General features: G+C 43.8%; 1 non-coding gene and 1 pseudogene across 1 annotated transcript; one reads left to right on the top strand and one right to left on the bottom strand.

The window, feature by feature from the left end:
* Window positions 1-18,049: 18,049 nt before the first annotated feature.
* LOC139240659 (zinc finger protein 345-like) lies at window positions 18,050-33,459 on the bottom strand (annotated as a pseudogene).
* A 33,880-nt stretch (window positions 33,460-67,339) lies between these two features.
* Window positions 67,340-67,421, top strand: trnas-gcu (transfer RNA serine (anticodon GCU)). Its single transcript has one exon. It is a non-coding gene; the product is annotated as a tRNA-Ser (tRNA).
* Window positions 67,422-72,089: the final 4,668 nt, after the last annotated feature.

The raw sequence follows: 72,089 nt of genomic DNA, 5'->3' as shown, positions 1-72,089 counted from the left end.
AAAGATCACCTTTGTTGCCCACATCTTCCATCGTGGCTTGTCTTCCACTATGGGATTACTGTGATTGGCTATTGACTGACGGCACCCTCTGATTTCCAGTGGAATTCATCCAGTCTCACAGCCTTCGTTCAATCAAAAATATATAGATTATGAAACAATTATTTATTCATTCAAATCAAATCAATTCAATTTTTTGCAATAAAATTGCAAAATTATTTATATTCTTAATATGATAAATATATAGATCTTTTAAATTATCTTTTTTTAAGGGTTATTTTTACTTCCCTCCCTGCTTCCTGCCTTCTGTCACCTGTGGCTTCAACAACCGTCCCAGCCCCGACTGGTCCTGAGCCCCACGCTCACCCCACCCAGCACAATTGCCTTCAAGAATGACAGAAATCCCACTTTATTCTTTTAAAAGCGATCTGTGTCAGTCAAGGGTGATTCTACATTTTTTTAATATGGATGTGCTTGCTGTTCAGGATCATTCGGTGTCTGCTTAAACGGGATGCTTGTCAGTTCCGGTTCATAATTTGCCACTTTATGACGTATTTTCTCATAATCTGGATCATTCTGTATAGTTTTGAAACGAGTGTGATTTCAGCTGCGATGACCGAATTGTTAAACTGTTGTGTTTCAAGCTACATTGAAGTTGCCTGTGCCCATGCGCATCCATATCGCAGCGCATCTATTCATTACTCGAAATATACTCATGTTTTCCGACATCCAATCGTTGAAATAACCCTTATCCCAAATTTGCTCTCAATATAAAAAACAACAAATTTTGAGCCAATGGCAGCGGCCGCGTGGCAGAATGGACAAGGCGTCTGACTTCGATAATAACACCGATGTTATCAGAAGATTACAGGTTCGAGTCCTACCGCAGTCAACTAATTCGCAGCGTGAAACTTTATATTCTTTGTTTTGATTCTGCCTCGAAATCAACCATCTCGGACAGTCACTCACCTGAAGCAAAGGAAGGTTGTTTGCTTTAAGAAGCTAATGCACATTTTCATCACTGTCGATCTGGTTGCACTGGCAGAACAGGCGGTGAAGTAGACTTCCTTGCACATTATTTCTGTTTAGATGCAAAAAGTAGGGAATGGATGTCTGATGTTGCTGTAAATAGGAGACGAGGTGTCCGAAAGGTTCAGGTGATGGATTGCTGATCCAGTGTGCTCCCACCCTCGTCGTTATTGTGTTAAAAATTTGATCCCTCTGTTTTTATTTCAATCACATTTAACCTCATTGCAAAATTCACTTGTTACTGACAAGGATGCAGCTCTTTTGTAATGTAATGTCTCAAATTAATAATATATTCATCAACGGGAAAACATAAGCAGGACGATGGAAGAGGGACTCATTCGATCGGTCTCTGAGAGTCAGCACAGGCACGATGGGCTGAATAGTAAACTACCGTCAGAATCTGAGAGTTACGCTGCTCATTTTCGGCGGCTCTTTGGTTTAAGTGTATGATTCTCGCTTTGGGATTTTCACAATTGAAATGCAAAAGAAGCCGGGTTCAAATCCCGGACGAGCCCTGTTAACTTTTAGTCAAAGAACCGCTTCTGAGCAGGTCGACATGTGAGAAAACGTACATATTTGAAATTAAAATTTGTGATTTCGTTCCGTTGTTCCCGCAGCGTCCTAATCCTGGAGTTTCCAAGGAGCAAAGTGAAACTCACCGAACTGAGTAAAGTTAAAGTATCTCAGATGGACAATGCTCTTTCTCTGATTGGACAACCTAAACCCGTGTTTGGTTCCGGCCAATACTTGATCAGTATATCTTCATTTCTCCATGTATGAGCTCACCTCCATTGGGTTAAGCATACATTCGGCGTCCATCCCCAGTTCAACGTGAAACATACTATGCCCTGAATATGAGGGCGTCCTGTTTCTCTCTTGCCGAAAGGATGTGAGAAGCTGGCTTTTGAATTTGTCCCTTGGCTGCCGAATTCAAACCGTAGAGGAAATCAATCCGGGGTGGCCAAGCTGCCTGGTCTGATTAAAAGGCGTTCACACCCTATATGTCAGGCATGTTATAGTCTTCTGGCCTCAACATTAGCGTATCGGATCATAAGCACCGCTCCCATTGTCTGCTAATGGTTCTGCTGTTCAAACTAACACCTCCTCTTGTCCATCCTTTGTTACTTTATTGCCCGTTAACCACCCAATTTGCCTTTTCGCATTGTGCCATTCATTATTCAATCACTCCTACGCTCCACTATATCACAGACATTCCCTTTTGTCCTTTCTCGCTGCCTATTTTTTTCCAGGCACTATTTTTGTTGAAAAAATCTGTAAACTTTACATTTTTCCTAAAATATCGGAATGATCATCTGACTGAACCTGAACCCTGGATCTTCGTCCACAGAATCTGCACGAATTAGTGAGTTTTACAGAATTCTCTGTTTTTGTTCGTTCTGTTTCCGTATCCCTTTTATGGTGATGTGCTGATCGCCGGGGTCATTCTCTTTCTCTCAAACATGGAATGCTATTAGTCTTGGATCATTCTGTGTCTGTTTGAAAGTGATTGTAGTGACTCTCCCGGATTTCAATTTCAAATTTCAAAAACAGCCTTTGGAGAGTGCAGGAATTTTACTTTGTTTGTGTGTTTGTTTAAGCGAGAGAGTGTGTGCAATTGTGCTGCGCGATCTTACTGTGCATTTCATGTCATGTGAGAAAAAAGGCATCACATGTAACTTGATACCATACTGTTTTGATTGAACACGCATTCCAGAAGAAACTGCTGTGGGATTTTGCTATTCCACATCTGAAAGAAGGCAAATGACATAAGTTAGAAACATCGCGATATTAGCGAGAGCTTACTTGTGGGCTGTGTGACATGATGACCTCCTTCCGCCTTATTTTCAAATACAAATCAAATCAAGACAAGACACGACATGACTCACTGATTGACTTTGTTTATATATATATATAATTATAAACATTCCCTATTTTTTAACTTTCACAATAATGTGCTTTTTCTGTTCTGCCTGCACTGGGCTCTATTACATTTGACCTCTTTCACAACACACGCAGCTGCTGTCAGATCCAGCAGAAAGGCACTCGCGACTTTAAAAGATCGCCTTTGTTGCCCACATTTTCCATCGTGGCTTGTCTTCCACTATGGGTTTACTGTGCTTGGGTATTTCTGACTGCACCACCTGATTTCCAGTGGAATTCATCCAGTCACACAGCCTTCGTTCAATCAAAAATATATAGATTATAAAACAATTATTTATTTATTTAAATCAAATCAAATTCACTTTTTTGCAATAAAATTTTGAAATTATTTATTTTCTTATTATGATAAATATATATATCTATTAAATTGTCTTTTTGTCTGGGTTGGTTTTACTTCCCTCCCTGCTTCCTGCCTGTCTATCATCTGTGGCATTAAAACCGTCCCAGCCCCGCGTGGTTCTGAGCCCCACTCTCACTCAGGCTCAGCACAATTGCCTTCAAGAATGACAGAATTCCCATTTAATTCTTTTAAAAGTGAACTGCTGTCAGTCAAGGGTCATCCCTTTGTAATAGGGATTTGCTTGCTGTTCAGGATCATTCGATGTCTGCTTAAACTGGATGGTTGTCAGTTCTGGTTCAAAATTTGCCCCTTTATGACGTATTTTCTCATAGTCCGGATCATTCTGTATAGTTTTAAAAGGAGTGAGCTTTCAGCTGCGATGACCTAATTGTTAAACTGCTGTCTTTCAAGGTACATTGACGTTGCCTCTGTCCGTGCACATCCATATCGCAGCGCATCTATTCATTACACAAAATATGCCCATGTTTTCCTACATCCACTCCTTGATATAACCCTTGTCCCAAATTTGCTCTCAATTTAAAAAACAACAATGTTGTGCCGGTGGCAGCGGCCACGTGGCCTAATGGATAAGGCGTCTGACATCGGTTGTAACCAAGATGTTATCAGAAGATTGCAGGTTTGAGTTCTACCGCGGTCAACTAACTCGCAGCGTGAAATTTTATATTCTTTGTCTTGATTCTGCCTCAAAACCAACCATCTCGTACAGTCACTCACCTGAAGTAAAGGAAGGCTGGTTGCTTTAAGAAGATTATGGCTCATTTCCATCACTTTAGATCTGGTTGCACGGGCAGAATAGGCGGTGAAATACACTTCCTTGCACATTATTTCTGTTTGGATGCAAAAATTAGGGGATGGATGTCTGACGTTGCTGTAAATAGGAGACGAGGTGGCCGAGAGGTTCAGGCAATGGACTGCTGATCCAGTATTCTCCCACCCTCGTCGTTATTGTGTTAAACATTTGAGCCCTCTGTTGTTTTTGTCAATCACATTTAACCTCATTGCCAAATTCAGCTTTTACAGAAAAGAATGCAGCTCTTTGTTCTGTAATGTCTCAAATTAATAACATATTCATCAAAGGGAAAACTTTAGCAGGACTATGGAGAAGGGGACTCATTAGATCGGTTTCTGAGAGTCAGCACAGGCACTTGGAACACAACAGCTTAACAATTCGGTAATCACAACTGAAATCGCGCTCCCTTTAAAAATACACAGGATGATCCGGAAGTATAAAGAAACCCGTTTCGAAGGGACAGATTTTGAACCGGAACTGACATCCTTCTCTTTTAAACAGACACAGCATTCCAGGTGTGGAAGCAGTAACATGACATTTGGAAAAGCATAAATTGGTCAGGCAGAGACAGCACGGATTTATGAAGGGGAAATTATGTTTGACAAATGTGCTGGAATTCTTTGAGAATGTAAAGAACAAGGTGGGAAAGGAAGGAACCAGTGGCTGTGATATATTTGCACTTCCATAAGTTGCCACATAAAAGGTTACTGCACAAGTAAAAAGCTCACGGGGTTGTGGGTATTATATTAGCATGGCTAGAGGATTGGCTAACTAACAGAGAACAGATAGTCGGGATACATGGTTAATTCGCTGGTTGACAACCAGTAACCTGTGTGGTGCCGCAGAGATGAGTGCTCGGACCCCAACTATTTCCTATCTATATTAACGACGGGGAAGAATGGCCTGAGTGTAACGTAGCCAAGTTTGCTGACGATATAAAGATGGGAGGAAAAGCAATTTGCGAGGAGGACACAAAAAATCTGCAAAAGGACAAAGGCAGGCTAAGTGAGTGGGCAAAAATTTAGCAGATAGAGTATCATGTTTGAAAGTGTGAGATCATACACTTTTGCAGAAAATTTAAAGAGCAAGTTATTGTTTAAATGGGGAATGATTGCAAAGTGCTGCAGTACAGCGGGAACTGAGAGTACTTGCATGAAACACAAAAGGATAGTATGCAGGTACAGCAACTGATCAGGAAGGCCAATGGAATATTGGCATTTATTGCAAAGGGGATGGAGTATAAAAGCAGGAAGTCTTGCTCCAGCTATACAAGTTATTGGTGAGGCCACACCAGGAATATTGCGTGCAGTTTTGGTTTCCATATTAATGAAAGGATATACTTGCTTTGGAGGCAGTTCAGAGAAACTTCACTGGGTTGATTCCGGGGATGAGGGGGTTGACGTATGAGGAAAGGTTCAGCTGGCTGGGCCTCTACTTTTTGGAATTCAGAAAAATGAGAGGTGATCTTATTGAAAAGTATAAGATTATGAGGGGGCTTGACAAAGTGAATGCATAGAGGATCTTTACACTGATGGGAGAGACGAGAACTAGAAAGCATGATCGTAGAATAAGGGGCCGCCCATTTAAAACAGAGATGAGCACTGTTCGGATATAAATCCAGCCTCTCCCTTTAAAATGAAGGGAACACAAAATTATGAGAAATTGCCGAAACCCAGAATTGAACCATGGACTTTGAAATCTAACGCTCTCCAAAAGAGCTATTCCACTCGACAGCAACCGTACGAAAACTTTCTCACACATTTCTGAAAGAAAACCTAACCCCTGGATGAATTGCACTGCCCACTCAATCCTCACTTCGGGGCAATTTGTCCCAAACAAATCTCAGAGCTCAGGTTGTGTTCATCTAAAGTAAAATGATAATGAAAATCTCTATGCTCAGGTTAAGTTATCATTGCCTATGGCGCAGGCACTCTCAGATTACAATCTTGTACACGATGCTAAGTTCAAAATGATGCATATGTCCACACTGGCAAGGAATTGCCTGACAGCCGTGCTGTAATGAGCGAGGTTGGTTAAGGTGATCCAGCACCAGAACGTACATAGAAGACTAATGAAATTGTGATTGTTCTCACACTGCAGTTAAATGTTGGCAAAACTTACAGTGTGAATCAGCAATGTTGAGAGAGGTCGATTTGTTTACTGTTGAACTTAAAACAATAGTGGGGGAAGTATTTTATATAGCTGCAACGAATGATGCGCTGCTGATGTTAGGGGCAGCAGCAGTGTGGTGAGCTGCACGTTGTTCAGGAGCGGTCACAGTGCGGCTCGGCATCTACTGAAATCTATTTCATTCTGTCCTTTTCACTGGATTTTTCACTCTTGGAGCCGGTAAACATTTGATTTGGTTTGCCCGTCTCGGGGACAGAGCTGTTCTGTCTGTCTATTCCTGCTTATGACTATTTACGGGACCAGGCCGCTGCTTCACCTTTTATCAGCATCCCAGCAACACAAATAAACAGAAGGTTTGCCTCTCCGCCCCAGCGGCAAACAAGAAATGGATGTTATTCCAAATAATTCCCAACCCTTGGGATTCTGTGTGGATTTGTTTCTTTTGAAAGATTGGATTTTAAATGTTAGGAAGAACTGAAAAAATTATGAGAAATATTTGAACGCGTAAGGGGATATCGGCGTTATTAGTACCAACTGAGCTAACCAGTCACAAAGTGTGTTGAAGGTCGGTGCCAGCCCAACCTGAGGGGGTTGTGTTTCCGGCTCACACTGGGTGACCGACTTACTGCAAAAAACATTGAACACATGATATCGCTTAAACATTGTTCACTGTTCATATATAAAACTGGGCAGGGTGTAAATAAGAAGTAACAGAAAAACAGCGCATGAATCCAACAATTCATTGTAGAAATTATTATCATGCAAGCGCTGAGCAGCCCATCTCTCAAGCACTGTCCAGATATAAAACTATCTTCTCCCATAAAATTAAGGGAACAAAAAATAACCAACAATTGCCGAAACCCGGGACGTTGAAATCTACAGTCTAACGTTCTCCCAACTGAGCTTTTTCGGCCCGACAGCAAATGAAGAAAAATTTTCTCACAGCTTTTTGAAGGACAAGCTAACCCCGGGAGGAATTGCCCCGCCCACTCAGTCCTCATTTCGGGGCAATGGTTCCAAACACTTTTCGGAGTTCAGATTGTGCGAATGTAATATATAATGATAATGAAAATCTTAATGCTCAGAATACGTTATCAGTGCCCATAGGCTAGGCATAATCTGATTCCAATCTTGCACACGTTGCTAAGTTTAAAATGTTGAATTTTCCATACTGGAAGTGCATTGACTGAAGCCGTGCTGTGATAAGCAAGGTTGATATGGTGCAAAAAGGTACATTGAAGACTAATGATGGACATGACTGTCAACATTTACAGTGTCAATCAGCAATTCTAGTTTCAGTTGTTGAGAGAGGTCTAGTCATTGACTCCTGACTTTAAAACAGCAGGCAGAAAGTGAATGTTGTATAACTGCAACAAATAATGCGCTGCTGATGGTTGGAGCAGCAGCAGTGTGTTGAGCTGTAAATCTGTTCAGGAGTACCACTGTAAAGAGCCAAAAATACACTGTTCTCTGACCGGAAATCAAACGCAGGCTGCAGCGGTGAAAGCACCAAATCCTTATCACCAGTCCACCTGGGAAGCTGCTGCAAATATATTTGCCAGCAAACAGTCTGCTATGCATGTACGCCTACAATGTTATGATGTAATGTTATGATGTACTGTAACACTGAATGTACCTTCACCCTGTACACACCTTACCTGTACACCAGAGGCTGCTGCTGGAGACCTAAGAGTCACCTGCACACTGCAGGAAACACTGTATAAAGGGGAGATCACCTCTTGGTGTCATCACTCTAGGTGCTGCAATAAAGAACTACAGTCTTCACATTAAGTATCATACCCCTGCATCGTGGAGTCATTAACAGAATACCTACCTACACAATAACTGGCGAAGAGGTCATGAACTTCACGCACATCATTTCGAATATCATCAACTTTCAACTATTCACCGATGGGGAAGATATGGACACCTTCATGGAAAGGTTAGAACACTTCTTCATAGCCAACGACCTGGATGGGGACACACCGGCTACACTGCCGCACAAGTGCAGGGCCGTCCTGCTTAGTAGTTGTGGGCCCACTATCCATGGCCTTGTCAGGGACTTGCTAGCCCCAGCGAAGACAACAACTAAGAGCTATGGGGAACTTGTCACCTTAATACAGCAGTAACTAAAACCCAAAAACAGCATCCTCACAGCCAGGCACCGGTTCTACACTCACTGGCGACCTTAAGGCCAAGAAATTGTAAGTATGCTGCAGATTTAAGAAGATCACCATGTGATTTTGGCGACCACCTTAACGAAGCACGAAGGGACATATTTGTTATCGGAATCGGCCACAAGGGCCTCCTCCACACACTGCTTTCTGCGGACATCGCAGTCACCAAGTAGAATGCAATTAAATTGAGCCGGGCCTACGAGATTTCAGTCGGCGACTCCAAGCGAATAATGACCCACACCCAGAACTCTAAACTAACGAATGCAGTGAACTGAATGGCTACTTCTAAAGGCAGAAATGCTGCCCTGAGTCCCACAACCCTGAGTCCACCACATGGGGCAAATCGCCAGCCCCATGCTGGCGCTGTGGAGGAATCCACAGGTCCCAGCAGTGCCGCTACAAAGACTATAGATGCAAAGCTGCAATGCGAAAGGGCACCTTCAGAGAATGTACAGAAAAATCTTTACTCAGCACGTCGCTGAAGAATTGTCTGATCACCTGGGCTCCGACATAGATGAAGACGATGATGCTCAACCCCTAATGTAACGTTGAATTGTGATGCCGGAGTAACTGATGAGAAAATGTAATGAATGCTTCTGTAAGTGATGTTGAGAACAAGTTTGTAACGCTTAATGATGATGACAGAAATTTAAAAATGACAAATACAATCATGTATGGAGAGACCAAGATACAAGAAATTGATGTAAATGCTCTAAGTGACAATATAAAGAGAGAAAGCAGTGTAGATTGGACTAGGTATGACAGGAGCCAATCTGTCATGTATACAAGAAATATACTGTTAAAGGACACTGGGTTCAACAGGGACAATGTTTATGCCAGAGGAATCCACCAGTGGGAGACCCCCAGGTCCAGCGGGCTACCTGACCATGTTGCCTGGACTTTTGGGACGAATGTGATGCCCCAGGAAGGGCTTATACACATACAGTGTGTACAGACCCACTGCAGGGACAGGGACAGCGATCATTGGGCAGCACAGCCACCAATACTGGCAACGTGCCCCAGATCGGCCATACACCCCCGGTCACCAGGGCCAACACCAGGAACGAGAGGCCAGTACCCTCCAGCATTCCTGCCGGACCCTGGAATGAGCAGACTTTCATCACAAACGGAGGGCAAGAAGCCCACACAGCCATGTGGCCATGCCCACCACCATCATCATCCATCATCATTGGCAGTCCCTCTTATCCAGGATGACTTGCTTCCACGTCAAAAAGTTCACAGGTGTTTCAATGAAGCACCTAAAATTCCAGGTCCGAACTAAACCTTGAAATTTGGACGTTGCCTGTACGTGGAATTTTTTTTAACGTGTGGTGGCCGTTGCTAGGTCTTGACAGAGCTCGCTCTTGGTCCAGTGGCAAGGATTAACCAAGACGACTGGAGACCAGTTCTGCTGCACAAATCGAAGTGTGGGCTGATCGTTGCTGCCCCTCGGCCTGCGCATCTTCTGAGCCCCGAACTCGCGCCACTCCTGGGTCCCGATCATACCCCTCTGCAATCTCTCGCCAATCCTTCGCCGCGACATCGCCGCTCCTGCAGTAACTGCCCAAGCTCCAATCACCGACCTGGACATTGGTGACGTCACTCTGCACTGCCGTTTCTCTCCTGCTCCAGAACGTGCTGCTCCCAGGAGTGGTATTCCGCCACACTGCTCCTTCCGCTCCTCGGCCTGTTCCGCTGGTGCTCACAGGACTGGTGCCGCTCAGCCTACTAGGCCAGGCCGCCACACTGCTCCTTCCGCTCCCCGGCCTGCTCCGAAGGTACTCGCAGGCTGCGGGCCACTCAGCCTGCATTAATGCATTACAGTCCGCACAACATGCACCCTCGCTGCTTATCCCTGCCCACCATTACACACTTACCCACTCGACAGATTATGTATCCTACCCACTGCTGCACTGGCACCCCCACTGAGGGATCCCACAAATGTGACACCCAAATTGGCTGTGCGTGAGGGGGAAAATATATGAGACCAGCTTCGATCACAGGGATCACATCTGGCACCAACACAGCCCTCAACAAACGCTCCCACTGCCCACGACTGATCACATCACCACCTTCACCATGCACAGACCTTACCCGTAAACCAGAGGGTGCTGCTGCTGGAGGCCTAAGGGTCACCTGCACACTGCAGGTAAACCAGTATAAAAGTGTGCTCACCTCTTAGTGTCCTCTCCCTAGGAGCTGCAACAAAGGACTACAATCTTCATAGTTTAAGTACCAGACCACTGCCTCGTGGAGTCATTAAACGGGTGCCTACATACAATACAGACCAACGCAGTCTTTCCTCGTTGCTCCTTCGAAATTCATATCACATTCGTGCAACGTAAAACTGTTTGTAGCAAATGGTATTTTTGTTGAGACATAGATGACCTGGAAGAGGGGACAGAGTGTAGTGTAACAAAATTTGCAGATGAAACAAAGATTATTGGGAAAGCAGGTTGTGCAGAGGACACAGAGAGGCTGCAAAGATATTTAGATAGGTTAAACGAATGGGCTAAGTTTGGCAGATGGAATACAATGTCGGAAAATGTGAGGTCATCCACCTTGGAAAAAAAAACAGTAAAAGGTAATATTATTTGAATGGGGAGAAATTACAACATGCTGCGGTGCAGAGGGACCTGGGCGTCCTTGTGCATGAAACCCAAAAAGTTAGTTTGCAGGTGCAGCACGTAATCAGGAAGGCGAATGGAATGTTGGCCTTCATTGCGAGAGGGATGGAGTACAAAAGCAGGGAGGTACTGCTGCAACTGTACATAGTATTGGTGAGGCCGCACCTGGAGTACTGCATGCAGTTTTGATCACCTTACTTAAGGAAGGATATACTAGCTTTGGAGTGGGTACAGAGACGATTCACTCGGCTGATTCCGGAGATGAGAGGGTTACCTTATGATGATAGATTGAGAAGACTGGGTATTTACTCGTTGGAGTTCAGAAGGATGAGGGGTGATCTTATAGAAACATTTAAAATAATGAAAGGTATAGATAAGATCGAGGCAGAGAGGTTGTTTCCACTGGTCGGGGAGACTAGAACGAGGGGGCACAGCCTAGGGGGAGCCAATTTAAAACCGAGTTGAGAAGGAATTTCTTATCCCAGAAGGTTGTGAATCTCTGCCCAAGGAACAGTTGAGGGTAGCTCATTGAATGTCTTCAAATCACAGATAGATAGATTTTTAACCCATAAGGGAATTATAGGTTACGGGGAGCGGGCGGGTAAGTGGAGCTGAGTCCACGGCCAGATGAGCCATGATCTTGTTGAATGGCGGAGCAGGCTCGAGGAGCTCGATGGCTTACTCCTGTTCCGAATTCTTATGTTCTTATATTCTGATGAAAGACATGTCCGCACAACCACAATATTAAGTGCGGGTAGGCATCCACTTAAATCTATTTCGCCCTGTCCTTTTCTCTGGTTTGTTCACTATCGGTGCCGTGTGAACATTTCATTTGAAGTATTTGTCCTGAACTGAAGCCATTTGCCCATCTCTGAGCGTTCTGTCTAACCGTTCCTGCTTTTGACCATTAACGGCAACAGGCCGCCAGTTCATCGTTTGTCAGCGGACCAAGAAATAGAAATAAACAGAAAGATGTGCCTCATCGCCTCAGCGGCAAGGAAGCAATGGAAGTTATTCCAAATAATTCGCAACCCTTGGGATTCTGTATGAATTTGTTTCATTATAAATATTGGATGAAATTTACTCTCTGATGCCAGTCTTGCACACCTTGCTAAGTTCAAAATGTGTATTTGTCCATACTGGCAATGAATTGTCTGATCGCCGTGCTGTGATCAGCTAGGTCTGTTAGGGTGATGCCGCGCCAGAACGTACATGGAAGCCTAATGATAATTGTGATTGTTCTCACACTGCAGTTAAATTTTGGCAAAACTTACAGTGTCAATCAGTAATTCTAGTTCCATATGTTGATTTAATGTTCTGCTGAAGTGTTCATAAAGATGCAAAGCTCACCAGGCTACATCTCACAGTGTTGAAGACACAATGAAATATGCTGTTGTGTTTATTCAAATTTCAGAGTATAAAATTTACCTAAATTTCCCGTTCTTTTGATGGCAGTGATAGGTTGTGAAAGGGAGATGGGCCGAAGTCACACTGAGCCGCACTGAATTCGAGCGAACGTGAAATTACAACAGGTTCAGTCCTTAGCCGTGAGATGCTGAAGAGAGATAAGAGTCGTGAAACAAGGAGAGAGTTAACGATACTGATGTTGAATCTCTTTGAGATCAAACACGCCATGAAGTTTCTGCTGGGGAATTCAGATCTGGGAAATCGCCTGTGAAACTTAAACATAGACATAGTGAGCCAATGTGCAATACAGGACGGGCCAGGCCAAATGGATATCTTAATGTTCAGGATAAGCCCATGGCCCAGGCATTCACTGATTACAGTGTTGCACAAGTTACTAAGATTACAATGTTGAAAGTTTCCACACTGGCAATGCTTTGATTAATAGCCGTGCTGTGATAAGCGAGAGTGATGTGGTGCAATAATGTACATGGAAGACTAAAGATGGACATGATTAGAAAGATTTACAGCATCGATCAGCAATTCTAGTTCCATTTGTTGAGAGACATCTAGTTATTTACTGCTGACTTTGAAATAGCAAGCACAGAAGTATTTTGTATCGTTGCAACGAATGATGCGATGCTGAAGGTTGGGGCAGCAGCACTATGGTGAGCTGTAAATTTGTTCAGGAGCAGCCATTTACCTTGCAGTTCAAACAGCGCAAAATACACTGTTCCCTGACCGGGAAGCAAACCCTGAGCACGAACAGTGAAAGTGCAAATCCTAGCCACTAGACCACCAGGGAAGCTGCTGCAAGTGACTTTGCCAGCAAGCAGACCAACGCAGTCTTTCCTCCTTGCTCCTTCGAAATTCACATCAGATTCGTGCCAGGTAAAACCGTTGGTAGGAATGGGATTTTTGCTGAGAACACGAAAGGCATGTCAGCACAACCACAGCATTAAGTGCGGGTAGGCATCCACTGAAATCTATTTCATTCTGCCTTTTTCTCTGGGTTGTTCACTCTCGGTGCCGGGTGAACATTTCATTTGGCGTGTTTGTCCTGAACTGAAGCCTTTTGCTCATCTCGGGAGATAGGACCGTTCTGTCTGTCCATTCCTGCTTATGACCATTTACGGGAACAGGCCGCCAGTTTATTTTTATCAGCTGACCAAGAAACACAAATAAATTGAAAGATGTGCCTCTCCACCCCGGCGGCAAAGAAGCAATAGCTGTTATTCCAAATAATCCCAACCCTTGGGATACAGTATAGATTTGATTCATTATAAAGATTGGATTTTAAATGTCATAAAAAAACGAAAAAAGTATCAATTGCATTCCAATGGCCCGTACAGGAACTGAAACTACGACCTCCACGTTATGAACATCATGCGCTCAGCAACTAAGCTAACTGACTACAAAGTACAGCAAACGTTCGTGCTTCCGGCTCGACACTGGGTGACAAGGTTACAACACAACCATTGAACACATCACATCGCTTAAACATTTTTCACGATTCATATGCAAAACTGGGCAGAGTGTACATTGAAAGTAACAGAAAAAGAGCACTGCATCTAACAAAATTCATTTTGAAAATTGTCATGGAACCGCTGAACAGCCCATCCCACAAGCACTGTCCGCATCCAAAACCAGCCTCTCCCCTTCAACAAAATAATCAAAAATTGCGAAAACCCAGAATTGAACCAGATACTGTTTGAGTTTTAAAGCGAACGCTCTCCAAACTGAGCTATATCAGTCCACCAGGAAGAAAACCATAACTTTCTCACACCTTTTTAAAAGAAAACCTAACCCCAGAAGGAATTATCTCGCCCACGCAGTCCTCACTTCGGGGCAATGGGTCCCAAACAGATCTCGGAGATCAGATTGTGTCAATGTAATGTAATGTATAATGAAAATGAAAATCTTAACGCTCAGATTAAGTTATCACTGCCCACGGCCCAGGCACTTTCTGATTCCAGTCTTGCCCAAGTTGCATAGTTCAAAATGTGCATATTTGCACACTGGCAATGAATTGCCTGATATATGTGCTGTGATGAGCTAGGTTTGTTAGCGTGATGCAGCGCCAGAACGTACATGGAAGCATAATGATAATTGTGATTGTTCTCACACTGTAGTTAAATGTTGGCAAAATTGTAGTGTCAATTAGCAATTCTAGTTCCATCTGTTGAATTAATCTTCTGCTGAAATGTTCATAAAGATACAAAGCTTGCAAACCAGGCTAGTGTTGTGAAGTGTTCAGAAAGATACAAAGCTTGTACACCAGGCTAGATCTCACTGTGCTGAAGACACAGTGAATTACATCAAAAACTGCATGAATTCAGAGCTGGCAAATGGCCTGCGAATCCTCAATATCTGAAGTTTTGCCTCGATAACGCCATATGTTGTAGCCAATAATTCCGCACATCTCTGTGGTGCAATCGGGTGGCATGCTAGTTTATTAACGAACTGTTAACTGACAGGGTGATGATTCGAGACCACCGAGGATTGTGCTTTCACTTCCTGGTCTTCAATATCTGTGGGTTTGTCTGCAAGAAAATGGGGGGAAACTGTGCCAGCTGGTCTTCAAGTCGGAAAGTGTGAGATCCTCCATTTGGATCAGCGAAAGCCATTCTGTATCACCGATGGTGCTCGCAGGGCCATGGAGTACTGGGACAGGCCTCCACGCTGCTCTTTCCACTCCCGAACCTGCTCCGTTGGCTCAGCGGCCCACAGCCTGCGAACCTTTAAAGATGTGTGTGCTAGAATACCCCAATCTCTCTCTGTCTCAACTTTCTTTCGTGCTTATCCCTGACATATGAATGACTGTTGAGCACGTGCACTTATCTAAGTTGCACATAATTTGCCAGTAATGAGACCAATCTCCCAAAATAGTAAGATCTGCCTGAAGCAGATGAGACCCGAATACTCGCACAAATCTCTATATCCTTTGCAAATTTGCAGGTTGTCCCATCACCTACATCCTGATCATTAATAAAATTAGTAAAAAGCAACGGATCATACAACCCCTGCGGGACCTCCAACCCAACCCATATCCATCTGTAACAGCTTACTGCCAGCCCCCTCAACACCAAATCCTGCAGGACCTCACTGCTGACTGGTATCCAAACCAACACAAATCCATCTGTACAGCTTGCTGCCTACACACTGCCATCCAGGTCAACACCAACTGCTACGCAACTTCACTGCTGACCGGTATCCAAACCAACCCAACTCCATCTACAACAGCTTGATGCCGACACACTGCCATCCCGCTCAACAGCAACTTCTACGCAACCTCACTGCTGACTGGTATCCAAACCAACCCATTTCCATCTATAACAGCTCACTCACAATCCAGCTCACTATATTATGACTGATATCAGGAAAAAAATGGAAAAAATCTGGCTAAGATAAATGTTGGTCCCCTGGAGAATGAGACTGGGGAACTAATAATGGGGTGCAGGGAAATGTCTGAGACATTGAATAAATATTTTGTATCGGTCCTCAGATTAGAGGATACTAAAAACATCTCAATAGTAGATAATCAAGAGGCTATAGAGAGGGAGGAACTAAAAACAATCACTTTCACTAAAGAAGTAGTATTTGGTAAAATAATGGAACTAAAGGTGGACAAGTCCCCTGGAACTAAAGGTTTGCATCCTCGGGTCTTTAAATAACTGGCTGCAGAAATAGTGGATGCATTGGTTGTAATCTACTAAAATTCATTGGATTCTTGGGAGGTCCCAGAAGATTGGAAAACCACAAATATAACACCCTATTTAAAAAAAGTTGGAGACAGAAAATAGCCTAACTTTTGTCATTGGGAAAAAGCTGGAGTACATTATTAAGGAAGCAGTGACAGGACATTTGGAAAAGCATAATACAGATAAGCAGAGTCAGCATGGTTTAAAGAAAGGGAAATCATGTTTGACAAATTTGCTGGAGTTCTTTGAGGAAGTAATGTGCAAGGTAGATAAGTGGGAACCAGTGGATGTGGTGTATTTGGATTTCCAGAAGGCACTCAATAAGGTGCCACATAACAGGTTACTGCACAAGATAAAAGTTGACGGTTTTGGGGAGTAATATATTCTCATCGATGGAGGGTGGGCTAACTAACGGAAGACAGAGAGTCAGGATAAATGTGTAAGTTTCCGGTTGTCAAATGGCAACTAGTAGGGTGTCACCGGGATTATTGCTGGGGTCCCAACTATTTCAATATATATTAATGACTTGGAAGAAGGGAACGAATGTAATGTTTCCAAGTTTGCTGATGATACAAAGATGGGTGGGAAATCAAATTGTGTGGAGGACAGAAATAATCTGCAACGGTATGTAGACAGGCTAATTGAGTGGACCAACAAATTGAGTATAATCTGGCAAAGTGTGAGGTTATCCACTTTGGCAGACACAATAAAAATACAATTTATTATTGAAATGGAGAAATATTACAAAATGCTGCAATACAGAGGGATCTCGGGGTCCTTGTGCATGAAACACAAAAAGTTAGTATGCAAATACAGCAAGTAATTATGAAGGCAAATACATGTTGGCTTGTATTGCAAAGGGAATGCAGTATAAAAGCAGGGAAGTCCTGCTACGATTGTACAGAGTATTGGTGAGACCACACCTGGAGAACTGCTTGCAATTTTGATCTCCTTATTTAAGGTGGGATATACTTGCATTGGAGACAGTTCAGAGAATCTTCACTAGTTTAATTTCTGAGATGAATGGGTTGACTTATGAAGATAGGTTGAGCAGGTTGGGCCCTATACTCATTGGAGTTTAGAAGAATAAAGATTAACTTATTGAAATATATGATGCTGAGGGGGCGCGACAAGATAGATGCAGCGAGGATGTTTCCACTCGTGGGGGATCTAGAACTAGGGGCATAGTTTCAGAATAAGGGGTAGCCGATTTAGAACTGTGATGAGGAGAATTTTCTTCTCTCGAAATGTCGTGAATTTTTGAATTCTCTACCGCAGAGAGCTGTGGAGACTGGGTCATTGAATATATTTAAGGTGGAGATAGAAAGATTTTTGAACGATAATGGAATGAAGGCTTATGGAGCGTATGCGGGGAAGTGGAGCTATGCCCAAGGTCAGGTCAGCCATGATCTTATTAACTGGCAGAGTAGGTTTGAGTAGCCGATGGTCTACTACTGCTCCTATTTCTTACGTTTTTTAAAGTGTGAAGTATAGATGCAAACATAATCAGCATAATATTTTTATCTGACCATTTTTCCATTGATTAATTTGTCAAATATCGCGAATATTAAACTCCAGCCCAGTTATAGGGGCAATCAGTATCAGCAGAAAGAAAGCCCAACTGTCAGAATGGACACTATTCAGCCTGGGACAGCAGCAGAATCCAAACCCTGCAGTCAATTTTGAACTCGCTGGTGTCTCAGCAGGCTGGATGATTAAGTGCATCCCTTCTCACACTCGGAGCAGATGAATGGCCTCTCCCCAGTGTGAACTTGCTGGTGTGTCAGCAGGTGGGATAACTCTGTGAATCCCATCACAAACACAGAGCAGGTGATCGGCCCCTCCCCAGTGTGAACTCGCTGGTGTCTCAGCAGGATCGATGATGTAGTGAATCACTTCCCACACTCGGAGCAAGTGAACGGTCTCTCCCCAGTGTGAATTCGCTGGTGTGTCAGCAAGGTCAATGATGTAGTGAATCTCTTCCCACACTCGAAGCAGATATACGGCCTCTACCCTGTGTGACATCCCTGGTGTTGCAGCAGGCGGGATGACTGAGTGAATCCCTTCTTACACTCGGAGCAGGTGAACAGCGTCTCCCCAGTGTGAACTCGCTGGTGTTTCTGCAGCTCGGATGATTAGTGAATCCCTTCCCACACTCAGAGCAGGTGAACGGCATCTCCCCAGTGTGAACTCGCTGGTGTGTCAGCAGCTCGGATGATGTAGTGAATCCCTTCTCACATTCGGAGCAGATAAATGGCCTCTCCCCAGTGTGAAATCGCAGGTCTCTCAGGAGGATCGATGAAGTAGTGAATCGCTTCTCACATTCGGAGCAGGTAAATGGCCTCTCCCCAGTGTGAAATCGGAGGCGTCTCAGGAGGATCGATGAAGTAGTGAATCGCTTCTCACATTCGGAACAGGTAAATGGCCTCTCCCCAGTGTGAAATCGCTGGTGTCTCAGCAGGATCGATGATGTAGTGAATCTCTTCCCACAGTTGGAGCAGGTGAACGTCCTCTCCCTAATGTGACTGCGCCGATGAATTTCCAGATTAGACGGGTAATTGAATCCATTCCCACAGTCCCCACATTTCCACGGTTTCTCAGTGGTGCGGATGTCCTCGTGTCTCTCCAGGTTGGACGATCAGTTGATGCCTGGTCTGCACACAGAACACGTGTACATTTTCTCCCTGCTGTCAATGGTGCAATGTTTTTTTCAGGCTGTGTAACTGGTTAAAGCTCGTTCCACAGTCAGTGCACTGGAACACTCTCACTCGGGTGTGTGTGTCTCTGTAGTTTTCCAGTATCATTGATGTTTGAAATCTGTTCCCACAGATAGAACAGACAAACTTCTTTCCTTCCATATTCAAAAAACGATGATATTCTTGTCCTGAGGAGTCGTGTGATTCTCTCAGATCTTGACGTGTTGGTTGGTTTGATTTTCCCGTCTGCAAATTCTGCTCATTGAATACTCTGGAAAAGGAGTTTACAAAAATTATTACTGCAAGTACAGGACAGAAATTCAGAACGGACAATTCTAGATTCTATGGAACATTCTTTGCTCTCTTGTTCGTCCCAAAGCAGTAAATCCCCGCCCCATACACTTCCCTCTGCCTGTCTTGAAATTCAAAACATATCGCACGTTTGAAGGCAGCATGTCTTCCGCTCCCAATTATCATCACCAACTCTGGCAGGGTTCATTTCTACACTCACTGGTTCCCCTCCCTCTCCTCCCCTGAAGGTGCTGACTGACTGGGTTCAGTTCTACACTCACTGGTTCCCCTCTCATTAAGGTGCTCACTCTGGCTGGTTGCAGTTTTACACTCACTGGTTCGCCTCCCCTGAAGGTCTGACTCTGGCTGGTTTCAGTTCTACACTAACTGGTTCCCCTCCCCTAAAGGTGCTGACTCTGGTTCGGTTAAAATTCTACATTCACTGGTTCACCTCCCTCTGCTCCCCTGAGGTGCTGACTGACTGGGTTATGTTCTACACTCATTGGTTCCCCTCTCACTGAGGTGCTGACTCTGGCTGAGTTCAGTTCTACACTCACTGGTTCCGCTCCCCTAAAGGTGCTGAATCTGGCTGGGTTCATAGACACAGAGAAAATAGGTGCAGGAGTAGGCCATTTGGCCCATCGAGCCTGCACCACCATTCAATAAGATCATGGCTGACCGTGACCCCGATCGAGACTTGCTTTGAAATAAAAGTTTGCTTTGTTTAAGGCAGAAACGGTATTCGACTCAGTAATTTCGCTGAACCAGATTGAGGGAAAATAATCCATTTTTATCAATGTCTCCACAAGAATCGACAAATCCCCTGGGAGGACAGACGCACCAAAATTAGCGTCGTTGACCAGGCCAACATCCCCAGCATTGAAGCACAGACCAGACTTAATCAGCTCTGCTGGAAGGGCATATTGTTTGCCAGATACGAGACTCCCAAAGCAAGTGCTCTGCTCGGAACTCCTTCTCGACAAATGAGCCAAAGATGGGCAGAGGAAACGTTAAAAGGACACTCACAAAGCCTCCCTGATTAAGTGCAATATCCAAAGACTGCCCTAAGTGGAGGAAGTGTATCCGGGAGGGAGCTGAGCACGTCGAGTCTCGCCGCTGAGAGCATGCAGATATCAAGCGCAGGCAGCGGATGGAGCGTGCGGCAAACCAGTCCCACTCACCATTTCCCTCAATGACTATCTGTCCCACCTGTGTCAGGGTCTGTGGCTCTCATAGTGGAGTGTTCAGCTACCTAAGGACTCATTTTTAGAGTGGAAGCAAGTCTTCATCGATTCTGAGGGATTGCCTATGATGAGCAGGCCAGCATCGAGATAGCGGGCGGCACAGGAGGATAAAGGGCGGTGGCAGCGAGTGGGAGCAGCGGTGGATCGGAGAAGGCCAGCATCGCGAGAGCGGGTGGTGCAGGAGGATAAAGGGCGGTGGCAGCGAGTGGGAGCGGTGACAGATCGGAGGAGGCCAGCTGGTGCAGGGGCAGAAGGTTAACAAAGAAGCAAAAATAAATCGAAGTGTGATGTCACAGTCAAGCGGGTAAGTGATTGGCTGGTGGATTGGTGACTATTTAATCTTTCTTTTGCTTTTTATATCCTTAGCAGTAAGAAACCTTGCCATTGTTGCCAAATTAAATTAATTCAGAGGTTAATTTACAGCAGGGGAGCCCAGACCAGTGTCATGCTCCTCCTGTGCTATGTGGACACATCCGGTGTCCCAGACTACTACGTGTGCAGGATGAGTATCCAGCTGCAGCTCCTGACAGACCGCATTGCAGCACTGAAGCTGCAAATGGATTCACTCTGGAGCATCCGCGATGGTGAGGATGTCGTGAATAGCATGTTTAGTGAGTTGTTCATACCGCAGGTAAAGTTTTCTCAGGCAGGTAGGGAATGGGTGACCATCAGGCAGAGCAGTGGAAGGAAGGTAGTGCAGGGGTCTCCTGTGGTAATCTCCCTCCAAAACAGATACACCTTATTCGGTACGGTTGCAGGAGATGACTCATCAGGGGAGTGCAGCAGCAGCCAAGTTCATGGCACCATGGGTTGCTGTGCTGCACAGGAGGGCAGAAAAAAGAGTGGGAGAGCTATAGTGGTAGAGCATTCTATTGTAAGGGGAAGAGATTGGCGTTTCTGCGGCTGCAACCGAGACTTCAGGATGGTATGTTGCCTCCTTGTTGCAAGGGTCAAGAGTGTCTCGGAGTGGCTTCAGGGCATTTTGGAGGGGGAGGGTGAACAGCCAGTTGTCGTGGTGCATAAGTACCAACGATAAAGATAAAGAATGGGATGATGTCCTGAAGCAGAAATTAGGGAGCTAGGAGTTAAATTAAAAAGTAGGACCTCCAAGGTAGTAATCTCAGGATTGCTACAAGTGCCACGTGCTAGTCAGAGTAGAAATAGCAGGAGAGTTAAGAAGAATACGTTGCTTGAGGAATGGTACAAGAGGGAGTGATTCAACTTCCTGGGACATTGGAACCAGTTCTGGGGGAGGTAGGACCAGTACAAACCAGACAGTGTGCACCTGGGCAGGACTGGAACCAATGTCCTAAGGGGAATGTTTGCTCGTGCTATTGGGGAGGTTTTAAACTAATATGGCAAGGGTATGGGAATCTATTAAGGGAGACAGATGGAAGCAACATGGGGACAGAAGCAAAAGGTAAAAAGGAGATAAGGAAAGTAGGAGGCCAGAGAAATCAAAGGTAAAAATCATAAAGGGCCACATTAGAACATAATTCTAAAAGGAAAAAGAGTGTTAAAAAATCAAGCCTGAAGGCTCTGTGTCTCAATGCGAGGAGCATTCATAATAAGGTAGATGAATTAACTGCGCAGATAGCTGTTAACGGATATATTGTAAATGGGATTACTGAGACACGGCTCCAAGGTGACCAAGACTGTGAACTCAACATCCAGGGGTAATCAATATTCAGGAAGGATAGACAGAAAGGAAAAGGAGGTGGGGTAGCATTGCTGGTTAAAGAGAAGATTAATGCAACGGTAAGGAAGGACATGAGCTTGGATGTTGAAACTGTATGGGTAGAGCTGCGGAACACCAAAGGGCAGAAAACGCCGTTGGGATTTGTGTACAGACCACCACTGTAGTAGTGAGGTTGGGGATGGCATCAACCAGGAAATTAGGGATGCTTACAATAAAGGTACAGCAGTTATCATGAGTTACTTTAATCTACATATAGATTGGGCTAACCAATCTTGTTACAACACGGTGGATTTTTTGGAGCATATAAGGGATGGTTTTCGAAACCAACATGTCGACGAATGCACGAGAGAGCCGGCCATTCTAGACTGGGTCTTGTGTAATGAGAGAGGATTAATTAGCAATCTTGTTGTGCGAGACCCCTTGGGCAAGAGTGACCATAATATGGTAGAATTCTTCATTAAACTGGAGAGTGACACAGTTAATTCAGAGACTAGGGTCCCGAACTTAAAGAAAGGTAACTTAGAAGGTATGAGACGTGAATTGGCTAGGATAGACTGGAAAAAGATACTTAAAGGGTTACCGGTAGATAAGCAATGGCAGGCATTTAAAGATCGCCTGGATGAATTTCAACAATTGTACATCTCTGTCTGGCGTAAAAATAAAACGGTGAAGTGGTTCAACTGTCATGAACAAGGGAAATTAGGGATAGTTTTAAATCCAAGGAAGAGGCATATAAAGTGGCCAGAAAAAGCAGCAAACGTGAGGACTGGGAGAAATTTAGAATTCAACAGAGGAGGACAAAGGGTTTAATTAGGAGGGGGAAAATCGAGTATGAGAGTAAGCTTGCAGAGAAGATAAAAACGGATTGCAAAAGCTTCTATAGATATGTGAAGAGAAAACGATTCAGGAAAACAAATGAAGTTCCCTCACAGCCAGTATCAGGTGAACTTATAATGGGGAACAAAGAAATGGCAGACCAATTGAACAAATACTTTGGTTCTTTCTTCACTGAGGAAGACACAAATAACCTTCCGAAAATACTATGGGACGGAGGGTCGAGCAAGAAGGAGGAACTGAAGGAAATCCTTATTAGTCTGGGAATTGAGTTAGGGAAATTGATGGGATTGAAGGCTGATAAATCCCCAGGCCCTGATAGTGTGCATGCCAGAGTACTTAAGGAAGTGGCTCTCGAAATAGTGGATTTATTAGTAGTCATTTTCCAACATTCTACAGACTCGGAATTAATTCCTATGGATTGGAGCATAGCGAATGTAACCCCACTTTTTAAAAAGTTGGGAGATAAACCTAGGAATTTTGACCCGGTTCGCCTGATAGCGGCAATGGGGTAATGTTGGAATCAATTATAAAATACTTAATAGCAGCGCATTTGGAAAGCAGTGACAGGATCGGTCCAAGTCAGCATGGATATATGAAAAGGAAATCATGCTTGACAAATATTCTAGAAGTTTTTGAGGATGTAACGAGTAGAGTGGACAAGGGAGAATCATTGGATGTGGTGTATTTGGACTTTTTCAAAAGGCTTTTGACAAGGTCCCACAGAAGAGATTAGTGTGCAAAATTAAAGCACATGTTATTGGGGGTAATGTATTGAAGTTGATAGAGAATGGGTTGGCAGACAGGAAGCAAAGACGAGGAATAAATGGGTCCTTTTCAGAATGGCAGGCAGTGACGAGTGGGGTGCCGCAAGGTTCAGTGTTGGGCCCCCAGTTATTTACAATATACTTTAATGATTTGGATGAAGGAATTGAATGTAATATCTCCAAGTTTGTAGATGACACTAAGCTGGGTGGCAGTGTGACCTGTGAGGAGGATGCTAGGAGGCTGCAAGGTAACTTGGACAGGTTTGGTGAGTGGCCAAATGCATGACAGATGCAGTATAATGTGGATAAACGTGAGGTTATCCACTTTGTTGGCAAAAACAGGGAGGCAGAATATTATCTGAATGGTGAGAGATCAGGCAAAGGAGAGGTGCAACGAGACCTGGGTGTCATGGTACATCAGTCACTGAAATTTGGTATGCAGGTACAGCAGGCGGTGAAGAAGGCAAATTGCATGTTGGCCATTTTAATGAGCGGACTTGTGTATAGGAGCAGGGAGGTCTTGCTGCTGTTATACAGGGCCTTGGAGAGGCCACACCTTGAATATTGTGTAGAGTTTTGATATCCAAATCTGAAGAAGGACATTCTTGCTATTGAGGAAATGCAGCGAAGGTTCACAAGACTGACTTCCGAGATGGCAGGACTGACAGATGAGGAGAGACTGGATTGATTCGGCTTATATTCACTGGAATTTAGAAGAATGAGAGGGTATCTCATAGAAACATGAACAATTCTGATGGAATTGGACAGGTTAGATGCAGGAAGAATGTTCCCGATGTTGAGGCTGTCCCGATCCAGGGGTCACAGTCTAAAGAAAAGGGGTAGGACATTTAGGACTGCGATGAGGCGAAACTTCTTCACTCAGAGAGTTGTGAACATGTGGAATTCTCTTCAACAGAACGTCGTTGAGGTCAATTCGTTAGATTATATTCAAAAGGGAGTTAGATGTGGCTCTTATAGCTAAACGGATCAAGGGGTATGGAGAGAAAGCAGGAATGGGGTGCTGAAGTTGCATGATCAGCTATGATCATATTGTTGGTCAAGGGGACGAATGGCCTACTCCTGCACATATTTTCTATGTTTCTTTGTTTCTATGATGATGATGGTGACCCAGAATTGGACACAATACTCCAGTTGAGGCCGAACCAGTAATTTATGCAGGTTCATCCTAATATCCACACTTCTGTATTCTATACCTCTATTCATGAAGGCTATAATCCGCTAAGTCTTTATAACTGCTTTCGCAACCAGCGCTGCAACCTTCAGCAATTGGTGCACATCGACTCCTGAGTCTCTCTGCTCACGCACCACTTTATAATTGTACCCTTTAGTTTATATTTCCTCTCCTCTTTCTTCCGACCAAAATATATCACTTTTGAACTTTTCTACGTTAAATTTCATCTGCCACATGTCCGCCCATTCCACCAGCCTGTCAATGTCTTTCTGAAGTCTATCACTACCTCCTCACTGTTCACTGTACTTCCAAGTTTTGTGTCATCTGCAAATTTGGAAATTGTGCCCTGTACACCCAAGTCAATGTCATTAATATAGATCAGGATAAGCTGTGGCCCAACTACCGACCCCTGGGGAACACCACTTCATCCAGTCTGTAAAACTACCGTTCACCACTACTCTGTCTGTATCACTTAGCCACTGTCATATCCATGCTGCCACTGTCCCCGTTATTCCATGTGCTTCGATTTTGCTGGTATTGGTAACACGCCCGGGATCACTAAACACAAAACCCAGTCTGTTAATCACTTTCAGCTACTGGACATAGCATGTGTCCCACAGCATCTCTTCTACCTTCAATATGTGAATAGAGCATCATGCCTGTAAACCTGGTTTAAATTTATATCCACTCAGCAAATCTATTTAAGAAAAGCCTGCAGGCCAATAAGACACTGTTAAGGTGCCAGTGTGCTGCTGGTTTGCTTGGCATTTTGCCTGTAATGGACTCCGTATTTTGGTCTCCGTATTTACAAAAGGATTTACTTGCCTTGGAGGCTGTTCAGTGAAGGTTCACTCGGTTGATTCCAGGGATGAGAGGATTGACTTATGAAGATAGGTCGACGAGATTGGGCCTAAACTCATTGGAGTTCAGAAGAATGAGAGGTGATTTTATCGAAACATAAGATAATGAGCGGGCTCGACAAGGTGGATGCAGAGAGGATATTTCCACTCATAGGGGTAACTAAAACTAGGGGACATAGTTTTAGAATAAGGGGCCGCTCATTTAAAACTGAGACGAGGAATTTCTTCTCTGAGGGTTGTAAATCTGTGGAATGCTCTGCCCAAAAGAGCTGTGGAGGCTGGGTCTTTGAATATATTTACGGCAGAGAGAGATAGATTTTTGAGCGATTAAGGGAGTAAAGGGTGATGGGGAGCGGGCAGGGAATTGGAACTGAGTCCATGCTCAGATCAGCCATGATCTTATTGAATGGCGGAGCAGGCCCGAGTGGCCAAATGGCTACTCCTGCTACAATTTCTTATGTTCTTATGTTGTAACTGAACATTTCTCCCAGTGTCACCTTGTCTGTAATGAATGAGGGGTGATTTTATCGAAACATAAGATAATGCGGGGGCTCGACAAGGTGGATGCAGAGAGGATATTTCCACTCATAGGAGAAAATAAAACAAGGGGCTATAGTCTTAAAATAATGTGCCACCTATTTAAAACTGCGATGAGGAAACATTTCCGCTCTCAGAGTTTTGTTAAACAATGCCCCAGAGCGCTGTGGAGCCTTGGTCTGAATATATTTAAAGCGGAGATAGATAGCTTTTTGTACAATAATTGTGGAAAGGATTATGGAGTGTGGACAGGGAAGTGGAGCTGATTCCATTATCAGATCAGCAATCATCTTATTGAATAGTCGAGCAGGGCCAAAAAGCCTACTCCTGTTCCTATTTCTTAAGTTCGTATGTTCCAAATACAACACATCTTCTGGCAACGGCAGTGGGATGTGGCCCAATGGATGAGGCGTCTGACTTCGGTGCTAACCATGTCCTGTCGGGGCTGTATAACTCACCGGGTAATACCTTTTCTATTCTGCTGTGAAACTGTCTCAAAACTGGCCATTTCTGATACTCCCTCACCTGAAGTTTTGGAAGGGCTTTTGCTGACATAAGCTGATTGTAGACTTTGAACTTTGTCGACCTGGATGCTCGGGCCATACAAGTGGTGAACTGGACTTTGTCGCAGGGTATATATGTTTGGATGCAAAAAACAGGAAACCGAAGGGCAGATCACACTTTAGGCCTCAGACGAGGTGGCCGTGTGGTTAAGTCGATGTACAGCAAATCCCTTATGCACTGCACGTGTTGGTTCGGATCCCATTCTCGTAGTTTTTTTGTGGAATGTTTCATGCCCCTGTTTTTTTTTTCATTGTACTTTTACCTTGAAGCTCATGTCCAAATTCATCTTTTTCTACCAAACATGTTACACTCAGCTCATGAAATTTCTCAAATTAATAAGCGAGCCTCGCTGGCTTTTGTATAAAAGTAAATATAAACTAGAAATTGCTCCATTTTCCCCACATTTTCCTAAATCTCAGAGCTTCACATGAGCAACTAATGAAAACTAATCAACTGAGTAAAGATACATATTTCCCGGTGTATGCGTCGCTGTGTCGACTTGACGTCTGACACCCGTGTTCCATTCAGCACGCAGGAACTCGCCTGGTTTGGATACATTTAAATTCGGCGTCAATCTCAAAATAATCTTGAAGAATCCACAGCACTGTATTTTAGTCAGTGCCCATTCTCTAGTGCTGAAGGTTTGAAGGAGCTGGCCTTTGAATTAGAATCATGTGTGCCGAATGCATACGATTATTTAGGATATACAGAGCAGCAGCAGGCCATTCGACCCAACCAGTCGATTCCCACCTTTATGGTCCACTGGACATCCTCTCATCAGAATAACGCTATATTCCTTTTTCGCACATATATTTATATAACTGTCCCTTAAATGATTATATCCTACTTGCTTCAACAAATCCCTGTGATAGTGAGTTCCACATTCTTAATCTCTGATAAATAAGTTTCTTGTGAATTCTTTATTGGATTTGTTGGTGACGATCTTATATTGATACCCTCCAGTGACGGTCCTCTCCACATGTGGAATCTCTCTCTCTGTGCAGTTAACCTATCAAACCCTTTCATGTCGAGCAGACCTCTTTTAGGTCACCCTCAGACTTCTCTTTTCAAGTGAAAAGAGACGCGGCCTGTTCATCCTTTCTGATATATATCCTCGCATTTCATGTATCCTCCTTGTACATCCTCTCTTTACCCTCTCCAGTTCCATTATATCAATTTTGTAAATAATATGGCGACCAGATTTGCACACAGTACGCCAAATGTTGTCTCTCTGTGGAGGATTCTGTAATGACTGAGAATGAACACGGCGTCGCCAGGCTGTCTAATCAGTGTAAAAGGCTTCATTCCATGAGGTAGTTTATAGCATTCCTGAAGGTATTTTGCTTGCAGAATCTGATTCGACATTTTGAACTTTGTCAATCTGGGTGCACGGGCAGAACTTTGAAGATGAGGGGGACCTTTTAGCAGAGTATTTATGGTTGGATACTAACAGCACCAGATTGAATGGCTGAGTTGTCTTAGACAGTAGACGGGACGTTATGGCGATTGCCGCCTAAATCGTTGTGCTCAATTATTGTAAACTTTTGATGCTGATGAATCATCCCAGAATTTGATTGAAACTTACAAACAATAGGCTTTGAATCCAAATCTCCTTAAAACCACTTGTCTCTGTCCCAGCATTGTTCAGGTCTTGTTAAAATGAACACTGACTATTGGAATTGTTCACTTCTTGAATGAAGGTGGAACAGAGATCCGGATCGGAGATGGAAATTTTCCCCACTTCTTCCTTCAGATCATTCGTCAGGAGTGAACTGACAAAGATTTTTTAAGAAATGACATTCAAAGATAAAACATGCACGACAGTTCTCTTTACCACAAGACCTGCCCGTGCACCCCGATCAACAATGTGAAAAACTTACAGTCAGCTTCTGTGAGCAAAATTAATTTTGCTAAGTCCGTTACGTAAGGTCAGAGACTGTTAGAAATGGTCGGGTAAAAACAGTTCCTTTCCATGTTGGAAGCCAGTGGGCAAACCGACCTCAACAGACTCGAAACCGCAATGTTATGTTCCATGAGGAGAGGTTGAATAGACTAGGCCGATATTCTACAGAGTTTAGAAGAATAGGAGGTGTTTTCATTGCGGAACAGGCTCGAAGGGCAGAATGGCCGACCCTTTCTACTCATGCTTATTTTCTTATGTTCGTCCCAAGCCTTGCCGGTGCCCCCAGATCGACAATGTGGAAAACGCAGAATCAGTCTCAGTCAGCAGGCGTTTCCTAACTTCAGTTGAGTAACTGTCAGAATTGGTCACTTTTTGGGGAGATTCGGAACACAGAAGAATAAGTTTTGCCCGGTGAGTTAAACAACCGTAGCACAACCCGAACCTGCAATCTTCTGACAACATCACGGTTATCACTGAACGCGGATGCCTTATCCTTTCGGCAATGCGTCCACAGCTGGTCACTTTGTTGTTGAGAGAATTGGGAGTTTTTCAGAGCTTCAGCTATGATTAGAGAAAGGGTTTTACTCAGATATAAATACATTTTGAATTATTCAACAGACGCGCTGTCAACTGGGTTCGCTCCTACGGTAGGAAACCCACTTCGCTTTCAAATATATCACCTTAGAAATTCGGTCTTCATAGCTGTAATCACACTAATATTAAGTAGACACACGCACAGAATGATCCTGGACAGACAGCACATCCCTTCTATACTGACAAAGAATGAACTGAACTGACAGCATATCCATTTAAAGAGACACAGAATGAATCGGGACTGACAGCACAGACATATTTAAACACATATTGGTCTACTTTGCAAATCCTAAAATTCCCCCATCATCATGGGCAGTCACTCGGAATTGAGGAGGAGTTGCTTCCACTCCCAAGGTGAGTTATTTCATGGCTGAACAGTCCGATACGAGAGCCACAGACTCTGTCACAGGTGGGACAGACATTCGACGGGGGAAGGGGTAGGTTGGGCTGGATTGCCGCTCGCTCCTTGCGCTGCGTGCGCCTGGGCTCTTCATGCACTTTGCGTCAAGCCTTAAAGAGCACAACGCCCGCCCGGATGGACTTTCTCCAACTCGGGCGATCTGCGGCCAGGGTCTCCCAGTTGTCAGTGGTGATGTCGCAGTTTACCAGGGAGGCTTTGAGGGTGTCCTTATAGCGTTTATGCTGTCCTCCTTTGGCTCGGTTACCATGAAGGAGCTCCGCCTAAAGCATTTGCTTCGGGATTCTCGTATCTGGCATGCGTACTATGTGGCCTGCACAGCGAAGCTGATCGAGTGTGGGCAGTGCTTCATTACTGGGGATTTTATCCTGGTCAAGGGCACTGATGTTGGTGTGCCTGTCCTCCCCGGAGATTTTCACGATCTTGCAGAGACATCTTTGGTGATATAACTCCAGCGACTTGAGGTGCCTTCTGTACATCGTACATGCCTCAGACCCATACAGGAGCGCGGGTCTTTCTACAGCCCGAGGAACCATGAGTTTGGTAGTAGTTTTGTTAAGATCTGATCTTAAAAGTCTTATTTCTGCAGGCGGCCAAAGGCTGTTCTGGCGCACTGGAGGCGATGCTGAATCTCTGCATTCCCATATGCCTTTGTTGATAAGAGGCTGCCGAGATATGTGAAATGGTCCACGTTATCCAGGGCCGTGCCTTGGGCCTTGATGATTGGACGACAGTGCTGTGCGGCGAGGGCAGGCTGGTGAAGGAATTTTGTCTCACGGATATTCAGCGTAAGGCCCATGCTTTCATATGCCTCAGGGAATGCAGTGATTATACCCTGGAGTTCAGCCACTGAATGTGCACAGACGCAGGCGTCGTCCGCATAGTGCAGCTCAATGACAGAGGTAGGGTAGATCTTGTATCTGCCCTGGAGACGGCATTGTTTAAACAGCTTCCGACTGGTCCTGAGTTTCAATGGGGAGTTTGTTGATTGTGAGCTGGAGCATGGCGGCGAGGAAAATTGAGATACGCATATGAGGGAGAAGGGAATGGAACATTAGGCTGATAGAGTTGACGAGGAAGACAGGATAACATCATTTTAATTCCAGATGTATTTAATGAATTCAATTTAAATTCCACAGCTGCCATGGTTGAATGTGTACACATGCCTCTGAATTACTAAACAAGTAACATAACCACAGTGCAACCGTTCTCTTAACTTCATCCTTTACCTATGCAAATGGATCAAGGAGGTGAATAGCCTCCTTAACTCTTATGTTACAGGCTTGAGCGGCTGAATGGCCTGCTCCGTTTCCTAAATACAAGGGTCGAGGGCTTGAATCGCCTCCTCCTGGATCGACTGGCTTATATTAACTGGAATTTCGAAGAATTAGAGGGGATTGCTTGGAAACAGATACAATTCTGACGGCTTTGGTCAGGTTAAATGCAGCAAGAATTTTCCCGATGTTAGGGAAATCCAGAACTAGGCGTTAGAGTCTAAGGATAAGGGATAAGCCATTTAGGATTGAGATGAGCAGAAACTTCTTCGCTCAGAGAATTGTGAACCTGTGGAATTCTCTATCACAGAAAGTTGTTGTAGCCAGTTCGTTCGATGTAGTCAAAATGGAGTAAGATGTGTCACCGACTGCTGAAGGGATCAAGTGGTATGGAGAGAAAGCAGGAATTGTGTACTGATTTGAATGATCAGCCATCATCATGTGAATGGTGGTGCAGGCTCGAAGGGCCTAATGGCCTACTTCTGCATCCATTTTCTATGTTGGTATGTTTCTATGTGTCCTGTTGATGTCTAATAGGCTGAATAGCGTTTAATCATCCCCTCTATTGCAATGTAAGTGTTTTGAGGGGCCGAATAGTGTGCTTCTGTGTAACAATTTATGGGGATGAATGGCTTCCTCCTATTCATGTGTAACAAGCTCGAGTGGCTGAATGCCCTCCTGCTGTCTTGTCTAACAAGCTTGAGGGAGTGAATTAATTCCTCCTGTTCCTGATTAACTAGCCTCTGTGGATTGAATATTCTTCTCCTGTTCCTCTGTAACCGGCTCTGGAGATTGAATGTCTTGCTCTTTTTCTAGTGTATGAGCATCTATGGGCTTAATGACAACCTCCTGTTCCTATGCAGCGGATTCGAGTGGCAGAATTGCCTTTTCCTACAACTATAAAACTGTCTGGAAAGTGCCGAATGACCCACCTCCTGTTCTTATTTAAAACGCTTGAGAAGTTGAATGCTGGCCACCTATTACTATTTAACATGTATGTGGGGATGAATAGCCTGCTCCTGCGTACAAGGTTTAAGGTACTGAAAGGCTTCTTCCTGTGCAATAGCCTCACATCATCATCATCATCATCGTAGGCAGTCCCTCGGAATCGAGGAAGACTTGCTTCCACTCTTAGCATGAGTTGGTAGGTGGTTGTACAGTCTAATACGAGAACCACAGTCTCTGTCACAAGTGGGACAGACAGTGTTTGAACTAAAGGGTGGGCGTGGAGTCTGGTTTGTTGCACGATCTTTCCGCTGCCTGCGCTTGATGTCTGCATGCTCTCGGGGATGATACTCGAGCAGCTCAGTGCCCCCCGCGGATACACTTGCTCCACTAAGGGCGGTCATGGGCCAGTGACTCCCAAGTGTCAGTGGGAATGTCACACTTTATCAGGGAGGCTTTGAGTGTATCCTTGTAACGTTTCCACTGCCCACCTTTGGCTCGTTGGCCGTGGACGAGTTGCGAGTAGGTCGCTTGCTATGGGTACCTCGTGTCTGACATGCAAACTATGTGGCCTGCCCAACGGAGCTGATCATGTGTAGTCAGTGTTATAATGCTGGGTATGTTGGCCTGGGCGAGGATATTAAATTTGGTGCGTCTGTCCTCCCAGGGAATTTGTAGGATCTTTCGGACAAATCGTTGATGGTATTTCTCCAGCGACGTGCGGTGTCTACTTTACATGTTCCACACCTCTGAGCAGTACAGGAGGGCGGCTATTACTACGGCCTGTCGACCATGAGCTTGGTGAAAGTGTTGAAGTTCTGGTCTCCAAACACACTTTTTCCACAGGCGGCCGAAGGCTGCACTGGTGCACTGGAGACGGTGTTGGAACTTGTCTTCAATGCCAACTATTGTTGATAGGAGGCGCCCGAAATAATGAATTGTTCCACGTTGTCCAGGGCCGTACCATGGATGTTTATGACTGGGGGGCAGTGCTCTGCAGCGAGGACTGGTTGGTGCAGGACCTTTGTCTCACTGATGTTTAGCGCAAGCGCCATGCTTTCGTATATCCTGCAGTTTAGCCTCTGTGTGAGCACAGACGCAGGCGTCATCCGCGCACTGTAGCTCACGACAGAGGTTGGGATGATCTTGGACCTTGCCTAGGGATGGAGAAGGATGAATAGGTTTCCCCTGCTTCTGTAATTTAGTCCCACTCCAGCGGGGAGCTTGTGGACTGTCAGGTGGAACATGGCAGCGAGGAAGAATGAGAAGAGGGTTGGAGCGTTGACGCAGACTGCTTGACCCCCGGTCCGGAACTGGATTGCGTCTGTGATGGATACGTTGGTAAGGATCACGGCCTGCATGTCATCGTGGAGAAGGCGGAGGATGGTGATGTACTTTTGGTCGTGTCCGAAACGGAGGTGGACGCTCCTTCGGCTCTCGTGGTTGAGAGTGGGAAAGGCATTTGTAAGGTCGAAGAAGGCCATGTTACCTGTATTTTTCCTGCAGCTGTCGTGCTGCAAAACATCATGTCCGTTGGGCCCCAGAGGGGACGAAATCCGCTCTGCAACTCCATGAGGAGCTCCTCGGCCACAGGGAGAAGTCAGTTGAGAAGGAGGCTAGCGACGACTTTCCAAGTGGCTGATAGCAGGGAGATTCCCCTTTAGTTGCTGCAGTCGGACTTATTGTCTTATTAAAGATGTTCACGATCACTGAATCACTATGATCTCCCGGCATGCTTTCCTCCCTCCAGATGAGAGAAAGAAGGTCAGGTATTCGCGCCAGCAGTGCCTCACCACCATACTTTAATGCCTCAGCAACGATTCCGTCAGCCCCCGTAGCCATTTTATTTTTTTAGCTTTCTTATGGCGTTTTCTACCTCATGCAGTGTTGGGGTCTCATTCAGGTGGTGGCGGGTAGCATTCTGCGGAATGGAGTCAAGTACACTCATGTCAAGCATTGGATTACATCGGATATACAGCACTGAAACAGGCCATTCGCCTCAGCCAGTCTGTTATGCTCCACTCGAGCCTCCGCTCAACATTCCTCAACTGCCTAACGCTCTATTCCCTTCTCTCTCATACGCCTGTCTAGCTCCTCCTTAAATACTTCCATACTATTCTCTTCAACCACTCCCTGTGGTGCCGAGTTCCACAATCTCACCACATTTTGGGTAAATAAGTTTCTTCTAAATTCCCTATTTTGATTTCAAGGTGACTATCTTATATTGATAGCATCTAGTTATTCCGTTCCCCACAAGTTGAAACATTCTAACTGTATCCACTCCATCAAAATCTTTCATAATTTTAAATGTCTGTATCATGTCACGCCTCAGCCTTCCTTTTTCAAGAGAAAAGATACACTGCCTGTTGATCCTTTCCTGATTTTTATACGCTGGCTTGAGGAATCTCTTCTTGAGGTATCATCCTTGAAAATCTTCTCTGCATCCTCTGAAATGCCTCTATGTCCTTGTTATAATATGACGACCTGAACTGTCCGTAGTACTCTAAGCGTGATCTAATGAAGGTTAAATACTGGTATGCATAATATCGCTACTTTTCAATTCTGTATGTCTAGAAATAAATCAGCGTGTTTGGTTTGCTTTTTTATGGCCTTGCTAACTTATGCCGTTATTTTTTTAGATTTTTTGTATTTGTACTCCGAAATCTCTTTGTTCCTGTACACCACCCAGACTGGCAACTTCCATTAATAAGTGACGTCACTAAGTCTCCTACTTAAATGTAACACATCACATTTATAAGGTTTGAGATTCAGTTGCCAATTATATGCCCATTCTGCAAGTTTCTTAATGTCCTCTTGTATGTTGTTGTAGTATTCCTCCGTATTAACTATCCCTCCTAATTTGGTGTCACCCGTACATTTAGAAATGTTGTTTTTGATTCCAAGGTCTAAATCTTTAATATTAATTTTGAACAACAGTGGTCCCAGCACCGATCCTTGTGGAACGCCACTACCCACCTTCTGCGTCTAAGAAACGCTAACTTTTACACATACTCTTTGATTTCTTTCTTGAAGCCAGCTCGCTATCCATTCTGCTAGTTGTCACCTGACCTCGCATTCTCTGACCTGGCTTGAGGCTCTTCTTGTTCCGATGTTACAATCTATTTTTTTTATTTCATTCATTCAAGCATGTCGACATCGCTAGCAAGGGCCGGATTTGTTGCCCATCTCCATCTGCCCCTGTGAAATTGTTGGTGAGTCACATTACGCAACCGACTGGCTCGCCAGGCCATTTCAGAGGTCAGTTAAGAGCCAACGACATTGCTGTGGGTTTGGAGTATGATATAGGCCCAGACCGGTAAGGACAGCAGAATTATTTCCCGAAAGGAGACAAGTGAACCAGATGAGGAGTTTGTTACAATGGTCATCATTATTGATACTTTTAAAATTCCAGATTTACTTAATTGAATTTAAATTTCCCTACTCTCGTGGTGGGCTATGATTTATTCTCTCTGGATTATTAGTCCAGTGACATAACCATCATGCTACTATGATTGAACTCCATCTGTGTAATGCGCTCAAGGGGTTGAATGACACCTCTTATTCCTTTGCAATAGGTTGAGGGAAGGAATGGTGTGCCCTGTTCCTACGCAACAGGATCGGGAGATTGATTAGCCTCCTCCTGTTCCTGTATAACAGGTTCGTGATTCGCAAATGCCTCATCCTGAGCCTTTCGAATGGCTACCTGCACTTCTACTCTTCTTATAGATATGTCTCAAGGAGCGGAATGGCTTCCGCCAGTCCGATGCCTCAGGCTCGAGGGGCTAATGGCCTTCCCCTGTCCTTGTGCAACAGACTGGAGAGGTTCAATTACATAGTCCTATTTCTGCTCAATAGCTTCATTGGATTGGCAGTGCCTTATGATCAACTATGCGAAAAGTTCGAGCGACCGAATGGAGTTCGACATTTCTTGTAAAACAGGCGCACACAACTGAATGGCTTCCTCCTGCCCTTTGCAATTGGTTTGAGTGGTTAAGTGACTCATTGGCCTCCACCTGTCCCTGTGTAACAGGCTCGATTGCTTGCATCTGTTACCGTGCAAAATATTCAGATGATACTTGGGAAGGACTGGAGCCACTTGTGCAACAGAAAGTGCAGGGACCACAGTTAGCCTTGTCTGAAGTATTGCTTTGATGCAAAGTTCACTGTGCGGCCCAGACTCAAATCCTGACTCTGGTGGGAATCGAGACCAAAAATTTTGAATGTTTAATATGCCAAGAATTAGAAAAACAACGTGATATCCATTGCGCCGCAGAGTCGCCAAATTGTGCATCAATACAAAAGTAAAATAGTGTTGATACGTAATCTGAGCTGAAAAAAATCTGGAAACACTCAGCAGATGAGGCAGAATCTGCGGACAGAGAAACAGAGTGAATGTTTCAAGTCGATGAACATTCATCGCCACTGGATCAATATCCGCCGTCTAAAACGGATGCCCTGTCAGACCCGAATCATCATGTTTCTGTTTGAAAGGGATGTTTTGTCATGGACTCGTAGAACCTTTCAGCACGGAAGGAGGCCACTTCGGCCAGCGTGTCCGCACCGTCCGAAAATTGCTATCCCTCCTAATCCCACTTTCCAACTCTTCTTGTAACCATGCAAAAATCTATTATTTTATTTTATTCATTTAAGCATGTTGACATCGCTAGCAAGCGGTTAATGGCCTTCTCCTGTTCTTGTGTAACAGACTGGTAATGCTCAATTGCCTCCTACTATTTCTGTGCAACAGGTTCGTTGGTGTGGCATTGCCTTCTCCTCATCTGTGCAACAGAATTTGTTGCAGTCATCCTCAGTTTTGAATATCCAACTAATTTGGCATCATCCGCAAATTGAGAAATTGTGTTTTTGATTCCCAGGTAGAAGTCATTAATATAAATTGTAAACAACAGTGTTCCCAGCACCGATCCTTGTGGAACAGCACTGCCCACATTCTGCCACTCTAAAAAGCTAACTTTTACCCCTACTCTCTGCTTTCTGTCTTAAAGCCAGATAGCTATGCATTCATCCAGTTGTCTCCAGACTCCACATTCTCTGACCTCTCTTGCGGTTCTTCTTTTTCCTGTGTTACAATCTCGAGATCATATTGTTTCTTTTATTCATTCTATTATGTGGACAATGCTCGCAAGGGCAGCCTTTATTGCACTTCCCTAATTGCCCTTGTGAAGGTGATGGTTCACCACCTTATACAAATGAGTTTCTCGCTGGGCCTTTTCAGAGGGCCGCAAAGAGCCAACCACGTTGCTCTAGATCTGGGGCCACATTTGGCCCAGAGCAGTAAGGACTGCAGATTTCCTTCATTAAAGGAGACTTTTGAACGAGATGGTGTGTTGCGTCAATGGTAAATATTATTAAAACTTTTAAAATTCTAGATGTATTTAATTGAATTTAAATTGTCCTACTCTCTTGGTGGACTGTGATTTTCTCTCACTGAATTACTAGTCCAGTGCCACAGGCCTCCGGCTGTGCAATGTGCAAGAGGGGCTGAATGATTCAGGCTGTTCCTGTGCAATAGTTTGAGGGACGGAATGTCATCCCCCGCTTCCAATGTAACAGGTTCTAGGGGTTGATTAGTCTACACCTGTTCCTGTATAATAGGTCGGTGTGTCTGAAATGCCTCGTCCTAATCCTGTGCAACATCTTCTATTAAGGGGAGAGCGGAGTGGGGGAGGGGAGGCGGTGGGGAGGACGGTCGCAATGCAGAGAAATCTAGACTGCTAAAGAGAAATGAAAATGAAGCAATGCCGGAAAGTGATTGTTGTAATGTATCCACATTATGTCAAGAAGGGACTGAGTATACAATCAAAAGAGTGCACTAAAAAATAGGATCCTGATAAGAAAAAAAGCGATAAGATAAATCGGGCTATAGTGCAAAAAAATGTTATGATCTCTAATAATGTTAAAAAGACCAATTTAAAAGCATTGTATCTGAATGGACGAAGCATCTGTAATAAGTTAGAAGAATTAACAGCACAAACAGATGTAAACAGATACAATATCGGAGCAATTACAGATATTTGGTTGCACGTTGACCAGGGTTGGGAACTGAATATCAAATGAATTCGGTATTTAGAAAGGACAGGCAAAAAGAAAGAGCGGGTTGTGTTGCGGTGTTGGTAAAGGACGATATCAGTGCAATAATGAGAAAGGTATTCGGCTCAGAAAGACAAGATGTAGATTCAGTTGGATGGCACTAAGGAGAATGAAGGACCAGAAAAGATTGGTGTGAGTTGCCCAGAGGCCTCCAAACAGTTGTGGTAGTGTGGAGGATAACATTAACAGGAAATCAGAGCTGCATGTAACAAAGGTACTACCATCATCGAAGGTGACTTTAAACTACATGTAAATTAAAGTAATAATAATGTGGCCGATGAATACATGGCGTTTATACCAGTTGTTTTTTTAGCCCAATATTTTGCGGAGCGTACTCGGGAACAGAATATCCTAGATTGGGCCTTGTGGAAAGAGAAGGGATTAATTAAAAGTCAAGTTGTCTGGGGTCATTTAGCGAGGAGTGGCAATAACTCGATTCAAATCGTTATTAAGATGGAAAGTGAAGTAGCCCAATCCAAATCTATGGTCCTAAATCTAAGCAAAGGATACAACGAATGCATGGGAAATGAATTGCAAGGGGTATGATAGATTGGGAAGAGTCAAGAAACGTCATGTTGGTGGACGGGCAAGGAATGAAATTTCAGTAACGAATGTATGAATTGCGGCAGTTATACTTTCCTTTCTGGTGTAAAAAAAAAGGATGCTGGCCCAACCATGGTTAACAAAATAAATTAAGGATAGTCTTAGATTCAAAGAAGAGTTATACAAAGTTGCCAGAAAAAGTACAAGCCTGAGGATGGGGAACAATTTAAAATTCAGCAAAAATGTGCCAAGAGATTGATTGAGAGGCGAGGAATAGAGTATAACAGTGAACTTGCAAGGAACATAAAAACAGGCTGCAGTAGATTCTACAAGCTCGTAAAAAGGAAAAGATTAGTGAAGACAAATGTATGCCCTTAACAGACAGAAATGGGGGAATTTATAATGTGGAACAAGGAAATGGCAGGACAATTAAATAAATACTTTGGTTCTGTCTTCACGGAGGACATTAATAACACCCCAAAAATGCTTGTGAACCAAAGGTCGAGTGAGCAAGAGGAATTAACGGACATGATTATTTGTAAGAAAATAGTGCTGAGGAAACTAATGGGAATGAGGGCCGATAAAGAACCAGGGCCTTATGATCTGCATCCCAGAGTACTAAAAGAGGTTGCAATGAAAACAGTGCATGCATTGGTTGACAACTTCGAAACATCTATAGGTTATGGAACAGTTCCTGCAGTTTGAACGGTGGCAAATGTAACCCCACTGTTTAAAAATGGAGGGAGAGAGAAAAAAAGGAACTACAGACCGGTTAGCCGAACACCAGTTGTAAGGAAAATGCGAGAATCTATAGTAAAGGATATTATAACAAAACACTTAGATAATACCAAAGGGATTAGACAAAGTCAACACGAATTCCGAAAAGAACACCATGTTTGACAAACCTCCTCGAGTTTTTGAGGATGTAACTGATAGAAAAGTAAAGGGAGAATGAGTGGATATAGTGTACTTGGATTTACAGAAGGCCTCTGATAAAGTCCCACGTACGATGTAGTGTGCAAAATTAAAGCATATATGATTGGGGGTAATATACTAGCATGGATTGAAAATTGGTTAATGGACAGGAAACAGGATCGATGGGCAGAGGGACCTGATGTCCTTGTAAAATAGTCTATTGGAAGCATACATGCAGGTGCAGCAAGCATATAGGAAGGCAGATGATATGTTCGCCTTCATTCCAAGAGGATGTGAGTAAATGAGTAAAGATGTGTTACTACAGTTCTACAGGGCCTTTGTGAGACCGCACCTGGAGTATTGTGTGCAGTTTTGGTTTCGTTATCGAAGAAAGGATATACTTGCCATAGAGGGAGTGCAGCGAAGGTTCGCCAGATGGATTATTGGGATGGCAGGACTGTCGTATGAGCAGAGATTGGGTCGACTAGGCCTGTATTCTGTAGAGTTTAGTAAAATGAGAGAGGATCTCATTGAAACGTATACCATTCTGAAAGGGTTGAATAGACTGGATACGGGGAAGATGATTCACCTGTTTGGGAAGGTTATAACAAGGGGTCACAGTCTCAGAATACGGGGTAGGAAATTTGGGAAGGAGAAGGTGAGATTTTTTTTTCATTCAGAGAGTAGTGCAGCTGTGGAATTCCCTTCCACAGAAGGCTTTGAATGCCGAGTCACTGAATATATTTAAGAGGGAGATAGATTTACAGACACAAAAGAGAACAAGTGATATGGGGGGAAAGCGTGAATATGTTGTTGAGATAGAGGATTAACAATGATCATATTAAATGGCGGTGCAGACTCGAAGGGCCGAACGGACTATTACTGCTCCCGTTTTTTATGTTTCTATGTTCTAGGATCTAAATGGACTTATACTCTTCTTGTAGAGCAAGCTCAATGAATTGATCGCCTTCTGCCTCTCCTAAGGCTCAGATTTGAGGCGTTAATGGCCTCCTCCTTTCCCTGTGCAACAGTGCAGTGAGGCTGATTGGCCTCCAGCTAATTATGTGTAACAGGAAAGTGTGCCTCCTCGTCATCTATGCAGCAGGTACGAGCGGCCGAATGGAGTTCTACTCTTCTTGTATAAAAAGCCTAAGGATCTGAATTACTTCCTCTTGTCCTTTGCAACTGGCTCGAGGGGCTAATGGAATTCTGCTGTCCTTCTGTAACAGGATCGATGGCTTGCTCTTGTTCCTGTGTAATAGTCTCAGGTTCTAAGTGAGCTCAATGGAAAAGTGGGTAGGATTGGAACTACTTGTGCAGCAGGAATTGCAGGGAACGCAGTTTCCCTTCTCTGAAGTATTGATTTGCTGCAAAATGCACTGAGCTGCCGAAGAAACACCAGATCATGACCTAAATTCCGACTAAAATCCGACATATCCAGACTAATGCCACTTTCCAGCTCTTATTCCATAGCCTTTTAGGTGACTGGAATTGAAGTGCATATTCAAGGACTTTTAAAAGTGGTGAGGACTTCTGCCTTTAAATCACTTTCAGTAGTGAGTTCCAGACTCTCACTACCCCTGGTTGGAAACAGTGTCCCTCAAATTCCGGAAAACCTCCTAGCAATTACTTTAAATCTATGATGCCTGGTTGTTGGCCACTCTGCTAAGGGAAATAGATCCTTTCTATGCACTCGATCGAGGCCACTCAAAATTTTATTCACTTCAATACGGATCCCCTTAGCCTCATCTTTTCCAAGGAAAACACACCCAGCCAATGCAATATTTACTCAGAGCTAAATTCAACATCCGCCTAAATCTAACCTTTATGCTCACGAGTGCTGTCTGAACATTCCTGTAATGCGGTGACCAGAGAAGCATGCAATAATTTAGCTGTGGCCCAACTAGAGTTTTACACATTTGAAGCTAACTTCCCCGATCTTATATTCTATGGCTCATCTAATGAATGCAAGTATTCCGTGTTGCTTCTCAACATGTAAACATCGAAAATAGATTCAGCAGTACGCCATTCGACACTTAGAGCCTGCACCACCACTCAATAAGATCATGGCTGATCATTCCCTCAGTACCGCTTTCCTGTTTCCTCCCTACCTCTTGATCCTTTTAGCCATAAGGGCCACAATAATTACCTGTTCAATATACCCAATGAACTGGCATTAACTACTCTTTGCGGCAGGGAATTCCACAGGTTAACAACTCTCTGAGTGAAGAAGTTTCTCCTCATCCTCGTTCTAAATGGCCTACCCCTTATCGTAAAACTGTGTCCCCTGGTTCTGGACTTTCCCAACATTTTGAACATTCTTCCTGCATCGAACATGTCCAGTCCAGTCGGAATCTTACATGTTTCTACGAGATCCCCTCTCATCCTTCTAAACTCCAGTGTATAAAGGCCCAGTCGATTCAGTCTATTTTCATATGTCAGTCTAGCCATCCCTGGAATCAGTCTGTCGAAACCTCGCTGCACTCCCTCAATAGCAAGGACTTCCTTCCACAGATTAGGAGACCTAAACTGAATACAATATTCCAGGTGAGTCTCACCAATGCCCTTTACAACTGCAGTAAGACGACCCTGCTCCTATACTCAAATCCCCTAGCTATGAAGGCCAACATACCATTTGCCTTCTTCACAGCCTGCTGTACCTGCATGCCAACTTTCAATGACTGATGAACCATGACACCCAGGTCTCGTTACACCTCACCTTTTCCTAATCTGCCGCCATGCAGATAATGTTCTGCCTTCGTTGTTTTGCCATCAAAGTGGATAACCGTACATTTATCAACATTATACTGCATCTGCCATGTATTTGCCCACTCACCTAACCTGTCCAAGCCAACCTGCAGCCTCTTAGCGTCCTCCTCAGGGCTCACACCGCCAGATAATTTAGTTTCATCTGCAGACCTGGAGGTATTACACTCAATTCCTTCATCTGAATCATTAATGTATTCTGTGAAGAGCTGGGGTCCCAGCACTGAGCCCTGAGGCACTCCACTAGTCACTGCCGGCCATTCTGGAAAGGAGCCGTTCAACCCGACTCTCTGCTTCCTGTCTGCCAACCAATTCTCGACACTTTTGTTCTGTCTTCACAAAGGAAGATACAGATCAACTTCCGAATGTAATAGGGGACAATGGGTCTAGTGAGAATGAAGAACTGAAAGATATCCTTATTAGGTGGGAAATTGTGTTAAGGAAGTTGATGGGATTAAAGGCCGATAAATCCCCGAGTCCTGATAGTCTGCATGTCAGAGTACTTAACGAAGTGGCCCGAGAAATAGTGGATGCATTGGTGATAATTTTCCAGCAAGCTATCGACTCTGGATCAGTTCCGATGGACTGGAGGGTAGCTGATTTAATGCTACTTTTTAAAAATGGAGGGAGAGAGAAAGCGGGTAATTATATACCCGTTAGCTTGACATCCGTAATGGGGAAACTATCGGAATCAATCACTAAGGAGTTAATTTGGAAAGCAGTGACAGGATCGGACCGAGTCAGCATAGATTTATGAAAGGGAAATCATGCTTGACGAATCTTCTGGAATTTTTCGAGGATATCGCTAGTTGAGTGCACAAGGAGAAGCAATGGATGTGGTGTATTTGGGCTTTCAAAAGGCTTTTGACGAGGATATTGGTATACAAAATCAAAGCTCATGGTGTTGGTGGTAATGTAATGACGTGGATAGAGAGAGTCGGGATAAACGGCTCCTTTTCAGAATGGCAGGCAGTGACTAGTGGAGTGCCGCAGGGCTCAGTGCTGGGATCCCAGCTCTTTACAATATACATTAACGATTTGGATAAAGGGATAGAGTGTAATATCTCCAAGTTTGTGGACGACACTAAACTAGGTGGCGGTGTGAGCTGTAAGGAGGACGCTCAGAGGCTGCAGGATGATGTGGACAGATTAGGTGAGTGGGCCAATACATGGCAGATGTGGTATAATCTTGATAAATATGAGGTTATGCATTTTGGGGTCAAATACACGGAGGCAGAATATTATCTGAATGGTGGCAGACGAGAAAAAGGGGAGGTGCAGCGAGACCTGGGTGTCTTGGTTCATCAGTCACTGAAAGTGGGCACGCAGGTAGTAAAGAAGGTGGTAAAGAAAGCAGGTGGTAAAGAAGGCAAATGCTATGTTGGCCTTCGTAGCTCGGGTATTGAATATAGGAGCAGGGAGGTCTTACTGCTATTGTACAGGGCCTTAATGTGGCCTCACCTGGAATATTGTGTTTAGTTTTGGTCTCCTAGTCTGAGGAAGGACGTTCTTGCTATTGAGGGAGTACAGCGAAGGTTCACCAGACTGATTCCAGGGATGGCTGGGCTGTCATATGAGGAGAGACTGGATCAACTAGGCCTTTACTCACTGGAGTTGAGAAGGATGAGAGGGGATCTCAAAGAAACATTTAAGATTCTGACAGGACTGGACAGGTTAGATGCGGGAAGAATGTTCTTGATATTGGGGAAGTCCAGAACCAGGTGAGATAGTCTTAGGATGAGAGGCAGGCCATGTACGACTGAGATGAGGAGAACCTTCTTCACTCAGAAAGTTGTTGACCTGTGGAATTCCCTGCCGCAGAGAGTTGTTGATCCCAGTTCATTGGATATATGGCCCTTACGATTAAGGGGATCAAGGGGTATGGAGAGACAGCAGGACAGCGGAACTGAAGGAATGGTCAGCCATGATCTGATTGAATGCCGGTGCAGTCTCGAATGGACGAATGGCCTACTCCTGCACCTATTTTCTTTGTTTCTCTGTTTCTATCCACGTAAGTACATTACACCCAATACCAGGTGCTTTGATTTTGCACACAAATCTCTTGTGTCGGACCTTATCTAAAGCATTTTGAAAGTCCAAATACCCCCACCACATCCATTGGTTCTCCCTTGTCCACTCTGCAAGTTACATATTCAGAAAATTCTGGAGCTTGATTTTCCCTTCATAAATCCATGCTGACTTGTACCGACACTGTCACTGCTTTCCAAATGCGCTGCGATTTCATCTTTAATAATTGATTCCAACATTTTCCCCACGACTGATGTCAGGCTGACCGATCTATAATTACCCATTTTCTCTCTCCCTCCTTTTTTAAAAAGTGGTGTTACATTACCAACCCTCCAGTCCATGGGAACTGACCCAGATTCGATAGACTGTTGGAAAATGATCACGAATGCATTCACTATTTCTCGGGACACTTCCTTATATACTCTCGGATGCAGACTATCAGGCCCCGGGGATTTATCGGCCTTCAATCACATCAATTATCCCCAACAGAATTTCCCATCTAATCAGCATATCCTTCAGTTCCTCCTTTGCACTCGACCCTCGCTCCCCTAGTACATCCATAAGGTTATTTGTCTCTTCCGTCGTGAAGACAGAACCAAAGTATTTGTTCAATTATTCTGCCTTTTCTTTGTTCCCCATTATAAATTCACCTGAATCCGAATGCAAGAGACCTACGTTTGACTTCACTAATCTTTTTCTCTTCAGATATATATAGAAGCTTTGGCAGTCATTTTTATGCTCCTGGCGCACTTCGTCTCGTACTCTTTTTTCCCCCTCTTAACGAAACCCTTAGTCCTCCTTGGCTGAATACTAAATTTCTCCCAGTCCTCAGGTTTGCTGATTTTTCTGGCCAATTTATATAAATCTTCCTGGGATTTAACACTATCCTTAATTTCCCTTGGTAGCCACGGTTGAGCCATCTTCCCCGTTGTATTTTTACTCCAGACAAGGATGTACAATTGGTGAAGTTTATCATGTGGTCTTTAAATGTTTGCCATTGCCTATCCACCGTCAACATTTTAAGCATCATTTGCGAGTCTATTCTAGCCAATTCACGCCTCATAACATCGAAATTACCTTTCCTAAAGTTCAGGTCCCTAATTTCTGAATTAACTTTGTCACTCTCCTTCTTATAAAGAATTCTATCATGTTATGGTCACTCTTCCCCAAGGTGCCTCGCACAACAAGATTGCCAATTAGTCCCTTCTCATTACACATCACCTAGTCTACGATGGCCAGCTCTCTTGGTCGTTCCTCGACATATTGGTCTGGAAAACCATCCCTAATATGCTCCAGGGAATCGTCCTCCACCGCATTGCTACCTGTTTGGTCAGCCCAATCAATATATAGATTAAAGTCGCCCATGGTAACTGCTGTACCGTTATTGCACACACCCCTTATTTCAAGTTTGATGCTGTCCCCAACGTCACTACCACTGTTTGGAGGTCTGTACCCAATTCCCACTAGCGTTTTCTGCCATTTGGTATTATGAAACTCCCCCCATACCGCTTCCAAATCATCCAAGCTAATGTCCCTCCTTATCATGCATTAATTTCCTCTTTAACCAGCAACGCCACCCCGCCTCCTTTAGCTTTCTGTCTATCCTTCACAAGCATCTTATCTACCTGCCCTGCTATCGTCAAGGATTCTGTGGACATGCACTTCAATGTCATTTGCACCTCTACACTTATCAGTGGCCGAACATTTAATGTTTATTCGCTTTCCCTATAAGCACTCCCCAAATGCATTATCTAACACTTCTCCGGGCTGAATTCCATTAAACCCCTGACCAGTTCTTTGAAATCTACCTGCAATGTACAGCTTTCTTCCTCATTATCAAGCATAACTGGTTGACCAATCTTTTAGTCACCTGCGCTAATTTGTATTTAGTGGCTCGGTGCCAAATTTGTATCGCATAATACTCTTGCGAAGCGCCTTGGACGTTTCGCTAATTTCAAGGTGCTAATTATATATAAGTTGTTGTTGTTTAACATGAGTGTTACATAACGTTATGTAGAGATTGCATCACAGAAAGAGACAATTGTACCTAACTGGTGTTGCTAGAGTTAATGCTGCACACTACCCTATTTCACTTGATCCTATCAGCATATTGTTCTGTTGCGTTCTCAGTCATCTGCTTACGCAATTCCCTTTAAAATGAATCTGTGCTATTCGCCTCAACTACTGCTCGTGTAGCATCTTCCACATTCTAACCACTTTTTGGTAAATAAGTTGCTCTTGAATTGTCTCCTGATTTTATCGTTGACCTCCCGTTCTGAACTCCTGCACAATAGCAAACATTTTCTCCACATCAACTCGATCATATACCTTCATAATTTTAAAAATATATCTCACTTGTTTTTCGAGAAAGAAGCTCTCAAGACTGTTCAGTTTTTGCGAAATGTAAATTCTTTCAGTTCTGACCAAAATTTTTCCTTCTTTGCTGTAAGATTCTGCGATTCTACGATTTAATTTTCACATCGACTGGGAGATCCAATCGGGCAAGCATGCAGGCGGTCTCTCTGATAAATTGTACCAACGATTCGACTATTAAAGCAGCTCGACTGTAAAGCTGCGATGGCCGAGTGGTTAAGGCGTTGGACTCGAAATCCAATAGGGGTTTCCCTGCTCGCAGCGATTCTGCAAGTGATTTTTTTTTATCGACTCACGATGGATCTCATTGGAATCTGATCACAATTCCCTCCACTGCCCTTTGTTGCACTAATTGACGCGAAGCTGTTGTTCAAACTGGAAACATGAATATCTTTTCGGTATTAATTGTTGGTTTGTTGGACACTATCTCCAAAAATCAGTGAGCAATATACACAGCATGAAAAAATGCCTTTTAATAAAGATCATTGCATTGTTTGGATGGAACTCACCTTAATGAGTGCGAACGTGGTTTGGTTTTATAAAGATGAAGAAGTTTTGCCAAAATAACCACGGCAGCATTTGACGTTGCAATTTTCTGATAACATCAGTGTTTGCATCAAAGCAGATGCCTTATCCATTAAGCGACGTGGCCCCTGCTTTTGCAGCAGACTAATGTACAGCAAAATTCTAAAGGGTCAGAATGTAATAAAAAGGCAAGCATGAAATCTCGGTGCCGCAATGCAAGGAGTATTCGGAACCCAGGAGAGGACACAGAGCTAGTTAGAGTGGGTGAGAGCTCAGATCACAGGACCCCAAGAAAAAATGCAAAAAGCTGGAGGCAGTAAAGCAGACTAGCACTGGGGTAAGTGTAAACGACAAGGTGATAGGAAGGGAAAATATGTATGAATATAAAGGGGCTGCAGGAGGTGTCAAAACTAAAAATCATGGATTAAAAACTAGTTTTAAAACACTCTACCTAACCGCACGCAGCATTCGAAATAAAGTAAATGAGTTGACGGCACAAATCATCATAAATGGGTATGATTTGGTGGCCATTGCAGAAACGTTGCAGGTTGGCCAGGACAGGGAATTAAACATCCAGGGGTATCTGACAATTCGGAAAGATAGACAAGAAGGGAAAGGAGGTGGGGTAGCTCTGTTAATGAAGGACGATATCTGGGCAGTTGTGAGAGACGATATTGGCTCTAATGAACAAAATGTTGAATCATTGTGGGTGGAGATTAGAGATAGTAAAGGGAAAAAGTCACTGGTGGGCGTAGTTTATAGGCACCCAAATAATAGCTTCATGGTGGGGCGGGCAATAACCAACGGAATAATGGAGGCATGTGAAAAAGCAACGGCAGTAATCATGGTGGATTTTAAACCTACATATCGATTGGTCAAATCAAATCGCACTGGGAAGCCTTGAGGAGGAATTCATAGAATGCATACGGGATTGTTTCTTAGAACAGTATGTTACAGAACATGCAAGGGAGCATGCTATCTTAGATCTAGTCCTGTGCAATGAGACAGGAATAATAAACGATTTCCCAGTAAAAGATCCTCTCAGAATGAGTGATCACAGTATGTTTGAATTTGTAATACAGTTTGAGGGTGAGGAAGTAGTGTCTCAAACGAGCGTAGTATGATTAACCAAAGGTGACTATAGTGGGATGAGGGCAGAGTTGTCTAAAGTAGACTGGAAACACAGACTAAACGGTGCCACAATGGAAGAACAGTGGAGGACTTTTATGGAGCTCTTTCATAGTGCTCAACAAAAATATATTCCAGTGAAAAATAAGGGCGGTAAGAGAAGGGATAACCAGCCATAGATAACCAAGGAAATAAAGGAGAGTATAAAAATAAAAACCAATGCATATAAGGTGGCCAAGGTTAGTGGGAAACTAGCAGGTTGGGACCATTTTAAACGACAGCAAAGAATGATGAAGAAAGCAATAAAGAAAGGAAAGATAGATTACGAAGGTAAACTTGCACAAAATATATTAATAGTTCGTAAAAGTTTTTACCGATATATAAAACGGAAAAGAGTGACTAAAGTAAATGTTGGTCCCTTAGAAGATGAGAATGGGGATTTAATAATGGGAAATGTGGAAATGGCTGAGACCTCAAACAATTATTTTGCTTCGGTCTTCACAGTGGAACACACAAAATCCATGCCAAAAATTGCTGGTCACGGGAATGTGGGACGGAAGGACTTTGCGATAATCACTATCACTCGCGGGGTAGTGCTGGACAGCTAATAGGACTCAAGGTAGACAAGTCCCCTGGTCCTGATGAAATGTATCCCAGGGTATTAAAAGAGATGGTAGACGTTCGAGCAGATGCATTCGTTATAATCGACCAAAATTCTGTGGACTCTGGGGAGGTACCAGCGAATTAAAACGCAGCAAATGTAACGCCTCTGTTTAAAAAAGTGGGCAGACAAAAGGCAGGTAACTATAAGCCGGTTAGTTTAACATCTGTAGTGGGAAAAATGCTTGAAGCTATCATTAAGGAAGAAATAGCGGGACATCTAGATAGAAATAATACAATCAAGCAGACGCAGCATGGATTTAGGAAGGGGAAAGCATGTTTAAATAATTTACTGGAATTCTTTGAGGATATAACGAGCATGGTGGATCGAGGTGTACCGATGGATGTGGTGTATTTAGATTTCCAAAAGGCTTTCGATAACGTGCCACACAAAAGGTTACTGCAGAACATAAAGGTACGCGGAGTCATAGGAAATGTATTAGCATGGATAGAGAATTGGCGAGCTGACAGAAAGCAGAGATTCGGGATAATTGGGTCCTTTTTCGGGTTGGAAATCGGTGGTTGATGGTGTGCCACAGGGATCGGTGCTGGGACCGCAACTGTTTACAATATACATAGATGACCTGGAAGAGGGGACAGAGTGTCGTGTAACAAAATTTGCAGATGACACAAAGATTAGTGGGAAAGCGGATTGTTTAGAGGACACAGAGATGCTGCAAAGAGATGTAGATAGGTTAAGTGAATGGGCTAAGGTTTGGCAGATGGAACACAATGTCGGAGAATGTGAGGTCATCCACCTTGGGGAAAAAAAACAGTAAAAAGGAATGTTATTTGAATGGGGAGAAATTACAACATGCTGAGGTGCAGAGTGACCTGGGGGTCCTTGTGCATGAAACTCTTTTAGAGTCTACCTACAAAACATAAAACATTAAATCGTGCCACCCGACCAAATTGTTAGTTTGCAGGTGCAGCAAGTAATCAGCAAGGCGAATGGAATGTTGGCATTCATTGCGAGAGGGATTGAGTACAAAAGCAGGGAGGTCCTGCTGCAACTGTACAAGGTATTGGTAAGGATGCACCTGGAGTACTGCGTGCAGTTTTGATCACCTTTCTTTAAGAAGGATATACTAGCTTTGAAGCGGGTACAGAGACGATTCATTAGGCTGATTCCGGAGATGAGGGGGTTACCTTATTATGATAGATTGCATAGACTGGGTCTTTACTCGTTGGAGTACAGAAGGATGAGGGGTGATCTGAAAGCAATATTTAAAATAATGAAAGGGATAGACAAGATAGAGGCAGAAAGGTTGTTTCCACTGGTCGGGGAGACCAGAACTCGGGGGCACAGTCTCAAAATACGGGGGAGCCAATTTTAAAACGAGTTGAGAAGAATTTTTTTCTCCCAGAGAGTAGTGAATGTGTGGAATTCTCTGCCCAAGGAAGCAGTTGAGGCTAGCTCATTGAATGTATTCAAATCACAGATAGATACATTTTTAACCAATAAGGGAATTAAGGGTTACGGGGAGCGGGCGGGTCAGTGGAACTGGGTCCACGGCCAGGTCAGCCATGATCTTGTTGAGTGGCGGATCAGGCTCCAGGTGCTAGATGGCCGACTCCTGTCCTATTTCTTATGTTCTTATAATGAGTGATTACGCAGTGAAATTGTATTTAGATCAGTTCCATACTTTGCACTACAAACCAATCAGCGGCAGTGAGCAATTCACTGATTGAAATACGAGAAGTCACAAATCCCCGCATGATATGGAATTGTTCATTTAATGCTGGAAGCACTCGGCAGGGCCACCAGCTCTCGGCAGAGCTAATGTATTGCAGCATTGCTTCAATGTATTACAGGTTTAGTGTGAGTTTCGTCCCTGAATGTTTAAGCTGCTCTAAAATACTTGCAGCCCAACCGCACCACCAAAAATAAAATAAATGGCCCGTAATGGGCTCGAACTCGCCAATTTGGCATTATTAACACCAAACGCTAACCGAGTGAAGCAACCTGTCTTCATGCCAAGTACTTTCTAATGGCACTTTCACATTAAAATGATAGCATTCCTATAGCGACTTTCACCTCAGCACTTCCCAAAGCAGTTCAGAGCAAATTCATTACTTTTAAAATGTGATCACTTTGTAGTGCAGGAAATGCAAACATGTACAGCATGGAAGGAGTCCATTTCAGCCAATAGTGCCCGAGGAGGCCGATCAAGAGCTTTCCAGCCTAATTCCCATTTCCCAGCTCTAAGTCCGTCAAATGGATTACAGCAATTTAAGTGGCATTCAAGTATTTTTAAAATGTGTGAGGGTTTCTGCCGCTACCACCCATTGAGGCATTGAGTTCCCGACTGCCACGACGCCCTGGGTAAAGACATTTATCCTCACAGCTCATCTAAACCTCCCCCTAATTCATCATCATAGGCAGTCCCTCGGAATCGAGGAAGAATTGCTCTCACTCTTAGCATTTGTTCTTCGATGGCTGTACAGTTCAATGCGGGAACCACAGTTTCTGTCACAGGTCAGGCAGACCGTCGTTGAGGGAAAGGATGGGCAGGGAGTCTGGTTTGCCGCAGCTCCTTCCGCTGCCTGCACCTGATTTCTGCATGCTCTCGGCGACGATACTCGAGGAGCTCAGCACACTCACGCAGGCACTTCATCCACTTAGGGCGATCTATGGCCAAGGACTCCCAGGTCACAGTGGGGATGTCAGACTTTATCAGGGAGGCTTTGAGGGTGTCTTTGTAATGTTTTCTCTGTCCGCCTTTTGCTCATTTGCCGTGGATGAGTTCCGAGAAGAGCGCTTGCTCTGGCAGTCTCGTGTGTGGCATATGGCCTGCCCAACGGAGCTGATCAAGTGTGGTAAGTGGTGCAATGCTAGGGATGATGTCCTGGACCAGGACGCGAATGGTTGCGCGACTATCCTGCCAGGGATTTGCAGAATCTTGAGGAGATATCGCTGGTGGCATTTCTCCAGCGAATTGAGGTGTTTACTGTACATAGTCCACGTCCCTCAGCCATACAGGAGGGCGGCTATTACTACAGCCTTGTCAACCATGAGCTTGGTGAACGTTTTGAGGGACTGATCTTCAAACACTCTTTTCCTCAGGCGGCCGAAGGCAGCACTGGCGTACTGCAGGCGGTGTTGGATCTCATCATCAATGCCTGCTCTTGTTGATAGGAGGCGTTCGAGATCGGGAAATTGGTCCAACCAGAAATTAGTTTAAATCGATTCCCCCTGGTTGTTGACCACTCTGCAAAGGGAAACAGGACCTTCCTACCAACTCTATCTAGAGCCCTCATAAAGTTATGCACCACAATATTGTCTCCCCTCAGCCTCCTCTGGTCCAAAGAAAACAGACTCAGCATTTCCAATCTTTCCACATCACCAAAATTCTCCAGTCCAGGCAACTTTTTTTTTTAAATCTCCTCAGAACCCTTTCCAGTGCAATCGCATATTTTTGTTTTGAAATGTGGTGACCAGTACTCCAGCTGCGTCCTAACCAATGTTTTATACAGTCAAGGACAATGTCCTTGCTGTAACCAGCAGAGTTATGGACCGAAAGCTGGTAAGTGGGATTAGGCTGGATAGCCTCTTGTTGGCTGGCGCATATACGCTGGTAAGTACTGTAGGGATTCCAATAAGACCAAGTTGATCTCTTGGACTAATTTTGATCGCGTAGATGGAGAGTAATTTTAACAGATGTCTTTTCCCACAATTAGCCTGGGGTTTTTTCTGTTTTTTGCTTCTCCCATGCATTCGCATGGCTCGGGTTGGGGTGGGTGTGTATAATTTTTCGGTGCAAGGGGTGTAGAAGTTGTGTGGGGCGGACTTATTGGGCTGGGCGTTCTTTATCTTTTCGCCATTGTCATACTTCACAGGTTCATATATAGTCTTCAGGGTTGTTGATCAAAGGGCCTTGTTGCTCTTCGTCGGCTGGCACGTATACTATCGGTCGAATTGGCCTCCTTCAGCGCTGTGGATTTCTAGATTTCTATGTACTTTCACAGCCCCAGACTATTCTTTCACAGAGCCAGACAGCTGCAACACATATTCAGACGACTCTTTCACAGTCCCAGACTCTACCTTCACAGATTCACAATCTTCCGACACAGTCCCACAATCTACCTTCACAGATCCAGACTTTTCCTGCACCGACCCAGACAGCGGCTCAACAGACACAGGCAGCTCCCGTACAGAGGAGTACTGATTCTACACTGAGCCAGACATTACTGCACAGATCCAAGCACTCCAGTGCAGACAGGCAAAGCGCACACACCGCATCAAAATGCTTGTGGACAGACTCAGACAGTTCCTTTCACAGACCCAGCATCACCTGCACAGGAGCAAGCATGTCCTCATCAGCCGCAGACAACACCAACACATTTCCAGAGAGCTTCGACAGCGACACTGACATTTCCTTCGCGAAAGCAGGCAGCTCCTGTACAGAACCAGGCAGGTGCTACACTGAAGCAGGGATCAACAGCACAGGCCCAAACATCCTATACAGACCCATACAGCTAGTTTCAGAGACATAGGGAGCTCCGAGACAGATTAATTCCCTCCTACATAGACATAGACAGCTCTACCCTGGTCAAGGCATCACCAACACAGGTCCAAGAGCTCCTACACAGATATAAGCAGTTCTTACACGTGCGCAGACTGTTCCGAGAAAGGGCCAGACTGCTCGTTCACCGAGCCAGACAGCTCGCTTCGGAGATGCAGACACCTCATTTAAAGCTCAAATGGGAATGAATCAAAAAGCTCAATACAAACCACACTAACCCAGGGAGATCAATAACAGACCGACACACTCCAACACAGACGCAGTCTCTCCGGCACAAACAGAAACAACTCTTGCACAGACCCAGTCAGCTCCAAACCTGACACATAGAACAGCAACACAAACCCCGACGCTCCTACGCAAACCCAGACAACACTTAGACAGACACAGTCAGCTCATATTCTGACAAAGGCAGCTGCAACACAGACCCGGACAGCACCTAAAGAGATCCAGAAACTACTACACAGAAACAGAAAGTTCTTACAGTGACCCAGGCACTCCTACATATATCCAGAGAGGTTGTCATTGAATCCAATGCATAATGCTGCAGATAACTGAATTAAATAGGCTTACAAAGGACAGCATAGCGGATATTGCCTTTCTGGCTATTCTGACAATGCCAGCGTGTATGTTCCACTCGAATATTCTGGAGTCTTTCTTGATTTAAATCTATCAGCATAGCCTTCTATTCCTTTGTACCTCATATGCTTGTATAGCCTCTCCTTTAATGTATCTATACTATGCGTTTGAACCACTCCTGCGCTTTTGAGTTCCACATTCTCGTCACTCTTTCCAGAAAGAAGTTGCTTCTGAATTCTCTATTTGATTTCTGGATTTCTTAATGGCTATCGTATATTGGTGGCCTCCAGTTATGCTCTTCTCCACATGTGAAAACATTCTCTATGTAAACAATCTATCAAAATCTTTCATAATTTTATATAAATCTATTAGGTCACCAGTATAGATCAATCTTCAAGAGAAAAGAGACTCAGATTGTTCATTATTTCCACTTATGAATAACTTCCCATTGCTGGTAGCATCCGTGTAAATCTTCTCTGCACCCTCCCAAGTGCCTCTATATCATCTTTATAATAGGATGACCAGAACTGCATTCAGTACGCTAAGTTTGGTCTAAACGAGGTTCAATACAGGTTTAGCATAACCTTCCTATTAAGGCAATTCTATACCACTAGAAATAACCTTCACTGCTTCGTTACCTTTATTTTTCCTTGCTAAACTCTGTCACAATTTTTGTGATTTGTGTAATTGCACTCAGAGATCCTATTGTTCCTCTTCCGTATCTAGAGTCCTTTGCGCCAAGTAATAAGTGACCTCCATATTCTTCCCGCCAAAATGTGATACCTTACATGTATGTGTGTGGAAATTAATTGAAAATTATATGATCATTCTGCTTGTTTATTAATGTTGTCCTTAATGTGTTGCAGTCCTCCTCAGTATAAATTTCCTCCAATTTGGCATCTTTGGCAAATTTGGAAATTCTGTTTTTAGTTCCAAATTCTAAATCGTTAATATAAATTGTGAAAAATAGGGGTTCCGGCATTGATCCTTTTGGAACACCACTACCCATCTTCTGCCAATATGAATATCTGCCTTTTACCTCCAATCTCTGATTTCAGTCTTGAAGCTCGCTCGCTATTCATTCTGCTGCTTATCCCCTGACTTTGCTCAGCAGGCTATTATTGGGTATCATAGCGAGGGTCTTTTGAAAATCTAGATACATTACACTTATTGCATGATCAATGTCTACCCACTCTATAACCTCATCAAAAATTATGAGTTTGGTCCAGCAGTACTTTCCCTGTTGAAATCCATGCTGATGATTCATTTTTATACTTTTGGTTTCTAGATGTTCTTCTATTTTCTCCATTAGTAAGGGTTCCATTATTTTCCTATATAAGTGACTATCATACCCCTTGACCAACGAGCTGATTAGCTGAGACAAGCTAATTCCCGCCGAAAGCGATTCAGCCATTCCCGCTTTCTGTTGTGTAATACAGCGATATCAAGTTGTTGTACTGTCAGTCTAGCATCAGTCTTAATCTGTTTAAAAGGTTTGCGCTCTCAGTGCTGCTTCATTCAGTGTGTGTTTAAAAAAAGGCGACGTGATAGCTGCCGTGGCTGGGTGGTTAAATCGTTGAATTAGGAATGTAATCGAATTGCTTCTGAGTAAATTCGTGCCCTGTTCACAATGAATCAGTAGCTGTCGGCATTGGCACGTAATCCGCTCTGTTTGGAGGTCATTTGAGGTGCAATTGTTCTGAAGTATTTTGCAGCAACTTTTAAGCCTCCTATTGCGTCACGCTCACCAAATTATCCACTCGTGCGAGTCCAGAGGATTGGGACATTTTTATAATCCAGCACAGAACGACTAAAAATATGATTAAAAGAGGGTAGCTTATGAATGTTAACTTGAACGAAATATAAAAACAGATAGTAAGAGTTTCTACAGGTAAGTAAACATGAAAAGAGTGAATAAAGTAAATGTTAGTCTCCTGGAGGATGAGACTGGGGAATTAATAATCGAGAACAGGGAAATGTCAGAGACTTTGAACAAATATTTTGTTTCAGTTCTCAAGGTAGATGTCAGTAAAAACATCCAAATAGTGGATAATCCAAGGGCTATATGGAGAGAGGATCTTAATTCTATCATTATCACTAATGAAGTATTATGAGGTAAAATGATGGGACTAAAGGCGGACAAGTCCCCTGGACCCGATGGCATATATCCTATGAATGCATTGGTTGTATCCACAGGATATAAGCCATCAGGTCCATGGGTCCTATGGAGGACTTGTTTCCACTCACAAAGTGAATTCCTTGATGGCTGAGCATTCCGATACGAGAGCCACAGACCCTTGCACAGTTGGAACAGACATTCGTCAGGGGAAGGGGTCGCTAGTTCTACTTCTGCTGCGTGCACCTGGGCTCTTCATGCTCCTTGCATCGAGCCTCAAAGAGTTCAATGCCCTCCCGAATGGATTTTCTCCACCTCGGGCGATCTGCGGCCAGGGTCTCACAGCTGTCAGTGGTGATGTCGCACTTTATCGGCGAGGCTTTGAGCGTGTCATTATTACAATTCCGCTGTCCTCCTTTGGCTCGTTTACCATGAAGAAGCTCCGCATAAAGCATTGCTTAGGGAATCTCACATCTGGCATGCGTACTATATAGCCTGCCCAGCGAAGCTGATCGAGTGTCGTCAGTGCTTCAATACTGGGGATGTTACCCTGGTCGAGGACACTGATGTTGATGCACCTGTCCTCCCAGGAAATTTGCAGGATCTTGCGGAGACATCGTTGGTGATATATCTCCAGCGACCTGAGCTGCCTTCTGCACATCGTCCATGCCTCAGACCCATACAGGAGGGCGGGTATTATTACAGCCCAGCAGACCATGAGTTTGGTGGTAGATTTGAGGGCCTGGTCTTCAAACAGTCTTTTCCACAAGGGGCCGAAGGCTGCACTGGAGCACTGGAGGCGATGATAAATTTCCACATCAATGTCTGCCTTTGTTGATAAGAGGCAGCCCCTCATTTCCAATGGAATTCTTCCAGTCACACAGCCTTCGTTCAATCAAAAAATATCTCGGTTATGAATCAATTAATTATTTATTTAAAACAACTCAAATTCAATTTTTTTAAAATAAAAATTCAATGTATTTATTTTCTTAAAATGTTTAATGTATATATATTTGTAAATTGACTTTCAGTCTGGGCTGGTTTTACGTTCCTCCCTCCTTCCTGTCTGTCGATCACCTGTGGCTTCAATTACCGTGTCTGCCCCGCGTGGTCCGGAGCTCCACAGCACACTTGCCTTTAGGGATGATAGAAATCTAACTTTATTCTTTTAAAAGGGAACTGCGTTCAGTCAAGGATGATTCTGCATCTGAGTAAAAGGAATGTCCTTGCAGTCCCCGATCATTCTGTATCTGTCAAAAAGGGCTGGTTGCCAGTTCCGGTTCATAATCTTTCCCTTTAAAACGGATTTTCTCATAAACCCGGGACATCCTGTATAGTTTGAGAAGGAGTATGATTTCAGCTTCAATAACCGAATTGTTAAACTGTAGTGTTCCAATTTTCATTGGGGTTGCCTGCGCCGGGTGCGCACCCAGATCGCAGTGCATCTGTTCATTCACTCGAAATATGCTCATCTTTTCCTCAATCCACTCCTTGATTTTTCTCGCAATATACACAACAACACATTGCTTGATGCTGGCAGCGGCCGCGTGGTCTAATGGATACGGCGTCTGACTTCGATTATAACCGCGAACTTATCAAAACATTGCAGATTCGTATCTTTCCGCGGTCATTTAACTTGCTGCGTGAAATTTTATATTTGTTGCGATTCTGCCGAAAAACCAACCATCTCTTCGAGTCACTCACCTGAAGTAAAGGAAGGCTGTTTGCTTTAAGAATCTCATGGCACGTGTTCATCTTTACCGATCTGCATGCACGGCCAGAGCAAGCTGTGAAGTGGAATTTCTTGCACATTATTTCTGTTGGGTTACAAAAAGCAGGAGATTGAAAGGCTGACGCTTGGCTGAATAAGAGACGAGGTGGCCGAGAACCTAAGGCGATGGACTACTAATCAATTTTGTTCTGCACGCATGGGTTCGAATCCCATCCTCGTCGGATTTGTGTTCAGATTTGACTCCCCTGGTCACTTTGTTAATCACATTAAGCTCATCGCCGAATTTCCCTTTCACTGACAAGGATGCTGCACTTTGCTCATGTCATGTCTCAAATTGATAATATATTCGTCAAAAGGATAACATTTGCAGGACTGCGGAGAGGTGGACTAATTAGATAAGTCTCTTTGGGACAGCACAAGCAAGATGGGCCGAATATCTTTTCTCACTAACGTCAGAATCTGAGAGCTGCACTCTTCACTGTCGGCGGCTCGTTGGTCTCGGGGTATGATTCTCGCTTAGGAATGATCACATTTGAAATGCGACAGGTCTCGGGCCAAATCCTGAACGAGCCTCGCCATTTTTTTTCAAAGTTCCGCTCCTCACAGCCGCTTGACATGTGAGAAAACAGACATATTTCACATTAAAACGTGTGATTTTGCGCCGATTGTTCCCACAGCGTCCAAATCCCAGAGCAAAGTGAAACTCACACAACTGAGTAAAGTTAAAGTATCTCAGAGGTACTCGCCTCTGTGACTCGATGGATAACCTAAACCCTTGTTTGGTTCCGGCCAATAATTGATTAGTATATTTTCCTCTCTGTACGCATCAGCTCTACTCAATTGGGGTAAGCATACATTCAGCGTCAATCTCCACCTCTGCCCTGAATATGAGTGCATCTTGTTTCTCTAGAGCTGAAAAGATGAGAGAAGCTAACTTTTGAATTAGTCCCTTGGCTGCCGAATTCAAAGCGGACAGGAAATCAATCCGGGGTGGCCAAGCTGCCTGGTCTGATTAAAAGGCGGTGGCACCTTACATTGTAGGCATGTTGTCGTCTTCTGGCCACAACATTAGGTTCAACGTATCGGGTGATAAGCACCGCTCACATTATCTGGTAATGGTTCTGCTATTACCACTAACACCTCCTCTGGACCATCCTTTGATACGTTCTTGCCCGATTACCACCCACTTTGCCTTTCTCCATTGTGCCATTTATTATTTAATCACTGCTGCGTTCCACTGTATCACAGACGTTCCCATTTGACCTTTCTCGCTGCGTATTATTTCCAGGCGCTATTTTTGTTGAAAAATCTGTAATCTTCAACTTTTGATAAAAATATCCGAATGATTATCCGACAGAACGTGAAAACGGAGTCTTCCTCCACAAATTCTTCACGACCTGCCGAGTTTTACATATTTATCTGTTTTTCTTCATTCTATTTCCGTGTCCCTTTTAAGGAGATGTGCTGTCTGTCCGAGATCATTCTCTGTCTCTTTAAAATGGTGTGCTATCAGAACCTCATCATTCTGTGTCTGTTTAAAAGGGATGTGCTGTCTCTCCCGGATTACCAATTTCAAATTTCAAAACCTGCCTTTGGAGGTTAAGGAATTTTAGTTTGTTCGTGTGTTTGTGTAAGTTACAGTGTATGGAAACGTGCTGTGCGACCTTACTGTCATGTGAGAAAAACGCATTGCATGCAACTTGAAACCGTACTGATTTGATTGAACACTTCTTCGTGGACTCTCTGACGGTAGAAGAATCTGCTGTGGGATTTTGCTATTCCACATCTGAAAGAAGGGAAAATATACAAGTTAGAAATATAGCGATTTTAGGCAGGGCTTGCGTGTGGGCTATGTGACATGATGACATCCTCCATCCTAATTTTCAAATTCAAATCAAATTAAACCAAGGCAAGACATGACTGACTGACTGACTTTGTTTATGCATGTTTATATATATGTGTATATTTATATATAATCCCAAGTTTTTAACTTCCAAAATAAATATGCTGTTTCTGTTCTGCCTGCGCTGGGCTCTATTACATTTGACCTCTTTCACAGCACAAGCAGCTGCTGTCAGATCCAGCAGAAAGACACACGCGACTTTAAAAGATCGCCCTTGTAGCCCACATCTTCCCTCGTGGCTTGTCTTCCACCATGGGCTTACTGTGTTTGGGTATTTATTGACTGCACCGCTCATTTCCAATGGAATTCTTCTAGTCACACAGCCTTCGTTCAATCAAAAAATACATAGATTATGAATCAATTATTTAATTATTTAAAACAACTCAAATTCGATTTTTTTTAAATACAATTTAAATGCATTTATTTTCTTAAAATGTTAAATATTTATATATTTCAGACTGGGCTGGTTTTACGTCCCTCCCTCCTTCCTGCCTGTCTATCACCTGTGGCTTCAATAACAGTCTCTGCCTCACGTGGTCCTGAGCCCCACTGCACAATTGCCTTCATGGATGATCGAAATCCTACTTTATTCTTTTAAAAGGGAACTGCTGTCAGTCAAGTTTTATTCTACATCTGGTTAAAAGGGATGTCCTTGCAGTCCCGGATCATTCTGTGTCTGTTTAAATGGGCTGGTTGTCAGTTCCGATACACAATCTTTCCCTTTAAAACTGATTTTCTCATAAACCCGGGTCATCCTGTATAGTTTGAGAAGGAGTATGATTTCAGCTGCAATGACCGAATTGTTAAACTGTTGTGTTCCAATTTACATTGGGCTTGCCTGCGCCGGTGCGCACCCAGATCGCAGTGCATCTGTTCATTCACTCGAAATATGCTCATCTTTTACAAAATCCACTCCTTGATATTGCAGTTGCCCCCAATTTTCTCGCAATATAAACAACAGCACAATGGATGGCTGTCAGCGTCTGCGTGGCCTAATGGATAAGGCGACTGATTTTGATTATGACAGCAAAGTTATCAGAAGATTGCGGGTTCGAGTCTTTCCTCGGTTCAACTTAGCTCGATAAGTGAAATTTTATATTCTTTGTTGTGATTCTGCCGAGAAACCAACTATCTCTTCCAGTCACTCACTTGAAGTAAAGGAAGGCTGTTTGCTTCAAGAATCTCATGGCAAGCATTCATCATTGTCGATCTGCATGCACGGGCAGAGCAAGCTGTGAAGTGGACTTTCTTGCACGTTATTTCTGTTTGGATACATAAAGCAGGAGATTGAATGGCTGATGATTGTTCAAGCAAAGCCGAGGTGGCCGGGAAGTTAAGGCGATGGATTACTAATCTATTGTGCGCTGCACGCATGGGTTCGAATCCCATTCGCGTTGTCGTTGGCTCACAGTGTGACCACGTTTTGACATTCATATTTCACCTCATCGCCAAATTCCCCTTTTACTTACAAGGATGCTGTACTTTCCTCATGTCATGTCTCAAATTAATAATATATTCGTCAAAAGGAGAACAGTTGCAGGACAATGGCGAGCGGCACTAATTAGATAGGTGTCTGAGAGACAACACAAGCACGATGGGCCATAATATCTTTTCTCACCACTGTCAAAATCTGAGAGCTGCGCTTTTCACTGTCGGCGGCTCGCTGGTCCACGGCTATGATTCTCGTTTCGGAATGATCACATTTGAAATGTGAGAGGTCACGGGCCAAATCCCGGACGAGCCCCGCCATGTTTTACTCAAATTTCCGCTTCTAACAGCCGCTCGACATGTGAGAAAACAGACATATTTCACGTTAAAACGTGTGATTTTACGCCGATGATCCATAAGCATCCAAATCCAAGAGCAAAGTGAAACCCACCAAAAGTGAGTAAAGTTAAAATATCTCAGAGGTACTCGGCTCTGTGACTCGTTGGATCCCCTAAACCCTTGTTTGGTTCCGGCCAATATTTGATCAGTATATCTTCCTGCCTGTACGCATAAGTTCAGCTCAATTGAGATAAGCATACATTAGCATCAATCTGCACCTCCGCCCTGAATATGAGTGCGTCCTGTTTCTCCAGAGCTGAAAAGATGAGAGAAGCTGCCTTTTGAATTCGTCCCTTGGCTGCCGAATTCAAAGCGGACAGGAAATCAATCCGGGCTGGCAAAGCTGCCTGGTCTGATTAAAAGGCGGTGACACCCTATATTGTAGGCATGTTCTCGTCTGCTGGCCTCAACATTTTGTTCAACGTATCGGATGATAAGCACTGCTTCCATTGTCTGGTAATGGTTCTGCTATTCCCACTAACACCTCCTCTGGACCATCCTTTGTTACGTTATTGCCCGATTACCACCCACTTTGTCTTTCTCCATTGTGCCATTTATTATTTCATCACTCCTGCGTTCCACTGTATCACAGACGTTCCCATTTGACCTTTCTCGCTGCGTATTTTTTCCAGGCGCTATTTTTGTTGAAAAAATCTGTAATCTTTAACTTTTTCCTAAAATCTCGGAATGATTATCCGACAGAACGTGAAACCGGATTCTTCCTCCACAAATTCTGCACGACCTGCCGAGTTTTTCATACTTATCTGTTTTTATTCATTCTATTTCCGTGTCCCTTTTAAGGGGATGTGCTGTCCGTCCGAGATCATTCTCTGTCTCTTTAAAATGATGTGCTTTCAGAACCTCATCATTCTGTGTCTGTTTAAAAGGGATGTGCTGTCTGTCCCGGATTTCCAATTTCAAATTTCAAAACCTGCCTTTGGAGGTTGAGGAATTTTAGTTTGTTTGTGTGTTTGTGTAAGCTAGAGTGTGTGCAAACGTGCTGTGCGACCTTACTGTCATGTGAGAAAAGTGCATTACATGCAACTTGAAACAGTACTGATTTGACTGAACACTCCTTCGTGGACTCTCTGAGGGTAGAAGAATCTGCTGTGGGATTTTGCTATTCCACATCTGAAAGAAGGGAAAATGCACAAGTTAGAAATATAGCGACTTTAGACAAGGCTTGCCTGTGGGCTGTGTGATATGATGACATCCTCCATCCTAATTTTCAAATTCAAATCAAATCAAACAAAGACAAGACATGACTGACTGACTGACTTTGTTTATACATGTATACATATATGTGTATATTTATATATAATCCCAAATTTTTAACTTCCAAAATAAATATGCTGTTTCTGTTCTGCCTGCGTTGGGCTCTATTACATTTGACCTCTTTCACAGCACAAGCAGCTGCTGTCAGATCCAGCAGAAAGACACACGCGACTTTAAAAGATCGCCCTTGTAGCCCACATCTTCCCTCATGACTTGTCTTCCACCATGGGCTTACTGTATTTGGGTATTTTTTGACTGCACCCCTCATTTCCAATGGAATTCTTCTAGTCACACAGCCTTCGTTAAATCAAAAAATACTTAGATTATGAATCAATTATTTATTTATTTAAAACAATTCAAATTAAATTTTTTTTAAATACAATATAAATGCATTTATTTTCTTAAAATGTTAAATATTTATATATTTCAGACTGGGCTGGTTTTACGTCCCTCCCTCCTTCCTGCCTTTCTATTACGTGTGGCTTCAATAACAGTCTCTGCCTCGCGTGGTCCTGAGCCCCACTGCACAATTGCCTTCATGGATGATCGAAATCTCACTTTATTCTTTTAAAAGTGAACTGCTGTCAGTCAAGGTTTATTCTACATCTGGTTAAAAGGGATATCCTTGCAGTCCCGGATCATTCTGTGTCTGTTTAAATGGGCTGGTTGTCAGTTCCGGTTCATAATCTTTCCCTTTAAAACGGATTTTCTCATAAACCCGGGTCATCCTGTATAGTTTGTGAAGGAGTATGATTTCAGCTGCAATGTCCGAATTGTTAAACTGTTGTGTTCCAATTTACATTGGGCTTGCTTGCGCCGGTGCGCACCCAGATCGCAGTGCATCTGTTCATTCACTCGAAATATGCTCATCTTTTCCAAAATCCACTCGTTGATATTGCAGTTGCCCCCAATTTGCTCGCAATATACACAACAACACAATGGATGGTGCTGGCAGCGTCCGCGTGGCCTAATGGATAAGGTGCCTGACTTCGATTATAACAACAAAGTTATCAGAAGGTTGCGGGTTCGAGTCTTTCCGCGGTCAATTTAGCTCGATACGTGCAATTTTATATTGTTTATTTTGATTCTGCCGAGAAACCAACATCTCTTCCAGTCACTCACCTGAAGTAAAGGAAGGCTGTTTGCTTCAAGAATCTCATGGCAATCATTCACCATTGTCGTTCTGCATGCACGGGTAGAGCAAGCTGTGAATTGGTCCTTCTTGCACATTATTTCTGTTTGGATACAAAAAGCAGGAAATTGAATGGCTGACGATTGTTAAAACAGAGACGAGGTGGTCGAGAGGTTAAGGCGAAGGATTGCTAATCCATTGTGCTCAGCATGCTTGGGTTCGAAACCCATCCTCGTCGTTGTTGGCGTACAGCTTGACCACGTTTTGACATTCATATTTAACATCATCGCCAAATTCCCCTTTTACTTCCAGGGATGCTGTACTTTTCTCATGTCATGTCTCAAAATAATAATATATTCGTCAGAAGGAGAACAGTTGCAGGACAATGGCGAGGGGGACTAATTAGATAGTTCCCTGAGGGACAGAACAAGCACGATGGGCCTAATATCTTTTCTCACGACCGTCAGAATCTGAGAGCTGCGCTTTTCACTGTCGGCGGCTCGTTGGTCTAGGGATATGATTCTCGCTCAGAAATGATCACATTTGAAATGCGAGAGCTCTCGGGCCAAATCCCTCAAGAGCCCCGCCATGTTTTACTCAAAGTTCCGCTTTTCACAGCCACTCGACATGTGAGACAACAGACATATTTCACGTTAAAACGTGTGATTTTGCGCCGATGTTCCTTTCGCATCCAAATCCCAGAGCAAAGTGAAACCCGCCAAACTGAGTAAAGTTAAAATATCTCAGAGGTACTCGGCTCTGTGACTCGGTGCATCACCTAAACCCTTGTTTGGTTCCGTCCAATACTTGATCAGTATATCTTGCTGTCTGTACGCATGAGCTCACCTCAATTGAGATAAGCATACATTCAGTGTCAATCTCCACCTCTGCCCTGAATATGAGTGCGTCCTGTTTCTCTAGAGCTGAAAAGATGAGAGAAGCTGCCTTTTGAATTCGAACCTTGGCTGCCGAATTCAAAGCGGACAAGAATTCAATCCGGGCTGGCAAAGCTGCCTGGTCTGATTAAAAGGCGGTGACACCCTATATTATAGGCATGTACTCGCCTTCTGACCTCAACATTAGGTTCAACGTATCGGATGATAAGTACCGCTCTCATTGTCTGTTAATGGTTCTGCTATTCCCACTAACACCTCCTCTGGACCATCCTTTGTTACGTTATTGTCCGATTACCACCCAGTTTGCCTTTCTCCATTGTGCCATTTATTATTTAATCACTCCTGCGTTCCACTGTATCACAGACGTTGCCATTTGACCTTTCTCGCTGCATATTTTTTTCAGGCGCTCTTTTTGTTGAAAAAATCTGTAATCTTTAACTTTTTCCTAAAATATCGGAATGATCATCCGCCAGAACGTGAAACCGGAATCTTCCTCATCAAAATCTGCGCGACCTGCCGAGTTTTACATATTTATCTGTTTTTATTCATTCTATTTCCGTGTCCCTTATAAGGGGATGTGCTGTCTGTCCGAGGTCATTCTCTGTCTCTTTAAAATGGTGTGCTATCAAACCCGCTTCATTCTGTGTCTGTTTAAAAGTGATGTGCTGTCTGACCCGGAGTTCACATTCTAAATTTCAAAAACTGCCTTTGGAGGGTGCAGGAATTTTGGTTTGTTTGTGTCTTTGCGTAAGCCAGTGTGTGTGCAAACGTGCTGTGCGATTTTACTGTCATGTGAGAAAAATGCATTGCATGCAACTTGAAACCGTACTGATTTGATTGAACACTTATTCGTGGACTCTCTGACGGTAGAAGAATCTGCTGTGGGATTTTGCTATTCCACATCTGAAAGAAGGGAAAATACACAAGTTAGAAATATAGCGATTTTAGGTAGGGCTTGCGTGTGGGCTGTGTGATATGATGACATCCTCCATCCTTATTTTCAAATTCAAATCAAATCAAACCAAGACAAGACATGACTGACTGACTGACTTTGTTTATACATGTATATATATATGTGTATATTTATATATAATCCTAAATTTTTAACTTCCAAAATAAATATGCTTTTTCTGTTCTGCCTGCACGGGGCTCTCTTACATTTGACCTCTTTCACAGCACAAGCAACTGCTGTCAGATCCAACAGAAAGACACACGCGACTTTAAAAGATCGCTCTTGTATCCCACATCTTCCCTCATGGCTTGTCTTCCACCATGGGCTTACTGTGTTTGGATATTTATTGACTGCACCCCTCATTTCCAATTGAATTCTTCTAGTCACACAGCCTTCGTTCAATCAAAAAATACATAGATTAAGAATCAATTATTTATTTATTTAAAACCACTCAAATTAAATTTTTTTTAAATACAATTTAAATGCATTCATTTTATTAAAATGTTAAATACTTATATATTTCAGACTGGGCTGGTTTAACGTCCCTCCCTCCTTTCTGCCTGTTTATCACCTGTGGCTTCAATAACAGCCTCTGCCTCGCGTGGTCCTGAGCCCCACTGCACAATTGCCTTCAGGGATGATCGAAATCTCACTTTATTCTTTTAAAAGGGAACTGCTGTCAGTCAAGGGTTATTCTGCATCTGGGCAAAGGGGATGTCCTTGCAGTCCCGGATTATTCTGTGTCTGTTTAAATGGGCTGGTTGTCAGTACAGGTTCATAATCTTTCCCTTTGAAATGGATTTTCTCATAAACCCGGGTCATCCTGTATTGTTTCAGAAGGTGTATCATTTCAGCTGCAATGACCGAATTGTTAAACTGTGTGTTCCAATTGACATTTGGCTTGCCTGCGCCGGTGCGCACCCAGATCGCAGTGCACCTGTTCATTCACTCGAAATATGCTCATCTTTTCCAAAATCCGCTCCTTGATATTGCAGTTGCCCCGAATTTGCTCGCAATATACACAATAACACAACGGCTGGTGCAGGCAGAGGCCGAGTGGCCTAATAGATAAGGCGTCTGCCTTCGATTACAACCGCAAATTTATCAGAAGTTTGCAGGTTTGTGTCCTTCCGCGGTCAACGCAGCTCGCTACGTGAAATGTTATATTCTTTGTTGTGATTCTGGCGAAAAACCAACCATCTCTTCCAGTCACTCACCTGAAGCAAAGGAAGGCTGTTTGTTTCAAGAATCTCATGGCAAGCATTCATAATTGTCGATCTGCATGCACGGGCAGAGCAAGCTGTGAAGTGGCCTTTCTTGCACATTATTTCTGTTTGGATACAAAAAGCAGGAGATTGAATGGCTGACGATTGTTGAAGCAGAGGCGAGGTGGCCGAGAGGTTAAGGCGATGGATTGCTAATCCATTGTGCTCAGCATGCTTGGGTTCGAAGCCCATCCTCGTCGTCGTTGGTGTACAGCTTGACCACGTTTTTACATTCATATTTAACGTCATCGCCAAATTCCACTTTTATTACAGGGATGCTGTTCTTTTCTCATGTCATGTCTCAAATTAATAATATATTCGTCAAAAGGAGAGCATTTGCAGGATAATGGCGAGGGGGACTAATTAGAGAGATTAAGGCGATGGACTGCTAATCTAGTGTGCTCTGCATGCATAGGTTCGAATCCCATTCGCTTCGTCGTTGTCTTACAGCGTTGACCTTGCTGATCGGTTTGTCATTCAAATTCGCCTTTTACTTGCAAGGATGCTGTACTTTGCTCATGTCATGTCTCAAATTAAGAATATATTCTTCAAAAGGATAACATTTGTAGGATTATGGAGAGGGGGATTAATTAGATAGTTTTCTGAGGGATAGCAGAAGCACGATGGGGCTAATATCTTTTCTCATTACCGTCAGAATCTGAGAGCAGCGTTTTTCACTGTCGGCGGCTCGTTGGTCTAGGGGTTTTATTCTCACTTCGGAATGAGATATGTGATTTGATATGTGAGAGATTCGCGGACGAGCCCCGCCATTTTTTACTCAAAGTTCCATTTCTCACAGCCGGTCGACATGTGAGAAACCACACACATTTCACATTAAAACGTGTGATTTTGCGCCGATGTTCCCACAGCGTCCAAATCCCAAGGCAAAGATTTAATTCCCTTCCCACTGACTACTGCGGACAGACATGCTTACCTTGGTAACGGAATGGTCATTCTGTCATCACTTTCTAAACAATAGCACACAAGACAATGGGTCATCAATAAATGGTAAATGAATTAAACACTCTGCTATTACATTGTAAAAAATATGAAATAAAATGCTGGACAATAACTGGTGCAGAAAGTAGCTTATCCCTCGCAAAGATTAAGAATGATGTGTTTTGTGTACACACACACACACATAGCAACGACTCTGTGAGCAGTCTTTTCAGTTGTTCTACTTAGCCTGATGTAACGTATTTCTTAGGACTTTAGGAACTTGCGGGAACCAATTCGGCGGTATTTGCTGTGTCAGTATCTCAAGAGGTTGCGCGCCTTTGCTCCTCACACTGCCCGGGGGAATGGGGCAGATATTTAAAGGGACACGGACTCTCTTTTCTCTGCCTATTTATACTTAAAGGAACAGTCCAGTTTAATACAAAGTGTCGGCGGACTTCACTAACCGAGCTCCCATTAACATTCGCTCCCTTCTGTAAAGTCCTGTGAGTGTAAAGCTGTCTATTCGAGTGACTTGAGCCTTTCTAAAATTGCACATTGTTTTTATAATCCACTTGACTTGCTTGTTTAATTTGGAAAAATTTCAGAATTGTCCAGTGTGACGAAGGTTTTGTTTAAAGGTGGAGTAAAATGTGTTTCAAAATATTCTTTCCAACCCTCCCTCAACCATCCAAATTTTAGAACACTCTGCAATACTGACTGGGAAGTTCCCAAGTTCGGTCCATGGTCTGGGCTGTTAGTTGATCTCAGGCAAGGCAGCAGTTCAGGGGTTATAATTGTCCTCAGTACCACTGGGCTAAATATGACTAAAAATTAGCCACTGCGCTTGCTCTTGATACTGATGCAGTGACTTCAACTGGGAGGTTTGTCGATGTCATTTGGGGGTAGGATTGGATTCGGCTCTGATGCCTACCACAGCGGAAATCCTGCTGACACTCACTGACTCGACTGATGGTGAAGCACTAGAGGTTAACAAATTTCTGTGGAATTGCACCCAGCCAGATTCAGAACTTCCTGGAGAAAGTAACTCGCAGTTGATTTTAGACAGTAAGGATGGAGGGAGTGTGTCTAGAATAAGGCTTTTACATCGTTGGAGGGACAGGAGCGGACAGGATGTCCTATAGAATCTAGATTTGTCGATTCTGAATTTATATCCTGTACTTAAAGGAACAACTTTTGCAACCTACATTTGCAGGGTATTAGAATGGGAGAATCTGCAGCTTGGTAACTCAAACCAAACATCACGTCAAGATTTGAGAGAATCAACAGATTCATCAGGATCACGTTATCATCAGCCTTTGGAAAAACACCAATCACAGCGGTGAGAAACAGGACACATGTTCTGCGTGTTGATAGAACTTCAACTATTCGTCAACCTCCGAGACTCGTGTGCCTAGCTGACTAAACACTGTAAATGTGGGGACTGTGGGATTGGTTGCAGATGTGCGTTTGGTGGAAACACATCAGGGAGAGACCGTTTACCGCCTGAGTGTGGAAAAAGATTCAGTCTCTCATCTCACCAACTGACATTCGAGGACTTAGATAACATACTTTCTCCTGTGAATATCGAGCTGTGTTATTGGCTCATGATGTTTTTACTTGTCCATCTAGTTGACTTTAAACCTTTGCCAATTAGTTGATGTGTTCGGTTTACTTACAGATATTTTAAAAAAATACATTTACTCAGTGGATTCAAATTTAAATTGAAGCAAGCTTTGCAGGTGTGATACTCTATTCACACATTGAAGCTGAGAGAGATGTTGTGGGCACAAGAAAATTCCAGTATGTGTAAGTAATTAACAGACTGGATTTTGTGTTTAGTGATCCTGGGCGTGTTAGCTATCCCTACCCTGGACATCAAGGCACTCTGGACGGTATGGGGAACTGTGACTTGTCCTGAGAGTAACCAAAGGTCTGAGAACTGATACAATCTAGAGGTAGAAAGGAGTAAAGGCGCAAAATGAAGCGTTCGATAACAAGACATCAATTTGTCACCTCTTATCATGGAGACATCGAGTATCGACACACTGTGTTATTTGAAATATCAAAATATTAAACTCCAGCCCAGTTTTATGGGTGATTAACATCAGCAGAAACAAATCCCAACTGACAGAATGAACACGATTCAGTCAGGATGTGATTAACAGCAGTAAGGACAGTAGAACCCAACCCCTGCAGTCCCTTACGAACTCGCAATTCAAATGACTGAGTAAATCCCTTCCCACACCTGCCCAGTGGGAACTCGCTAGAGTTTCAGCAGATCAGATAACTGAGTGAAACCTTGGCCACACACAGAGCAGGTGAATGGTCTCTCCCCAGTGTGTATGCGATGAAGGATTTCTAGATCAGACGGGGAACTGAATCCATTCCACAGTCTCCACATTTCCATGATTTCTCCATGGAGCAGGTGTCCTTATGTCTCTCCAGGTTGGGCGATCAGTTGAAGTTTCGTCCACACACAGCACACGTGTAGCTTCTCTCCGCTGTGAATGGTGCGATGTTTTTCAGGCTGTGTAACTGGTTGAAGCTCTTTCCACATTCAGTAAACTGGAACATTCTCACTCCGATAGTGTATGTGTGTCTCGGTGCTTTTACAGTCACACTGATGTTTGAAATATTTTCCCACAGACAGAACAGAAAAATGTGTCTCCTTCCACATTCAAAGCCAGATGGTATTCATCATTTCCAGTTTACATGGTTGGTTAAGTACGCAAAGTGAGAATAAAATAAATGAGCTGCTGATTTTCTCTGCTGATCACTGGGCCTTTTGTGCTGGCCAAATAGGGGGAACCCGAGCTGGCCCAATAGGATGTGCCTGCGTGACCCAATAGGGTGAGCCCGGTCTGGCCCAATAGTGTGAGTTCGGGTTGACCCAAGGAGATGAGACTTTGTTGGCCCAATACTGTTACCGTGGGCTGGTCTGACCGAAGAGCGTGAGGCGTGCTGGCCCAGTGTCACCAGACAACTATCACAACAACAAGGCTCCCTTTCAGGGGCCACTGAGCTGGACATAAACATGTGACCAATCAAACTGACAGACATCCTGAAGCACCGGTCACCCTTTTTTCCCTGCACAAAGGACCGTGCATGCGCCGTGAGACCGCCCTGACCAATATGGCGGCTGCTGAGCACGCTCCCACCACCGGGGGAAACAGTTTTACTCGTTGGAGTTCAAAAGAATGAGGGGTGACCTTATAGAAACATTTAAAATAAATGAAAGTGATAGACAAGATAGAGGCAAGTAGGTTGTTTCCACTGGTCGGGGAGATAGAAGTAGGGGTCACTGCCTCTAACTACGGGAGAGCCAATTAAAAACCTAGTTGAGAAGGAATTTCTTCTCCCAGAGGGTTGTGAATCTGTGGAATTCTCTGCCCAAGGAAGCAGTTGAGGCTAGCTCATTGAATGTATTCAAGTCACAGATGGATAGATTTTTAACCAATAATGGAATTAAGGTTTATGGGGAGCGGGCGGGTAAGTGGAGCTGAGTTCACAGCCAGATCAGCCATGATCGTGTTGAATGGCGGAGCAGGTTCGAGGGGCTAGAAGGCCTACTCCTGTTCCTAATTCTTATGTTTTTATGTTCTTATTAGATACTGCCAAGAAAGGCGCAAAGAAAACGGTCACTAAAATACCACCGAAGAGCAGCAAGAAGCGCAGAAAGTCGAGGAAGGAGAGTTACTCCATTTACATCTAAAAAGTGATCAAGCAGGTACACCCTGACACTGGCATATCCTCCAAGGCCATCGGCATCATGAACTCGGTTGTGAACGATATTTTGGAGCGCATCACTAGTGAGGTTTCCCACCTGGCCCATCACAACAAGCGCCGCACGATCAGCTCTCGGGAGATCCAGACCGCCATGCGCCTGCTGCTGCCGGGGGAGCTGGCCAAGCACGCCGCCTCGGAAGGGA

Source organism: Pristiophorus japonicus, chromosome 33 (genome assembly GCF_044704955.1).
Source record: "Pristiophorus japonicus isolate sPriJap1 chromosome 33, sPriJap1.hap1, whole genome shotgun sequence".
Lineage (NCBI taxonomy): Eukaryota > Metazoa > Chordata > Chondrichthyes > Pristiophoridae > Pristiophorus > Pristiophorus japonicus.
The sequence above is the reverse complement of the archived record's forward strand: the minus strand, read 5'-3'. Positions and strand labels throughout refer to the sequence as shown.